The 51,485-nt window shown below is 48.2% G+C and overlaps 2 protein-coding genes across 3 annotated transcripts; both read left to right on the plus strand.

The window, feature by feature from the left end:
• Positions 1–469: 469 nt before the first annotated feature.
• LOC114603431 (heat shock cognate 71 kDa protein-like) lies at positions 470–18,705 on the plus strand. Of its 2 annotated transcripts, none has more exons than XM_028742417.2 (9): positions 470–627; positions 5,749–5,958; positions 7,332–7,537; positions 9,121–9,273; positions 10,053–10,608; positions 14,083–14,285; positions 14,555–14,753; positions 15,744–15,976; positions 18,264–18,705. In XM_028742417.2, exons 2-9 carry the CDS (start codon positions 5,754–5,756, stop codon positions 18,453–18,455), a joined length of 1,947 nt encoding a protein of 648 aa, XP_028598250.2. In that variant the 5' UTR covers positions 470–627; positions 5,749–5,753; the 3' UTR covers positions 18,456–18,705. The 2 variants fall into 2 exon arrangements, with proteins under 2 accessions (XP_028598250.2, XP_028598251.2); XM_028742418.2 differs by lacking the exon at positions 470–627 and adding an exon at positions 654–756.
• Positions 18,706–29,319: 10,614 nt separating this feature from the next.
• On the plus strand, positions 29,320–49,386 carry LOC114603058 (uncharacterized). Its single transcript, XM_077932502.1, has 7 exons — positions 29,320–29,374; positions 41,593–41,706; positions 42,739–42,885; positions 43,854–43,997; positions 44,371–44,505; positions 46,033–46,191; positions 46,918–49,386. Exons 1-7 carry the CDS (start codon positions 29,320–29,322, stop codon positions 48,321–48,323), a joined length of 2,160 nt encoding a protein of 719 aa, XP_077788628.1. The 3' UTR covers positions 48,324–49,386.
• The last annotated feature ends 2,099 nt before the right edge of the window (positions 49,387–51,485 follow it).

Genomic DNA, 51,485 nt, shown 5'->3' on the forward strand with positions numbered 1-51,485 from the left:
GCAAACATTGCAGCCCCCTAACACACACAAAACCAACCCTAACTTTGGCCATAAACTTTCCAGGTGGTCTTCTATATAGATCCTTATTCTCTTTCTTCTGTCCCACACCTGCCCTTCTCCCTAAAAATAACCACGCACCCCGACTGCAAAATTAGAAACTGAACTCATAGCTCCAACGGGAAACTTTTTATTTCTGGAGCGCCGGGTGTCACTCCGGGTTGCCGTGTAAACGGGGCGAGGGGCGCGAAACCGGATCTGCCCCTTCCTCGGCTTCTTGAAAGTTCCACTCCAGCGCCGAGACAGCTGGAGCCCGGCGCCGCCCCTTCCCTCTTTGACAGACAAGCCGAGCCAGGCCCGGATTGGACGGATTCGAAGCCAAGTCGAGAAGCTTCTGCAAAGTGTCAGCGCCCTTAAACCGGGTGGGGAAGAGAAAAATGCACTAGCGCGCGCAATAAGAGGGGCGGGGAGGGCGGTCTGCATATAAAGCCTGGGAGTAGCAGGCGGGCGCGCGCGTGCCGACGCTCTCCAGTTGTTTACAGCTGCGGCGCACTTTCAATATAGATAGCAATTTTTCCATTTGTTATTTCCAGTTGCTGTCAGAAGAAAAGGGGCTGCATCTTGCATAAGGTATATATGGCTGTATTGCAGCTTGTTTATGTGCATGCATGGGTGGGAGCAGAAGTTTGGCGTCTCTACAACTGCGCACTTTTCCCGCCTTTGCAGCCAGGCGTCTGGGGCGGGCTCCCTCGGATTCCAGTAAGGATCGCGGGGGATCCTCGCAGGAGGGATCCCCAGGCGCGGGTCGTTCCTGTGGATTGCACCGCGCGAAAGCGAAGAGGCTGCGTGTATTCGGGCTACTGTTGTGGAGCGGATGGTTTAATCTCCAGTGCAAGAGTGCCCCTGAGCATAGTGCAGAGTGGCTTTGCTGCCCCGCGGCGTAAAACACGGGTTCGGTTCTAGGGCTTGACCTGAGCTTCGCCGTTGGTTGCGTTTGGAAACGAGTCGCTGGAATTTGGGGTCCAGCCAGCACCCCAAATTGGGGAGGGGCGACGAACGCATCTTTCGCCACTTTTTTGTGTGCGCTAATTTGGAATGGGCTGCGGAAGTTACGATCCTGATTGCCTTTTTCTTATGGCCTTTGCAGACGCTTTATTTACAGGATCCTTACCGTGTTCCAACTCAGAACTTGCTCTCATTGATCATTCTGCAAAGCTTGATTCCTTGCAAACGCAGCTCGGGTCTTATTTCTAGCATGTTCCTAAACGCAATCCTATACCGTATATGCAGTTTTAATTTAGGAGTGGCCGCTGTTGAAGGCTCGCTTCAGATGCGTAGGACCGGCTTGTGCGACTGCAAATCCTCTTAGGATCGCGCAGTTACGGTACGTTTTCTGGGACTTAATGCAAGCAGGCGTGCCTGGAATTTAGGATTTATAGCTAATTCAGTGCAAAGTAGCGCTGAGCCCGGACGCCTGGGTTCTGCTTTCGTTGGCGAGTACCAGAACGCCATCGTTGGATGTTGAGGCATTCAGTTTGGAGCAAGTTAAATAGGTGGATATTTGCCATCTCTAAATATAAGCGGCCACTATATAGCTTTACCGTGGAAAATTACAGGCAGACAACACCCGTTACTCGCAGTTCTCTGGGCAGCTTCCATTGAACTGGCTGGTGACTATTTTGCAAGGTTTAACTCCTTGCGTCTTCTGGTGGTATTGCTACTAATAACAATAACTAACAACCCACCATCCCAGAATCCATTAGGGTGGTTTGGAATCTTTAAAATAAATAAAGTAGGGATTGATTCATATCTTTTTCTGTCTAATTGGTTCTGGCTGGTAGCAATTCTTCAAAAGAGCACTGGACTGTGTTGTTCCCCCCCCCAAAGAGTAATTAGGAGTTTAAAATAGATGTGTACTTCTGAATAACATCTGCCTGCAGACAGCTGTACATCTTAGATTGCCCTGGAAGTACATTCTTACAATTCACGTTAGAACTGAAGTGGAATTTAAAAAAAAAAAAAAAAAAATAGTTGCCAACTGATGGCCGGGAGAGCTGCTCCTGTTCATTTAAAGGCAACAGGATTCAGTTAGGTGAAGTTTCCTGCAACAAGTGCAATCAGTATTTTGAATACTTGCATATGACAGCTTCATTTGCAAAGGGCAATATCCAACTTACTGTGTAGTGCGAACAATGCCTACTCAGCAGTAAGCCCTATTGATTTCAATGGAGTTTACTCCCAGGTAAACAGGGTTTAAGGTTTGCTACCAGGTTGCTTAAGCCCATTGATTTCAGTGTATGCAGTGGCGTAGCGTGGGTTGTCAGCACCCAGGGCAAGGCAAGTAATTTGTGCCCCCTAACCCGTGGATTTGCCCTAACTCCAGATGTTGCGGCCGGCCCCCCCTGCACCCCCCACGCTACGCCACTGAGTGTATGATTAAAGCTGGCTAATGCTTAGATGGTAGCTTAATTTGGGTGAATTCAGAGTGCATGACAAGCGCACTTAAAACCTCTTGGAAGGGACTTGAAAGGGGTGGAGTGTTTGGTTTCCTCAGGTGCCTGTCTGACTTTGCCTTCTTTGGGGTTGCCACGGGTGGGTGGGGCGTAGAGCCGGGTGGGGCATAGCTCCCCCCTCCCCACAAAAAATAAGAATGGAGCCAATGGAAACTGGCTGCCCAGGAGGTGTGAACACGCGCCTTTTTTTTCTGGAAGGGAAATGGGAGTTTCCAATTAAATGTGTTTAGAGTAGTTTTTCCTCTACTCTTCTGGGGATATCCTAGGCTTGGCTGGGTGCCCAGAAGACTGCATCTGCAAACATTGGCTGTTCATGTGTCCTAACTACTGCTTTGGAACGATCTGCACTTGGAATAAAGCAAGGGGACACATTTTTGTGCCTCAAGAGCATAAAAACATAGGTTTCTGGTGTTCAAAAGAAGCGTCAAATGGTGGGACGTAGGTGTGTGCCTCCTTCGACCTGGCAGAAATATTTTATGTAAAATAACATAGGGCCTTGTTTCAGGAGCTTAGCATATCCAGCAAAAGGTTGTTGTCCCGTGTGCATGTCCCATTCAGTACTGATTTTTAAGAGCTGTAGGTCAGGGGACAGAGCATTTGCTTCTTGTGCAGAAGGCCCTGGGTTCAATTTCTGGCACCTCCAGGTAGGACTTGGAAAGACTCCCATTTTGAAACCCTGGAGAGGTGCTGCCAGCCAGTGTAGGCAGATTGGCACTCAATGGTCAGGAGAAAGGCAGCATCTTGTGTTCCTCTGGAGAGTGATTTGCTTGAGATTACCGGGGCACCTTGTAGCTGATTGGAGATTTGAACCTGGATTTCCTCAGGCCTAGCTTCACTCCAAGCCACAAGTATCATGGGACTACAACTCCCTTCAGCTCCGAGGAAGGTGGGAGTTGTAGTTCTGCTGCATCCGTGGGGCCACAGGTTCCCCATCCTTTCCCTAAACGCTGCCTGCCACCTGTGGTTCTGAGGCACAAATCTACTGGCATAAAAGGACACACACCCTAAAAGAAAACCCAGATGTCTGGAGGCGGATGAGACTTAAATGAGAGGAACACACTCTTAACTATGCCCAGAGGCACTCCACGTTGTTCACTAAACTGGGAATTGCTCCAAAATAGATTGGAGGACTCTGCTGAAACCCTGACACTTTGCCTCTCTAGGTATTTAGGATCTTGAGGGGGGGGGGGGATGGAAAAGTTAGCAGCATAGCTGTCAACGTTTCCCTTTATTAAAGGGAAATTCCCGTATTCCAAATAGGATTCCTCACAAGAAAAGGGAAAAGTTGACAGCTATGGTTAGCACTCCGGGGGTTGGTTTTGGTTTTTTTAAAAAAGCTCCAGGAAAGGAAGGGGAGTCTAATGGGGGTGTTTTTCCCCCAGAGGGTGGTCCTGGAAGCAGAGGCTTTCTTGGGGAGCGAGAAGGACGGATGGTTTCTGAGCTCCTTCGCCTGTTGCGGTTTCTTGGCTTGGCTCACTGCAGCCGTCTTCTGCTCCTCCGCAGTCTCGGAGCCCTCCCTGTAGCAGAGTTCTCGAAAAATCTTTACAGGCTAAGGAGGGAGAGCGCGCAGCATGGCACGAGACTCTTGCAAAGTCCAGCCGCCCAGCCCCAAACGGCTGTCTCCACCCCCACCCCACCCCGCCTTTACGACCTGGGGCAGAGTTGACCACTGGTGTGTGTAGTTTTTTTAATATAATCTGATCTTGAGCAACAGCTGTGCCCTTCAGACTGCCAGCAGCCCTGCCAAGCATGCCCTGAAGCCGAGAATAGGACCCAGTACTGTTTGGCTTAACTACTGCCCGTTCTTGGACCCCCACACCATGACTTCTGAACTGCATGGCTTAATCTGAAAGCAGATCCTTCTTGGCTGCAGCCAAGTCCCAATGTTTCTTACCTAACCCTCCAGTAGCAGCTGCTAGGAGTGGTGCTGGGGGGGGGGAGCACCTCAGATCTCCTGCTATGTTTTTCATTTGCAGCTGAGATTGCTTCTCCTTACTGCTCTTTGTAACCACGTGCCATCTTCGCTCTCTCTGTTTAGAAGCCAGCTTGTCTGGAAGTTGGTGCTCTTCTACCACTGGGGCTGCGCTGTGCATTGGCAAGCCGGCTACAGAGTGCCCCTGAGCATGTGCAGAGCACCCTACAAGGTCTAGTCTGCATCTTGGAAGCAGACTTCCCCCCCCTTTTTTCCCTTTAGCTCTAAATAGCTTTATCATCTTTTTTTCCTTTAGCTCTAAATAGCTTTATCAGTCAGTTGAGCATGAGACTCTTTATCTCAGGGTTGTGGGTTCGAGCCCCATGTTGGGCAAAAGGTTCCAGCATTGCAGGGGGTTAGACTAGATGACCCTCGTGGTCCCTTCCAACTCTGATTCTCTGAAATAGATCTGCTGCCAGCTTTCTGATTTCCAGCTCACGTGGCTCTGGGGTTCTTCCCATACTGCTTCCAGCATGTGCTGTGCTAGGAGCGGTACAGGAAGAGCCAGTGCTATAACGAACTGTAACCTCTGAGTTTTTGGTGTGGCGACTTCCCCTTAAGCTCTCATAGGACGCTTGCCACACAGTGAAGCAATTTCAGTTTCATGAGCATGGCAGTACATAAAGTAATGTTGGTGATGGTCTCATTCTTTTGGGCATGGAAAGTTGCCCGTTACCTTGTTCTTTACCAATAGGGACACTTTTTGGTATCTTATCCTAAAGATCCACCAGGATACTCGGAGGTTCCTCAGTCTTCCAAGCCGTAGCAATGGATCCAATGCAGTGTGATTTCTCTGGTCTGCATTCTGCAAAAAGCGATCTCGCGTCAGACTATTGCTGGGGTTTTAAGCCAGCCCATTAACGCCGATCTCCCTGTGTCATCCTAGTCTCCCTACTTGGGAGCTGAAGGATCCTAATGCTTTGGGGGGGGGGCGGGGGGAGAGGAGGAAATTTTGGCATAATGACTCCTGCAAGCATGTCCAAGATTCTTGCACGTGAGCAGCGGTAGCCAGTTTGCATTGTGGTCCCCTGGAAAGATGTTGTTGGATTATGTCTGGGTTAAATTTTCCCCAGAGCCTTGTCTAGTGCGTTCCCCAAAGCTTCTAGCAGGGCCGCAGCCAATGCAGATGTTTTGCACACATGGCGGGATCTCTGCTCTGACAGATGCTGCTGAACTCCAGTACACTTTTCTGTATGTTTAAGCAATAAATGGGCTGTTGTCTCTTCTTGCATTGATGTCACCGGTGTGTCGCCTTCCCCCTTGCAGCCAAAATGTCCAAGGGTCCAGCTGTCGGCATTGATTTGGGGACCACCTACTCCTGTGTGGGCGTCTTCCAGCATGGCAAGGTGGAGATCATCGCCAACGACCAGGGCAACCGCACCACCCCCAGCTACGTGGCCTTCACGGACACAGAGCGCCTTATCGGCGATGCCGCCAAGAACCAAGTGGCCATGAATCCCACCAACACAGTCTTCGGTAAGAACTGGCCACCCGGCCTTGCCACGCCATCTGGAGGGGTGATAAGTTCTATCTGAGGGCTGAGGGACCCCGCTGCATCCTCCCAGGGAGATCCTTTGGGAGGAAGAGGAGGAGGATAATAAATTTATTACTTATATCCCGCCCATCTGGCCGGGCCTCCCCAGCCACTCTGGGCGGCTCCCAACAGAATATTAAAAACACAATAAAACATGAAACATTAAAAACTTCCCTAAATGGGGCTGACTTCAGATGCCTTCTAAAAGTCAAATAGTTGTTTATTTCCTTGACATCTGATGGGAGGGCGTTCCACAGGGTGGGCGCCACTACCGAATAGGTCCTCTGCCTGGTTCCCTGTAACTTCACTTTTCGCAGGGAAGGAACTGCAGAAGGCCCTCAGACCTGGACCTCAGTTTCTGGGCTGGACAATGGGGGTGGAGACGCTCTTTCAGGTATACTAGGCCAAGGTCATTTAGGGCTTTAAAGGTCAGCACCAACACTTTGAATTGTGCTCGGAAATGTACTGGGAGCCAGTGTACATTTCAGGACTAATGTTATATGATCTCAGCGGCCACTCCCAGTCACCAGTCTAGCTGCCGCATTATGGATTAGTTGTAGTTTCCGGGTCACCTTCAAAGGTAGCCCCACGTAGAGCGCATTGCATTAGTCCAAGTGGGAGATAACCAGAGCATGCATCACTCTGGCGAGACAGTCTGCGGGCAGGTAGGGTCTCAGCCTGCGTATCAGATGGAGCCCTGGACACAAATTTGACCTGTGCCGTCATGGACAGCTGTGAGTCCAAAATGACTCCCAGGCTGCGCACCCGGTCCTTCTGCGCATCAGTTACCCCATTAAGGACCAGGGAGTCCTCCACACCAGCTCACCCCCTGTCCCCCCAAAACAGTACTTCTTGTCAGGATTCAACCTCAATCTCATGGATGGCTTTATTCTAGTTCTGGCTGATTTAGAGAACAGCTGACCAGGTGTGTGAACATGAAAGCACAAATTCCTTATGCAACCTCCCCGGGGGCCGCATTCCAGGGGTAGGGCCGGAGGCAACAGAGATTGAAGCAGCTGATGGCACAGACTTCTTGGTTTGGGGTCCCCTTCCCTCAGGAGTCACGGGCTTTTCTGAAGCAGCCCCTTGAGGGAGGATAGAGAGGGGTGTGTAGAAATTAGCCTCGTTTGTGTAGGTAAAATTTACTTGCTTTGCCCACTTTTTCCCCTGCTGGTATGGAGCACCTGGAAGGGGAACGTGGATTAAGTGCATGTGAATAATAGAGCTCTTGACTTACTCATCTCTTAGCTCCCTGAGGGAAGATGTTATACCTTGAAAGCTCTCATTACTGTTTCCCTGCCTCTCCTCTTCCCAGATGCCAAGCGCCTTATCGGCCGCCGTTTCGATGATCCCGTGGTCCACTCAGACATGAAACACTGGCCCTTCCAGGTCATCAACGACGGGGGTCGTCCCAAGGTGCAGGTGGAGTACAAAGGGGAGACAAAGTCCTTCTACGCCGAGGAGATCTCGTCGATGGTCCTCACCAAGATGAAGGAAATTGCAGAGGCCTACCTGGGCAAGGTGGGTAGCGTGAAGGATGTTGGCCCCAGCTGCAGTGAAGGATTATTGCTTATGCCAGTGGGGTGGTTGAACCTTTGGCTTGTGGGCAAATTTGGGCTTGCCAGGGGGTTCCAGTTCATAGAATCACAGAACTGTAGCTTTGGGAAGGGATAATGAGGGTCCTCTAGCCCAACCCCCTGCAATGCAGAAATCTTGGCTAAAGCATCCATGACAGATGGCCATCCAACCTCTGCTTAAAAGGAAGGAGAGTCCCACCACCTCTTGTGGGGGTCTGTTCCCCTGTCAAACAGTTCTTACTGTCAGAAAGTTCTTTCTGATGTTTAGTCGGAATCTCCTTTTTTGTAACTTGAAGCCATTGGTTCGAGTCCTGCCCTCCAGAGCTGGAGAAAAGAAGCTTGCAGGTGTCAACAAGTTCACCCGGATGGGCAAGGAGTAGGGTTCAGTCCTGCTGGGAATGTGCTAGTGGAGGAAACCCCTGCAGCCAGCAGGACTGAAAACTCCTCTCACCAGCTTGGTCAGTGGAGGGTTCAATCTTCTTAATGCCAGATTATTTTTATAAAGCTTTTTTTTTTAAAAAAAAAAAAAAAGTAAGATGAAAAATTTGGAAAAGTAAACTCCGTAATCAAAGTTACGAAACATCAGATCAGTACAGAGGTGGTGTTTTCAAAATAGATGTAGAATAGGTAATATAGAAAAACAACAGCAAAAGACATCATGAAAACCAAATTCCACAATGTGGTGGGAGAAGAGTGTTTTGTGTATCTGAATTTGAAACGTGATAAATCACCAAAACGGCATGGAAATGTTCAGAATCTTCCTCAGGCATCAGGTGTGTTACCCCGCCGACTGTTAAAGTTGGTCCTAGGGTGGGAGAAATGAAAAGATTTGGCCCACTGTGCCAACCGCACTTTGTGGAGCCTTGTAAACAAAAGGATAGATCTCTGCCACAAGGAGCATACAGTCTTAAATTCTAGCTGGAAGGGAATGAATTATAAGTAGAAAGGAGTGAAAGTGAGCAATCGCCTTTTCAAGTACAGTCATACTTTGGAAGTCGAACAGAATACGTTCCGGAGGTCCGTTCAATTTCCAAAATGTTTGGAAACCAAAGCGCAGCTTCTGATTGGCTGCAGGAAGCTCCTGCAGCCCGTCGTAAGCCCCGTCGGATGTTTGGCTTCCAAAAATAGTTCGCAAACTGGAACAGTCACTTCCGGATTTGTGGCATTCGGGAGCCAAAACGTTCAAGAACTAAGCTGTTTGAAAACCAAGGTACAACTGTACTTTGGTTTAGTTATGACTGGGGAGCAGTGGTGACAGGAAGCTCTGGTCTGTATATTAAACCAGCAGTTGCTCTCCAGAATTCCAGTACACTGGTTCTGGGTCTTCTTGGCAGTACGCCGCATTGATTCTGGGCCTTTTACATACAAAAAGCTTGGAATGTGGAGTTGGAGAGGCAAAGGACTATGAGGTAAATTTGAATTCCCCCTTTATTTTCTCTACCTTCCACACAATACCCACCAACAACAACACAATGGGGGCAAGAGCAGTGCTCTAATTCTCTTTCTTTCTCCCTCTTTCTGCCACAGACAATTGCCAATGCCGTCATTACAGTCCCGGCCTACTTCAACGACTCCCAGCGACAAGCCACTAAGGACGCTGGCACCATCTCGGGCCTCAACGTCCTCCGCATCATCAACGAGCCCACGGCAGCTGCCATAGCGTATGGCCTGGACAAAAAGGTCAGGAGGGGTTTCATTACCCCCCCCCCCAACATGTTGCTAGGTTTGGACTAAGCCCAGGACAGTGAATTGCAGGGAAGAGGACACAACACTTATCTTTCGTGAGCAGGGTTGGGAAGCCTGTGACCCCTTGGTGTTGCTGGACTACAACTCCCACCGTTCTTGGCCCTTGGCCATGCTGGCTGGGGCTGATGGGAGTGGGAGTCCCAACAACAGCTTGGAGGGCCGCAGGTTTCCCTCACTTCTAGGCCAGAAGATCCCAGAAAGTTCTTGGGTCGAGTTCATACCTTTGAAGCACTTTCAATTCCCAAAGGATTCTGGGAATTGTACTTTAAGGGTGCTGACAGGAGACCAACCTATTCCCCTCCCAGAACTACAATTCCCGGTGCACTTTTAATCCCTCTTCCCAAGGAACTCTGGGAGCTCTAACTCTCGGAGAGAGTGTGGGGTCTCTGAAAAACTCTCAGCACCCTTGGTGAACTACAGGTGCCAGAATTATTTGGGGGAAGCCACGATCGTTTAACATGGTATCGGAGTGCTTTACATGTTTGATATGAGCGTGGTCCTAAGGGCTATCACGAAACTACAGTTCCCAGCAATCTTCTGAGAGAATCCTGACAATAATCCAAGCTCAGGTCTGCAATTGAGTCCCGTTCTTTGGTTCATGGTTAAGTGGTGGAATTTATGTTTGTGTGTTGAGTTTTGGTTCAAGGCATTGGAATTCCACCCAAAACAGGCCGCGGTTCTTTTTACATATTGCTGATCCTTCCTTCCTGTAGGTTGGCGGCGAGCGCAACGTCCTCATCTTTGACCTGGGCGGCGGCACTTTCGACGTCTCCATCCTGACCATCGAGGACGGCATCTTTGAGGTGAAGTCGACGGCCGGCGACACCCACCTGGGCGGCGAGGACTTCGACAACCGCATGGTGAACCACTTTGTGTCGGAGTTCAAGCGCAAGCACAAGAAGGACATCACGGACAACAAGCGGGCGGTCCGGAGGTTGCGCACCGCCTGCGAGCGGGCCAAGCGCACCCTCAGCTCCTCCACCCAGGCCTCCATCGAGATCGACTCCCTTTATGAGGGCATAGACTTCTACACCTCCATCACCCGGGCCCGCTTTGAGGAGCTGAACGTGGACCTCTTCCGGGGCACCCTGGAGCCTGTGGAGAAGGCCCTGCGGGACGCCAAGCTAGATAAGTCTCAGGTGCACGACATTGTGCTGGTTGGTGGCTCCACCCGCATCCCCAAGATCCAGAAGCTCCTGCAGGACTTCTTCAACGGCAGGGAGCTCAATAAGAGCATCAACCCTGATGAAGCAGTGGCCTATGGTGCAGGTAAGAGAGCCTCCCCAGAGGTGGTAGGCCTCAGAATGCCGGTGGCTAGGAAACTAGGGTTGCCACCTCGTTATATATAATGCAGGATTTCCCCATAAGGTAAAGGTACCCCTGCCCGACAGGGCCAGTCGTGACCGACTCTAGGGTTGCGCGCTCATCTCGCTCAAGAGGCCGGGAGCCGGCGCTGTCCGAAGACACTTCCAGGTCACGTGGCCAGCGTGACGAAGCTGCATCTGGCGAGCCAGCACTGCACATGGAAACGCCATTTACCTTCCCGCTATAAAGCGGTCCCTATTTATCTACTTGCACTTAGGGGTGCTTTTGAACTGCTAGATGGGCAGGAGCTGGGACCGAACGGCGGGAGCTCACCCTGCCGCAGGGATTCGAACCACCGACCTTACGATCAGCAAGTCCTAGGCACTGAGGTTTATCCACAGCGCCACCCGCGGATTTCCCCGTACTTGGATGTAAAATGCTACGTCCTGTATTGATACGGTTCTGTCCCGTATTTCAGGTCCTTCTCTCTTGGTGCCAAGTTAGGGATCCTTTCCAAATGCACCTGTTTGAAAGGGTGTGTTAAAGGTTCATGTAGCCCAGACAGATGGACAGATTTTTTGTGTGTGACAAATTCCAGAGGGGGCCACCTGGTTCGGCTGCAGTAGATTTTAATGAATTTCTTTGAAGCTACTGCAGCACCAGATGGGGGTGGGGAATCGCCCCCAGCCGCCTTGTCCTGTATTTTTTCAGAACAGAAGTGGCAACCTTCTAGGAAACGCATGTGGGGAGAAACCCGATGGCTAAGTTTTGCCTTCCTCTGTCAGAGACAGAATAATAATTGCTGAAAACTGCAGGAGAGAGTGTGGGTGCTGCTTTTGGGCTTCCCATCTGCCTGGCCCCTCTGAGAACACGATGCTGGACTAGTAGATAAACATTTTTGCCCACTCCTGCAGGCGGTGCTGCTAATATCAGGGGTTGGTATTTTTAGGCACGTTCCAAGAACCCAGGTCCCGGCAGGGGACCCATGTCTAAAGCCCAGAGGCTCTGGTCTTCCGTAACTGCTGCAGCTTTTCTGAGGCAGCTGGTTTCCATCATCTAAACATCTTAAGTTGCCTCCTGAGAAATGAGAAGAGGGTCCTTTGCCAGTTATTGGGGCCTGAGCAGATGCCTGGCTTTGCCCGCTAACCCTGATGGATGTATTCTGCCTCAGTTGTTGGTATTCAGTAGCATGCTTGCCTCTCCCAGCTGCTGGGAACCTCAGATGGGGAGAGGTCTGGTGTCCTCAGCTTCCTTCTTGGGGTTTTCCCACAGGGCTTTTTTCAGCTGGAACTCACAGGAACTCAGTTCCTGCACCTCTCAGGTGAGCACCACTGCCATTCTAAGACAATGAGGGAGAGGTGCAGGGTGAGTTCTGGCACCACTTTTTCTAGAAAAACAGCACTGGGTTTCCCATAAGCTTCTGGTTGGACACTGTGAGAACAAGATTCTAGACTAGATGGGCCACTGGGCTGATGTAGCAGCCAAGCTCTTCTTAATGTTCACGCTGGAGTTGGAACCGTCGTAAGGGTGAAGCAGTCGATCGGGATTTGTTACTCAACCGCGCTGCATACCAAAGAAAGGGCAGTGAAGTATTGAGCAAAGGGGTGGGGAACCTTTGTCAATCGAAGAGCTGCATGCCAGTCAAGGGTGAGGCCAGAGGCTTGAGTGGGTGGAGCAACACGTTTAACTCCTTTATTGTTTACAGTCATACCTCATGTTGCGTCTGCTTCATACTGTGTCTTTTTGCATTATGTCCCATGGCAACCCGGAAATACCGGAATAGGTTACTTCCTGGTTCCGCCGCTTGTGCATGTGCAGAACCGCGCTATGTGCAGAAGCGCCAAAACGCACCTGCGCAGACGCAGCGCTTCGAATTGCGGGCATTTCACATTATGGATGGGCCTCCGACTCATCTTGTTTTATCAGAGATCTCTTCTGTTAGCAGTCTTTACTCCCCCTTCTTCCTTGAAATATGTGCATTCCTTTCTCCAAATTGTTTCTTTTGAAGTTCTTGCAGCTAGTGGCGCGGATCAGGGATGGCGTCCAGGAGCGCTGAAATCCCACAGGAGGGCTTTGTGCCTAGTGCCCCCATCCCCACAAATTTGGGGGTGGTATAGGGCACAGCAGGCAAGGGCAGTCCCCCCCACCATCCTGGGGGGGGGGTAGGAAGGCTGATTACTCCCATCATAGCCTCCAAATTACCTCGTGTGGGTCAGAGAGATGTTATTGTCAGCCATCTTCTGATGCGCCCCCTAGTGGCTCCCAGAAGCCAGAGGTTTCTTCGCATTCCCGCCAGGAAAGCAAGAAGCGTCAGCAGGGTCCAAGGATACATTTCTAGCCAGGCAAAAATGGGGCCAGCAAAGGCTGTGGCCTGGGCACTGTCCCAAGGACCAGATAGAGATTCCTGGAGGGCCACGTTTCACGCCTGGCTTCTAGGGACACAGTATTCAACTTAATTCTACAAAGCATTAAAAGTCTAGTGTTGATAGTACCATTTGGGAATGCTGATAGAATAGCATTGGCTTCCACCTGCCCCATCAGGACAGAAGCAGGTTGTAATTCCACTGATCTTCCAGGAGGTGTCCTCATTATATCTTTTTACCACACCTAGCACTACAATACTTTAAGCAGCCATGGCCTCCCCCAAAGCACCCTGGGGGTTGTAGTTGGTTAAGGGTGTCATGGAATTCTATTCAGTATTGATCCAGAGTAGAATCCCAACGTACAGTTAGCAGAGTAAAAGCTTAAACATGTTGCAGGATCCCCAAAAATAGTCCAGAGGCAATTAATATTTCATCCAGCAGAGCTTTACTGCTGCTGAAGGCAAATGAGCATATTGGTCACAAATCCAATACATTCAGTCAATAAGAAATCTAGTTGCAGCAGACCTAACTTACAATAACTTACTATGTACAGAACACCACACTAGGAGGAAAGAAAGACAGAAGGTGAAACCCAGGCTCCTCCAGGCCTATTTTTATAGTCAGCATCACCTTGACAGAAGAGATAAGAGAATCAATTTTAAGCCAGTTGTACTCAGCTTCTCTGAAGGAACAACCCGAACATCACGAACCTTTTGCTTGTTTCTTTCACACACAGAAGCTTCCAGAATGCTCTTGAATTAATTAGAACAGGAAAGATCTGTACACATCAGATTGATACCTTTTGCACTAAGAAATGCCAACTGACAGAGGGTGCTAGGAGTTTTTGGGAGATTGCTGCTTCCCCCACAGAGCTACAGTTCTCCAAAGTGGTTTTACAAAATTTCTCCAAGGTTGGAGGAAACTCCAGGGGGCTTTGGAACAGCCGGTGGTCACGACTGGAGAGAAACTAATTGTCTTCTTAAGAGCCTAAGACCAGCCTGCTAAATCAGGCCTAAATTCCTGACTGTTGGCTTGACTGCTCCATCACCACCTGCGTTGCTCTTCTCCCCCACAGCTGTCCAGGCTGCCATCCTCTGCGGGGACAAGTCCGAAAACGTGCAGGACCTGCTGCTGCTGGACGTCACGCCTCTGTCCCTGGGAATCGAGACGGCCGGCGGGGTGATGACCGCCCTCATCAAGCGCAACACAACCATCCCCACCAAGCAGACCCAGACTTTCACCACATACTCGGACAACCAGCCTGGGGTGCTCATTCAGGTAAGGGGAGGTGACTGTGTCCATGGCAAGGGAGCATTATGGGATGCTGTCTGAGCGTTGCATTTAGCAGGCCGAGCATTGCCAAAACAATGGCACAGACCCAGTTGACCGAAGCTACGGGCGGTTTTGTGTAGTTGCCTGAAGGATGCGCACCCTGAGTTTCTTGCATGGTGTGGTTGTGTTGGGAGAACCGAGCTTTGCTTTCTAACCTCATGGTGGTCTCCTTCCTTCCTTCCTTCTCAACCCCCCCCCCCCCTTCCCACAAATAGGTATACGAGGGAGAGCGTGCCATGACCAAAGACAATAATTTGCTGGGCAAGTTTGAGCTGACGGGCATCCCTCCTGCTCCTCGCGGTGTCCCCCAGATTGAAGTGACCTTCGACATAGATGCCAACGGCATCCTCAACGTCTCTGCCGTGGACAAGAGCACTGGGAAGGAGAATAAGATTACCATCACCAATGATAAGGGTGAGTACGCTGGCTGAGGGGGGGACAGCTGTTGCTTCTCGCCCATCACAACACATCCTTGCGGTTGTTAATCTGGGCACCCAATCAACACGAGCACATATGCCCCAAACAGCCCAATGTGCCAACTCTACTTGGATTCCATTGACGGTTTGATTCCCCCCCCCCCCCCAGTAGTAGCCCAGTGGAATAGGGAGTGAAGCTCTGCAAACAAATAAACCAAGCGATGTCATTATTTTCAAAATTTCTTTGTCCGAGGGTCACAGTGCAGCTTACCATATCAAAGCACAAAAATGCGTAGCATAGTAACACACACACAAAATTTAGAAGGCCACAGAGGGTTTCATTAGCCAAAGGGCTGGGAGAAGAGGGAATGTTTTTGCCTGGCGCCTAAATACATGTGGGAATTAGGAAGTATGGGGGGAGACAGAATGAAGTGCTGCTTGAATGCAGCCAGATTGGTTTCAGCTATAATCTGGGGGGGGGGGGGGTTAAATGTGTTCATCCGCACTTCTCTTTTCCCCAAGATTTCTAGTCATGGGTCTGAGAGGTTCTTTTTGTGTCTTTCTTTCGTCCTGCCGCTTTTCCCTGGGAAACCCCCCAGTTTACTGCTGATTTGGAACAAATGTCCACCAGGTTTTCTGCAGATTAAAGAAAAATAACCAACTCAAACCCAGGACTAGAAATCAGGGGGGGATTTATAAAAGAATGGGAACTGTTTATTCAATATTTACAGATTAATTGCAAACAGGTAGAAACATTGGCAGGATTATTGTAACAACCTGCAGTTTCATAAGGGTATATATTTAAAGGCGATAATTAGAGGAGCAAATTAAATGAATTTGGATTGCTCTGTCCCAGCTCCTGCCATCCTTGAGCATTGGCCATGCTGACTGGGGAAGACAGCATGTAGATAACCTGCAGGCAGCCCCCGCCCCCAACCTGGCTTAGTAGTTTGCCCCTGACCTGTGTGGCTTCTCTCTCGTGCCGCAGGCCGCCTGAGCAAGGAGGAGATTGAGCGCATGGTCCAGGAGGCAGAGCAGTACAAGGCTGAGGACGAGATCCAGAGGGAGAAGATCACGGCCAAGAACTCCCTGGAGTCCCTGGCCTTCAACATGAAGAGCACGGCGGAAGATGAGAAGCTCAAGGACAAGCTGTCCCCAGAGGACAAGCAGAAGATCCTGGACAAGTGCAACGAGGTCATTTCCTGGCTGGACAGGAACCAGGTGAGCTTACAAAGGGAAGCGGGTGTGAGCTGCAGCGGTACTTGTCTCAGAATTTACTTCCTGTTTGGAAAAGAAGCCACAATGAAGCAGGAGGGGGAAGTTAAGGTAAATGGGACTGCATGAGGCACATACTGCAAGCAGTCGAGGAGGTTTGGCTCTTATTTCTACTATGTATTTTGCGGTTTTAATATCGCAGTTTTACATTGTGAACCGCACTGAGATCTGCGGGTGAAGGGCGGTATACACATTTAATAAATAATCGAAATGAAGGGATGTGGGTGGCGCTGTGGGTTAAACCACAGAGCCTAGGACTTGCTGATCAGAAGGTCGGCGGTTCGAATCCCTGTGACGGGTTGAGCTCCCGTTGCTCGGTCCCTGCTCCTGCCAACCTAGCAGTTCGAAAGCACGTCAAAGTGCAAGTAGATAAATAGGTACCGCTCCGGCGGGAAGGTAAACGGCGTTTCCGTGCGCTGCTCTGGTCCGCCAGAAGCGGCTGTCATGCTGGCCACATGGCTGTATGCCGGCTTCCTTGGCCAAAAAAAAGCGAGATGAGCGCCGCAACCCCAGAGTTGTCTGCGACTGGACCTAATAGTCAGGGGTCCCTTTACCTTTAATCAAAATGATAATGTGAGGTTGAGGAACCTGCAGCGCTTTGTATGTTGTGGGAGGTTTTTTTTTAGCAGAGTTTGGATGTTTATCTGTCGTGAATGCTGTAGTTGAGAGATTCCTGCATTGCAGGGGGTTGGGCTAAATGGACCTTGGGGTTCCTTCTAAGTCTGTGACACTATGCTTCTATGACTCCAGCTCCCATTAGATGCCCTTGCCAGATGGGTAACAGTAAGAGGTAATGGGAGCAACTTCTGCAGGGCCACAGTGCTCCCCCATGCCTGCAGTAAAGCAATGTGTGATGGCAGAGAAGGAGGTGTTTTGTTTTTTTTACAGGATTTCAGATCTCCAGTGATAAACAACCTTAGTTGCCTTGGTATAGCACAGCAAACTACAGGCGAGCGAGGCTTTGTTTACTGCTATAGATGCAACATGGCTTCTCTGCAGGTTTTCCTGGGAATTGTAACTTAGGGCTTTTGTTTTCTCTTGTTCCACGGCTCCCCCACAGGGGGAAAGCGCTGTTGAGCGCTCAATCAGAGCAAATGCAATTCGGGTTCCCCCCGGATTCCTGTTTGTTCTGATCTATTGCTGATCTTCCCTTGGAAGAGGAGCAGGGCCAGTGGAAGAATTTCTCAGACCCATGCTTTCTAGGCACAGCACAAGTGGAAGTGTGACGTGTCGGTTCCACTTCTGTTGGAACCTTATTGCGGCATTTTGAGTTCGCCTTTGAATCATGGGTTGTTGCTGTGTTGTTCAGCTGTGTTCCACTAGAGGGCAGCCAAAGCATCCGAGTGATGGAGCATAAGTTTGGCGTAATATAGATCTTCTCCTTTGCAGATTGGCTGAAAAGCCAAATCTAACTTTCCTGAAACCTGGTTTCCTGGGGAGAGTGCTAGCTGCTAAGGAAGGGCAGAGAAATCAGTGTCTCTTCCTACAGGAGCAAAACGCCGAAGCGTAGGCCCTTTTGATCTGTCTTCAAGGCTGGAACCAGCTGAGGGTTTTCTTGTGTGTGTGTGTACACACAATTTTTGTTAAATTTTCTAAATTACATTTCAAAATACTCATTTAAACAACCTTAAATCAATGACTTCTCTTCTCTTTCGGTGGTTCATTTCTCATGCCATACATCCCTGCATATTTTACATGAACTAAACCATTCAATAATCCATTGAATAATAAGGCTGGCATGCATGCCTTTGGGTATGGGAAGGCAAAAATCTATAAAGGCTTTATGAACCATATTCTAAGGAAGCATTTGTATAGAGTTTGGAAGAAATATGAAAATTTGCTGGAAAGGAAAACACCTCTGTGGCCCTCTCCCTTTGAGGCTATTGCAATAAAGAGAGTTAATATGGATAGATAGACAATGGGCAACTTACAGGGAATTGCTACACTTTACAGAAGGGGGGTGGGCTTAATTGAAATCAATAGAAAATGTAAGGAGCCATGTTATAGACCGGTTACAATATCATCAATTATATGAAATGTTTAGAACAGACAGGAAAAATGGTTTTCCCCGGACCAAAGCTCGCGATTTGAAAAAGGACTTTTACAAAACAAAAGAAAAACTTACTATCTAAAATGTACAATCTGTTGTTAGAATGGGAAATGAAAGACGAGCTTGTTAAAGTTCAGAATATCCTTAACGGTATCGCACCTCTTCTTTCCTTGTCTCACCCAGATGGCGGAAAAGGATGAATATGAGCACCAGCAGAAGGAGCTGCAGAACGTCTGCAACCCCATCATTACCAAGCTGTACCAAGGGGCAGGGGGCATGCCCGGGGGCATGCCGGGTGGGATGCCCGGGGGCTTCCCAGGAACCGGAGGAGCTGGCGGTGGCTCTTCAGGCCCCACCATCGAAGAGGTGGATTAAGAGCCTTCTTCCTTTTCCTCTGCTCTGCATGGTAATAGGGAGAAATGCAAGCTGGCCTGGATTCTGCTTCACTTTGCCAACTTCTGCCCATGAGCCTCTGCACTTAAATGGAGTTTGCTTGCTCTGTTCTCTCCCCACCACTCCTCCCCATCTGTTTTCTGTAATGGAGTGGGGCATGTCTCCTTACTTACCGCCAAATCCGAGACTTCAGAGATGGTGTTCACATGAATAAATTATTGCACTTTCATCACCCTGCCGCTTTGGTGCCCATGTGTTTTGTATATTTGTGTTTTGTTGTGTACAAATTCACAAGGTTCTAGTCCACAATATGTTGCCTGTTAAGATAGTTGACATGCTGGTGTTGTTGGGTGACCTCCTTTTTTTGCCCAAGAACTACAAGTGCAAAACCACGGGGCTTTGTTGGAATCCAACCATCTGCTGATCAATGCTTGCAAATCCCATATGGGCCAAGCCAGACTTACCTGGCATCAGGTGTATGGCACAGGGGCATGGCTTGGGGGCAAAGCAGCCTTGCAGGCCCAACAGCTGGTTCAGGGGCCCCATGTGGTTAATAGTTGCAGCCCCTGTGGTCAGAGACCATATAACCCATGATGCAGCGCACACAGGTGTGCATGCCTGGCAGCAGCGGCATGCATCCATACTGCTTTTGTTCCTGTCTTTTAATAAGAAAAGCTGGCTTAGGAAGGCACTGGGCTGATGGCCCAGCTAGTAACCCTTGATAGCTTTCTCCATAAATTTATCCTGCCCTCTTTTAAAGCCATTCGAGTTTGTGGTCACCATTGCCTCTTTTGGGAGCGTGTTCCATAATTTATGTACTGCATGAAAAAGTTAATTTACCTTCCTTGGATGTCCACGTGTTCTAGTATTAATGCGAGAGGGAGAAAATCTCTTCCCTCCTGGAAGATCTGGGTCAGCCAATACGGTGGGAATTCCACTGAGCCATTTTTGCCTGCAACAAAAAAAGGTGGGGCCATGTAACTTCCTTGACCTGTGCATGCGATCCCCTCTCATCCTAATAGCTATGTTTAAAGCCAGTATCTGGCACACCCCAAATGCAGGCCTTTTTCTGTCGCTAAAACAAAAGAATCTGTTTTGCCCTTTAGTTAACCTTTTGCCCTACCTGTTTGCCATAAGGGCTGTGCCTCAATTGAGGACTTAAGATCATGCAGAAAGGGAGCAACTCCCCCCCCCCCCCGGAAGAACAAATCTTACGAGAAGCAGCATTTGGTGATTACATTGGCTCTGGAATTCACATCATGGGTAGTTAAAATGATTGCACCATTGTGCGGACCTCTCAACAAAGCTGAATGATGGGACCATAAGTCACTGACTTATGTCACTATGACACTGACAGATCTATGGGAGTCTCCCAATCCATCCTACAGATAACAGCAACTGAACCTGGGGGGCTTTACATGGAAGCCCTACCTGTAAAAAGGTAAAGGACCCCTGGGCGGTTAAGTCCAGTCGGAGGCGGCTATGGGGTTGTGGCGCTCATCTCACTTTCAGGCCGAGGGAGCCAGCATTTGTCCACAGACAGCTTTCTGGGTCATGTGGCCAGCATGACTAAACCACTTCTGGTGCAACGGGACACTGACGAGTGCCAGAGGGCATGGAAATGGGTACCTGTCGCAGCTTTACCTATTTATCTGCTTGCACTGGTATGCTTTTGAACTGCTAGGTTGGCAGGAGCTAGGATAGAGCAACGGGAGCTCACCCTGTCGCGGGGATTCAAACCGCCGACCTGATTGGCAAGCCCAAGAGGTTCAGTAGTTTAGACCACAGCGCCACCCACACCCCTATAGCCCTGTCCTGTGCTACTGAGCTTGCAAGGTAATGGGTTAAGAGTTGCAGTTAGACAGTTGTGCTTACGCGATCTGGATGTCTGAACAATCAGTGTCATGGACTGGTTGGACACAGAGGAGCGGTGGCAGGAGCCAACTGGGGAATCCCCGAGGGAAGAAGGCCCAGAACCCGGGGATTGGTGGTGGGACAGCTATGTAAGAGGGAGAAGACTGGAAAGAGGAGGTGTTGTCAGAAGCTGAAGCGGTAACAGTGCTGGGGTGGGGTGGGGGGAGTCTGGAAGAGTAAGTCCAAAACCTGAAGCAGAGGGCAGAAATGAGTCTGGCTGCTGAAGAGTCATGGGTGTCTCCCCCTCCTGCGACAGGCTCCCCTCCCTGCTTGTCTCCCACAACCAGAAGAGGCATGAAGAGGGTGGAGGAGAGGTTGGATTCATGCAAAGCACAGTCTCAGATTGCATGGGAGAAACTGGAGAGGCTGGTACTTTCAGTCTCAGCAACTGATCCACAGGGGAAAAACTTAAGAGGGATGAGCTGCTGTGCTCATTCGGCCTGATACTCTGCCAAGGCGGTACAGTTTGTGTTCTTGCTAATAAAGAGTTAACTCCAACAGTGATTTACTGCTGGCTCCTTCCTGTCACTCAGATCAGAATCTCGTTGCAGCTGTCAAATATTTGCACTACCTTTGGAGCATCATTGTCACTGCTGCAAGCCTGCTCTTGCATCTCTGACTCACGGGGTGAGATGAGAGGCTCGTGTAGGAAGCCTCCGCAAACATCGGACGTCATATTTGTACATTCCCAACATACTATGGGAGCCCACTGAGTGATAATTAGTAAATCTACTTCCTGCCCTTCCTCCCCAGCTGCCTAGCATGGCAAACAACAGATAAAACAATGCAAATATTTTTAAAAGCCATTCCGGTGCAGCAGCTAACTGAAATGCCTGTTGGAAGTGGAAGGCCTTCCGTAGGTACCAGAAAGAACAGAGATCATGCCTTTCTAATACTTGGGGTTGGGGGAACCCAGAGGGTAGGAGTCACTATGACTGAAGGCCCAGTTCCTTTATTGTGCAGAATGGAACTCCTGATAGGAGGAGGTCCTCTGCAGGAGGTCCTCAACTGCAGAGGGCAGAGACAACTGGGTCTTCTTTCTTTGATGATCACTCATAGCTGAGTAAGATTGTCTTCCGTAAACACAGTTTTAGCAGTGAGTCCATAAGTGACTGTGGAGGCCAATCTGGATCCACACGGTCCTTCCACGGTGGGGACATAGGTTTGCAGGTGGGAGTTGATCATGGTGGGGGTTTGCCAAACTTGTCTTCCTCTTATCATGTTTCTCCCTTTCGTCCTGAATTTGAGTGTCTTCAAAGCCCGTGACACCTTTGGTAAAGGCTGCTCTTCAATTGGGGCGCTTGCCGGCCTGTTTCCCAGTTGTTGGGTATTTTATACTACAATTATTATTTTTTAGATTTGCCTTGAGAGCATCTTTAAACCTCTTTTGTTGACCACCAGCATTACGCTTTCCATTTTTAAGTTCAGAATAGAGTAGTTGCTTTGGAAGACGATCATCAGGCATCCTCACAACATGACCGTATTAAAGAGGTGAGACAATCTTTCAGGAACATAGTCCTGTAGGCCAAGGATGGAAGACCTGTGACCCTGTCTTAATTCCTGACCATTGATGTTTCTTGACCGTTGATGTAGCCTAACCTGGTTTCTTTACCCAACACATTTGCTGACACAAGGTGTGCTGATGACTTTAAGGAGGTGACACACTCCTTAAGGTGGATAGGCCTGCTAATGGCTGTTTGCCACAAACAGACCTCCATGGAGCCTCCACAGACGAGACAATATACCACTGAATGACAGTGGTTTCCTAGAGCAGCTGTGGGAGAGAGCGGTTGCCTTTGGAGCCTGCTCATGAGCTTCCTGGAAGCATTTAATAGGTCATTGTGGGAAGCAGGACTTGATGAATAAGTGTTATAGCTCAGAGGGGGAAGCCATGGCTGTTTAAAGAGGTATAATACTGCTATAAATGGATAGTGCGGATGTGGTCCAACACCCAGGGGCTCCTGCAGGTCGTATTTTTTGCAAAGATGACCTGGCTGCTTTGTTGCTTTTCCAGTCTGCTGGCAACCCTAACAAAGGGAACCAAGGCTAAGAGACGTGGTTCGCTCCAGGCTACTGCAGCAATGAGGTGGACAAGCTAAATCACAAAATGAGGCTTCATGCGTCAAGGCCTGACCTGCTTCTCTAGCAAAGTTCAAAGTTCTTTAATTGTGCTATTGAGGACCAGCGTTTGCTGGGGAGAAACAGTGGCAGAGCATCTGTTCTGCATGCAGAAGGTCTCAGCTTCAACCCCCACCATCTCCAGGTGGGGTTTTAGAGACTCCTGTTTGAAAATGGTCCCAAGGTTCTCCTGCATGCTCTAGTGCAGCTTCCTATCCCCTCCTTCTTGATGCACCAGGACTGAGTAGATCTGGGGTTTTGGTAGGTGGAGCTTGTCAACAGTTGGGATTTCACCATTCCCAGCCATGCCTGCAACTTTGAATTCAGCCTTTGCAATCTTAATGGTTTGAAATGCACGAGTTCCTCCTTTCGTAATGCTGAGCAATCAGGGACATTCGGTTCTGAGTCCGCTACAGGTTTTCTGCTCTCACATGGAGAAATCCACAGACTTGCCTAATATTGTTTGCGTGTGGGCTCTGCAAAGGTGATGCCGATTTTGATTTTGCTGGAGGATCAAGGAAGAGGGAGGGAATTAACAGGAGAGAAAGGAACAGGTGGGGGGTCCGGAGAGGTGAGTGAAAGTTCCCAGGCTGGGGCAAGAGTTTGTTTTAACCGCAACGTGTGCTGGTATGGGGAAATGGCAGAATGAGTATTGCAAAACCTGCTGCAATGTTCTGTCTGCTTTGTAAACAGCACTTTGAAGAATCCTGCAGGGTTATCACCGAGCTCTCCTGAAGCATGGTAGGCATCTGTGACCTGCCCTTAAATGTGGAGTGATGAATTTCAGGCTCAGTTGTTGAAATACAACTCTCTATAAAACTCTCTCCCTACATCCATGCCCACCAAAGTTGGCCAAGACTCCTTTAGACTCAATGGTCATTTGACCGCTTGCATCACCTGCCATCCTTGCCCATCCATGTGCACCAAAAAGGATGCTTCAATTTCCTTCTTGTGAGAAGAAGAAGAGTTTGGATTTGATATCCCGCTTTATCACTACCCTAAGGAGTCTCAAAGCGGCTAACATTCTCCTTTCCCTTCCTCCCCCACAACAAACACACTGTGAGGTGAGTGGGGCTGAGAGACTTCAAAGAAGTGTGCCTAGCCCAAGGTCACCCAGCAGCTGCATGTGGAGGAGCGGAGACGCGAACCCAGTTCACCAGATTACGAGTCTACTGCTCTTAACCACTACACCACACTGGCTCTTGAGAATCCGCAAGAACTTTCCCCGCAGTGGTAGGTTCAAAATTAAATACTTTCCCCAGAGTGTCAGCTGACTGACAACTAGGGGAGCCATCTCTAGAGGGCCCTGTGGGCCCAAGCACCCACAAAACGCTCAGCACCCACACCACAGGGCCCCTGACGCAACTTCCAGTGCCTCATGAAGCACCGGAAATCACATCTGAGGCCTCAGAGAAACTGTCTGAGGCCTTGCAAGTTCTCAGAACCCGGTGCCACTGGAAGTTAGGTTCTGAGGCCACAGGGCGTGTGACATCACGTCACGTTGCAATATGACCACATGTCACGACGCACATGCTGCGCACCCATAACCTGAGGCCCAAGTCGGTGCCCCTGCTGACAACAAGTGAAAGTACCTAACTGATCAACGTTTTCCTATTTTGATTCTGTCCACATCAGAAACAACCTGGAACAATTTTGCCTGTGGCCAGTGACTCACTATACCTTTAACACACATTCAAAATACACGTCTTCCCTCAAAGAATTCGGGGAACTGTAGTTTGTTAGGGGATGCTGGGAACTGTAACTCTATGGGGGGATAAGCCACGGGGAAGAATATGCTTTAAATGTAGTGTGTACACAGTCTTGGGCCACATTCACACTACATATTTAAAGCACTAAGATGCCACTTTAAAAAGCTATGGTTTCCCCCAAAGAATTCTGGGAGCTGCCATTTGTTAAGGGTGCGACAAGTTGTTCGAAGACCCCTATTCCCCTCCCAGAGCTACAATTCCCAGAATAGTTTAACAATCAATCCCTCTTCCCAGTGAACTCTGCAAACTGTAACTCTGGGAAGGAAATAGGGGTCTCCTACGAACTCTCAGCACCCTTGACAAACTAAAGGTAAAGGAAAAGGTACCCCTGCCCGTACGGGCCAGTCGTGTCCGACTCTAGGGTTGTGCGCCCATCTCACTTAAGAGGCCGGGGGCCAGCGCTGTCCGCAGACACTTCCAGGTCACGTGGCCAGCGTGACGAAGCTGCTCTGGCGAGCCAGCACCAGCGCAGCACACGGAAACGCCCTTTAGCTTCCCACTATAAAGCGGTACCTATTTATCTACTTGCACTTAGGGGTGCTTTCGAACTGCTAGGTGGGCAGGAGCTGGGACCGAGAGACGGGAGCTCACCCCGCCGCGGGGATTCGAACCGCCGACCATGAGATCGGCAAGCCCTAGGGGCTGAGGTTTAACCCATAGTGCCACCCGTGTCCCTCTTGACAAACTACAACTCCCATAATTCCTTGGGGGAAGCCAGGACTGTTTGTAATGGTATCACAGCACTTTGAATATATGGTGGGTGGAGAAGTTAATTGAATGCAGTGAAACAGTCAAAGCTGATCCTCTTATTTTTGCAACCCTGGGACCTTATGGTGAAGGGTGGATAAGAAATCCAATAATAATAACAACAATACATTAACATATATATATATACAGTTGATTTATTAGTGTGTCAAAATTCTTGCTCAGGCAGCTGGATCCAGATTGTCGTGACATTGCCAGTCCTCTTCAACCCTCCAGTTGTTTTGTGATGAAAACAAATAGGCAGGATTCCTGTCCCAACCGCTTTAACAGCCTACATGAGGGTGCATTCATTTTACACAGCATGGGGATCACCCATGATTTGCCACAGGTGTTTTCCAGGACAACCGTGACACACAGTGTGAGATGTTTGGGGCAGCAAACATGCATGTTGTTGCCTTTCTACAGCACTGTGGTGTGTTACAATCCGGTCGCCAAGCTACCGCAAGATAATAGAGATGGATAATAGTTGTAGTGGAGGAGGGCATCTCCATGAGTCAATGCGTAATGCCAGGTAAAGACTCCTATTATACCTCTGTATAATTAACCTGTGGAACTCACCGCTGCTACAGGGTGCAGCAGAGGCTGGGGATTTTGCAGGAGCCAAAAAGCAAAGTGGGGGAGTTTTAACTGCGGAAATCGCACCCTGACCTGATTTTTTATATATATAAAACTATTAGCTCTTTTTAGAGCTCGTTTGTGTAAATTCTGTGCAGTCCTCAGAAGTTAATGTGTCTATGTTCAGCAATGAGGAAATTGAAATTTTGTGCTCAGGATAAATCACACAAAATAAGTTACCGTATTTTTCGCTCTGTAAGAAGCACCAGACCACAAGACACACCTAGTTTTTGGAGGAGGAAAACAAGAAAAAAATATTCTGAATCTCAGAAGCCAGAACAGCAAGAGGGATCGCTGCGCAGTGAAAGCAGTGATGCCTCTTGCTGTTCTGGCTTCTGGGATAGCTGCGCAGCCTGCATTCACTCCATAAGACGCACACACATTTCCCCTTACTTTTTAGGAGGGGAAAAGTGAGTCTTATAGAGCAAAAAAATACGGTAACTTTTAGGAATCTGTTAAGGTGCATAATATTGCTTGTTTCTACTTTATGGCAGTAGGGTAAAGTGACTGATGAAGAAGCTTCTCTATCACAACCATCAACCCAGGTCACGTCACCATTTCTGCTTCCTTGTGTAAAACTGAAGAGCTGGGGCCTCTTCTAATGCCCCCCCCCCAAAACCCCCTTCTTTCTTTACTTTTTTTTTAAAAAAAATTATCCATCAATTAAAGTGTCATGCAGAAAATGATCTTCCCACTCTCATGTTTATCCTCACTACAACCCGGTTCCCTTTGATAAAAGGGAAGAGAACACTTTAGTAAAATTCTAATTCTAATTCTAATAATAATAATAATAACAATAATTTATTTATACCTCTCTCATGTGGCTGGGTTTCCCCAGCCACTCTGGGCGGCTTCCAACAAAATATTAAAAACAATACAGCGTCAGACATTAAAAACTTCCCTAAACAGGGCCGCCTTCAGTTGTCTTTTAAAAGTAAAATAGTTGTTTATTGCCTTGACATCTGGTGGGAGGGCGTTCCACAGGGCAGGCACCACTACCAAGAAGGCCCTCTGCCTGGTTCCCTGTAACTTGGCTTCTCGCAGCGAGGGAACCGCCAGAAGGCCCTCGTCACTGGACCTCAGTGTGTCCGGGCTGGATGATGGGGGTGGAGACGCTCCTTCTGGAATACAGGACAGAGGCCTTTTAGGGCTTCAAAGGCCAGCGCCAACACTTTGAATTGTGCTCGGAAACATCCTGGAAGCCAATGTAGGTCTTTCAGAACCAGTGTTATATGGTCTCGGCGGCCACTCCCAGTCACCAGTCTAGCTGCAGCATTCTGAATTAATTGCAGTTTCTGGGTCACCTTCAAAGGTAGCCCCACATAGAGCGCATTGCAGTAGTCCAAGTGGGAGAAAACCAGAGCATGCACCATTCTGGCCAGACAGTCCACGGGCAGGTAGGGTCTCAGCCTGCGTACCAGATGGAGCTGGTAAACAGCTGCTCTGGACACAGAACTAACCTGGGTCTTTATTGTGCTTACCTTACTTTGAGGGCAGCAGAGTGGGGGCTTGCGTCATTTGCTTCATCCTGCAAAGCATATCTCTGGTGGTCTGCCCTTGTCAGACTCCAGGATGCCTGCACTTCCTGATTTTAGAAATGAACAAATAAAACTGTGATTTACCCACAATAAACCGAAGCTTAGAAGTCACTGTGCTCTGTTTAAGGATGCTATCATCAGGAAGGTGGGGTGGAATTCAGCTACACACTCACAGGACAAACAACAACACAATTTAAAGACTCCCTGATAGGTAATGAGCTCAGTCTAGGCTGGGATGGCAGACTGGTTGTGCCAACCCTTTAACCCTGCATCCCTACCCACAGGCTAATGTTGACTGAATGGCACGCAGATCCAGGGAGATCTCAGATAGAGGGCCCTGCGCCTGTCTATTGGCTGGATACGCACCACACCTCTCTCAGGTATGCCAGTGGGAGTTTTAAGTGGGAGGGGGATGTGCTGTTTTCTTTCGGCGCCCGCAAACCGGATGTATCGAAGAAATGCAACCAGGCTCACAAAAGTGTAATAAGGTTGTAATAAGGACCAGCAACAGCCAGACTCTGTTGGAGTCAGAACACCTACACAAACTGCTATTGCTACAACCACAATAACCACACAAGCCAGCTCCTTTGGCCTCCTCCCTGCAGGATATGAGGCAAGGAGTTGGGTTTTTAATCTAGCTCAGGCATCTCCCTCCCAGATGCCACAGCTGCTCCCCCAGATTACATGAACATCATACATTTAAAGCACTGTGGTACCACTTTAAGCAGCCACGACTCCCCCCCCGCAAAGAATTCTGGGAGCTGTAGTTTGTTAAGGGGGTGTTTGGAGGCCCCTATTCCACTCCCAGAGCTACAGTTCCCAGAACAACTTAACAATCTATCCCTCCTATGGGGAACTCTGTTTCCAGGTCCTTGGCATCTCTGGGCAAGGCTGAGAAGGATTCCTGCCTGAAATCTAGAAAGTGTAGACCAGGGTTTCCCAATCTTGGGTCTCCAGCTGTTTTTTGAACTACATTTCCCATCATCCTTGACCTGCTAGCTCACGGTGATGGGAGTTGTAGTCCACAAACAGCTGGAGGCTCAAGGTTGGGAAACCCTAGCACAGACAATACTGAGCTGGATGGGTTGTAACTTGACTCTCTATAGGCAGCTTCTTACATTCCTAAAGCAAAGTACTGATGACCCTGAAATGAATTGGTGGGCAACCTGGAAGCACAAATCAGCAGCTGCATTGTCAATGGATGATCAGGAAACAGAACTGCCAAGCAAAATTCCTCCAGTGGATTTTGCAAGGGTCTACCTCACCTCTTTGCCCACTTCCTGCCCTGCTAGAGTGGGAAGAAGGCAAACACAGCCTTTCCCATCTCTGGCTTCCTCATCTATGACTATTTCCTCCCAATCCTGTATCTTCCTATCATTAACATCACAGGTGCCAAATTAAAGGGTTCATCGTAGCAAATGAGCAAGGTGTTTATCTTCCCCTTGGAGGATTTATGGTGTTACGGTATCCTGAAAGACCTACATTGGCTGCCAGTACATTTCCGAGCACAATTCAAAGTGTTGATGCTGACTTCTAAAGCTCTAAACGGCCTCGGTCCAGTATACCTGAAGGAGCGTCTCCACCCCCATCATTCTGCCTGGACACTGAGGTCTAGCGCTGAGGGTCTTCTGGTAGTTCCCTCCCTGCGAGATGTGAGCTTAGAGGAAACCAGGCAGAGGGCCTTCTCGGTAGTGGCGCCCGCCCTGTGGAACGCCCTCCCATCAGATGTCAAGGAAATAAACAACTATCTGACTTTTAGAAGACATCTGAAGGCAGCCCTGTGTAGGGAAGTTTTTAATGTTCTGTTAGGAGCTGCCCAGAGTGGCTGGGGAAACCCAGCCAGAAGGGTGGGGTATAAATAAAAAATTATTATTATTATTATTATTATTATTATTATTATTATTATTATTATATAACGGGAAAATCCTATAAAGTGAAGGGCATCTGGAAACCCCACATATAAAGCTGCAGCCTTCTGCCCCATTATTTCCAGAAATCAGGTCCTCTGCTGCTGAGTTATGGCCTTTCTCTTAGATCAGTGATAGCACAGATGCTGTGCATGCAGAAGGCCTCAGGTTCAACCCCAGCATCTCCAGGTAGGGCTGGGAAAGAGCACAGCTCCCAAAAATGAGTGCGGCCCAGAAAATGTGTTTCCCGGTTTTCAGCTGCGACATCTTGGATGGTACGGAATGTTCCTGCCCCAAAATATTAGTCCCAAGGGAATGCATCCCTCAGCAGAAGAAAGCTCATTCACTACTGATCAATAAGCTTAATCAGGGCTTTTTTCCGGTTAGAATGTGCCAGAACGGCGTTCCGGTACCTCTCAGGGGGGCCCTGGAAGTAGGGAGAGAGACCTGCCTAGCTTCAGCAAAGCCCTGCTGTGCCTCCAGCTCATGAGGAGACCCTCGTCAGAGCTGGGGGGCATCCTCTAGCAGTGATGGCCAAACTTGGCCCTCCAGCTGTTTTTGAACTACAACTCCCATCATCCCTAGCTAACAGGACCAGTGGTCAGGGATGATGGGAACTGTAGTCCCAAAATAGCTGGAGGGCCAAGTGTGGCCACCACTGTGTCTATGGACTTTGGAGAGGGTCTCCTCGCGAGAGCCGGTGGTGCAGCAGGGCTTTGTTGAGGCTCTTCAGCCTCCCAACTAACAGCTGACATGCGGGAAAGCCTGAACAAACCCTCTACGGCTCTGGCACATGCGAGCTGGAGAGGCAGTAGGGCTCATTAAACTGCTCAGTTGAGGCATGGAAGGCTCCCCTCCCCTCAGCTGAGCAGCCTCAACAAGCCTCTGGCTTGTGAGGACACCCCCCCCCCCACACACACACAAACCACAAAGAGGATGGGACTTTTGGGTTTGAGTCTTCTGAGGGAAGAACATTCCGGCACCTTATTTTCTAGAAAAAAAAGCACTGAGATTAATACTCTGCACTGTTGCCTCCTCAGATGAACTGGCAAGAAATTCTGCTGACGAAATCCTGTTAAGTACCTCTGAGTTCATTGCATTTATTTGTTTAGAAAAATCTGCACAATGCTTAATTAAAAAAAAAAAAACAATCCCTAAGTGGTGTACATAAAACAATGCATCACAATGATCTGTAATGTACAAATAAAAAGCAGCAACTTTTTAAACACACACACACCAAAACTATATGACCGGATAGGCTTCCTGCAACAGAAATGTTTTTAACAAGCATCTAAAATATTATAATGAGGGTGCCCTTTTATAAACATCCATTTAAAGCGCATGTCTTCTCCCAAAGAACCTGGAGAACTGTAGTTTCCTAGGGTTGCTGGGAAATGTAGTTCGGCAAGGAATAAACGACAACTTCTGGAATTTTGGGGAGGAAGCCATGTGTTTTAAATATATGGTGTGGATATGAGTGAAGAATCACCCCCCCCCCAAGTAAATGGTGGGTATTTTGGAAGTTGTTTTGTTTCTGCCGAGGGAGAATTTTTCCCAATACGTTTTGCATTTCCCCTCCCTCAGAGCACCATAGTGCATGCCTGCCCTTTCTGCTTTTGATTTGAAATTCCTTCCACATTCCACCACAGTTGCAGGTACAGCTGTTTAGGGATCCTCCAGCCCCACCTTGGCAATGGAACCGGCTATTTAAAGCTCTCTCACACACCCTGCCTACTGTGTGGTTTTGGTCTGCTGCGGGGGAAGATTTAATGGGAGGGGAGTTTTGATGGGACACGAGGTCTAAATTTGGTATCAGGGATGCCTGTGAGAAAATGTGTGAGAACGTTCTCGTCTTAGCGCATGAGGAAACACGTTTCGATCTGCAGTGCTATGCCAGTGCTATGTTGCTTAAACCATGCCAGGACAAACCAGGTCTTAACCCAAGAATCGATTTCATAGATCTAATGGGCCAGGGCATTGCATTTTGGGTAAATTAAAATGGCAGACCACCACCACGGATGGGAACTGAACTTGGCTCCTGGCTGCCCATCACTGAAAGGGCCATTGGAAGCCCAAGGAGGAGAGCAGCTGATTGCATTTGTAAAATTGAAATGCTTGGCAACTATTGAAATTCTTGGAAATACTTGTAAATATCACTTGTTGCTGGGAATGGAGGAGAAATTTAATTCAGTTCACATTCGAAGCCGAACTTGACAAATTTGCAATATGTGATCTGAAAGGCAGTTGTCCTTCAAAATTCACAATTCTCTGAATTTTGTTCTCAAAGCAAGAAATGTGTGTAAAAATGCACATATTCACAAAAATAAACATGTAAAATGCATTCTGTGTGGAGAAGATTACTTGCAAAGATGCGTTAAATCAGGCAAATCTTATACAAAAAAAGTCCATGTTGAGAGGAATTTGCACTAAAATGCCGACCAATTGTCCTGAGTAGTTTTTTTTAAAAAAATATATATCACAAAATGATGCAGAATTGCAGAGAACTGAAGATGGGGGCGAAATGAGAAACAGAAGATGCCAGCTGCATAAGAATGTAAGACAAGGCTGCTGGACCAGGCCAATGGCCCATCTAGTCTAGCATCCTTTGTTCACAGGGGCCAATCAGACTCCAAGCAGGACCTGGGCACAATAGCACCCATCTGTGATTCCCAGAAATTGGTATTCAGAGGCATAATGCCCCCGGGAGTATAGAATCACAGAATCATAGCATTGTAGAGTTGGAAGGGACTCCAAGGGTCATTCTAGTCCAACCTCCTGCACTGCAGGATTCTCAACGAGATGGCTCAGTTGGTAGAGCATGAGACTCTTCCAACATTCATTTGGATGCCCACGAGTTCTAGCATTATGGGAAAGAAATTTTTCATCTGTTCCTAGGCTTGAGACGAGGCAAGCATGGGTCTAAGCGTCTAAAAGGGGCAGATCATCCTCTGAATGGTTGTGAGGCGAAAAGGTGGGCCATCTATTTGCAGTACTATCTTGGGCAATATATCCAGAGAGGGAACAATCTTGGGACATACGGGCGGCATTTCAGGACAACTGCAGCTCCTGTGCTTTGGAGCAAGGATGATCTAATGCGCTTGGTGAATGGCGCCCCTGGAATGCAAGCAGCTCAGGGGCAAAGCGAGTCAGCAAGTGATAAACAGCGCTGGAGAATTTGGAATAAGCTTTTACAGAAACCATGCAATACTTTTCCAAGGGAGGTGGCATGCCTATTAGCTGCTTCGATCACTTCATTCTATGCCTGAGCTCCACTTAGGAGCATTTTAATCCCAATTAGCGATAGGCGATGCCAGGCTGTGCATCTCTTTGCAACCTGAAAATTATAAGTGCTGCTGCCTTTACCACATGGCACTCAAGCGGTTCGCACCACGTGTGATTGTTCTTAAATCATGGAGACGGCTGCAACTCTTACGCTTCAGGATTGAGCTTAGACTCCTGTGCCTGACTCCTCTTTCAGTTGTCTAGCAAACACTGCAGTTCTGATACAGCTGTTGGGCAAAACTCCACATTGAAAGCCACCCATTCTGAAGCTGCATTCGGAAATTCTTTATTTGGGTTTTCAGCTCTTGAGCAGGCAAACGACTCATTCCCTTGAGTGGCATGGAATTATTTGCACATTCTGGGAAGAACCAAGGGGGTCCTCAGAGCAAGGCCTTCCAGGCAAGGTTACACTAAAAGTGCCTGCATCATTGTCGTGTGCTGCCTTTAGGACTAATGATGGCCAAAATTTTGAGGGGAGTTTAAGACTGTGACATTCACAGCCGGTCCACCCAGCAGGGCCGAAGCTAGGGGGTGGTGAGGTGGCCTCCCCCCCAAATTGGCTAAAAATATGTCTATAAACAGGGACACGGGTGGGGCTGTGGGTTAAACCACAAAGCCTAGGGCTTGCCGATCAGAAGGTTGGCGGTTCGAATCCCCACGACGGGGTGAGCTCCCGTTGCTCGGTCCCTGCTCCTGCCAACCTAGCAGTTTGAAAGCACATCAAAGTGCAAATAGATAAATAGGTACCACTCCAGCAGGAAGGTAAACGGCGTCTCCGTGTGCTGCTCTGGTTCGCCAGAAGCGGCTTAGTCATGCTGACCGCATGACCCGGAAGCTGTACATCGGCTCCCTCGGCCAGTAAAGCGAGATGAGCGACGCAACCCCAGACTGGACCTAGTGGTCAGGGGGTCCCTTTACATTTACATTTACCTTTTTATGTCTATAAATAAAAATACCAATTATTGCCTCATAAGAAAAGGTTTAAAACAGAGGGTCTTTATATGATATGTGGGGGCCGTGTTTCCCCCTATTTTTCCCCCCTTGCCACATTCCTTTTTTCTTTAAATTTCACAAACTCAAAATACACACTATTTCACATTGAGTACTTAGACTCACGACATTTCAGCCAATCACAACACAACTTTCCAGGGGACAGCCAAAGCCAAATTGAATTGGGGGTTGGAGGAGAGGTGGAACGAAGAGCTAATTTGTCCGTGGCTAGGGGGCCACCTAGCAGTTCGAAAACACGTCAAAGTGCAAGTAGATAAATAGGTATTGCTCCAGTGGGAAGGTAAACAGCGTTTCTGTGTGGTGCTCTGGTTCACCACAAGCGGCTTAGTCATGCTGGCCACATGACCTGGAAGCTGTACACCAGCTCCCTCGGCCATAAAGCGAGATGAGCGCTGCAACCCCAGAGTCAGCCACGACTGGACCTAATGGTCAGGGGTTCCCTTTACCCATTTACCTAGGGGGCGTAATCTGGACAGTTCTGCCAGGGGCGCAAGATCACCTAGCTACAGCTCTGCCGCCTAGACTGCCTCATTTGGAGGACCCCACCTCGTCCTTCCTAGAAGGCAGAAGGGAGGAAGTTAAAACAGAGAGCCTTGTTGACTCTACTGCTGCTGCTAAAGAGTGGTCATTGCTCCCCCTGCCCACCTTGGAAGAAAGCTAGGAGGGGCTGGATGGCTGCTACCCCTATGAATGAAAGGATGGGTGCCTGAGATAGAGGGAGAGGTGCAGAGGAAGGGGGGGGGGTGGCTCTGGCAGATGCAGCAGTTGCCAAAAGGAGGTGTACAAGGCATCATCCAATCATTTTAGGGACTTCACTCTGGATTTGTAGTCTTTGGGGGAAAGTTGCCTTTTTCTTGTTTCCCCTGTTTCAATCAACTGAGAGTCAGAAACCCATGCAAATCACCCAGAGATCTACCAGGAAAACCTGCTCTCCCTTCCGCCCATCCCTGAACTAGAGGAGTGAATCGGTGGATTTGTAGGAGGCCTGCCTTTTCAGCAAGGGATGGGCCACGCACGCCAGTCCAGCTCTATAATTCACTAACTGGCACAGCTTGCTTTCCTAAGCCCATGGCAGAAAGCAATTCCCTTGCCTGAGGGGGTCTTCAAAAGCCAGGCAGAGAGCACACTTCTAATCCTTATTTCATGCAACCTCCTTTCTCTTTTCCTTTCCTTTCCCCTAGCAGGTCGCTGCACATTTATTGCAAGCAGATGAAAAACAACAACAACAACAAATCCAACAGGTTAAGCCTTTCCCAGCATGGTAAGGGCAGAAACGGAGTACAGCTTCCCCTGTTGAATTCCTGCCAGTGTTAAAAGTTCAGGACTCCTTTCTGCTGGGGGAAGGAAAGTGGCAAAGCTATTCTTCTTGCAATCCTTTAGTCATCACCGCCCTATCAATCTGCATTGCTAAAGCATTCGCTGCCCCTCCTTCCTCCTAGCTTGATGCTCACCTTCCTTGCCATGTGCCCTGGACTGCCCCACAGTCAATCTGTGTGTTCCCTTGGATCCTAAGACAGGCTTATTTATTGAAGAGAACTTGGGAAAGTCAGGCACACCCAATCCAAGCAGAGAACAGACTCGTGTTGGGTCCAGAGATGCCTCTCTTGCAAGAGGAGGCTGAGAAGGCTCAGTCATCTCAACCCTCCTTGTTTTAATGAGTCAGGATCTGGCCAATCTCAGAGGTGGGAGAAGGAGTCTGTATGAGTGCGACTTCCAACCACTTGACCACACAGCCTTCCAGGAACTTGGAAGAGCGCCTGGGATGAGTCCAATTCCCACCTCCACACCAGGATCCAAGCAGACCTCTAAGGCCATTGCTATGAGGTCACTATATCCAGATGAGATTCAATCACATCCCAGCAAACTTTGGTTGCACATTTAAAGCTAATTTGGAGCCCTTGGGCAGCAAACCTGCTGTTCCCCACTCAAAAACGTGTGGGTTGTGTTTTTTTTGTAGTAAGTAGGGTGATGGGAGAATACAATTTAAATTGTGCTTGAGGCCATGCCATCTTACCTCTCTACAAATAAATTGGGATAGATGTTCAATGGATAGCCCACATCATCTAAGCTCCCCGCAAACTCTGTGGAAACAAATTAGAACGAATATTCAACAAAGAGGTTGTCTGGAAAGGATCCAACTTTGCTGGCTTAGATCAGTGTTTCTCCCTCTTCTATTTGGGAGTGCTTTGTCAGGCAGATAAAAACAAGGACTGGAGAGCTACAAAAGTATCTTCCCCCCCCCCCCCCAAAAGAGTGGCCCATACAAAATTCCCGAGTGAGAGAGGAATCACCAAAAAAGGGAAGAAAACCAAACCAAACCTTGGTCTAAAATCTGCACTATTGACTAATTTATATATGGACTGCTACACATTTAGAAATGCTTACTACAGTTTAAATAGAAATCCAGTACATCTCATTGCAGTGGTGAAATCTGGGTTGTGTCCAGCAACGTCATCTCATTCATGCAAGGGCTTCTGCTTGTGCAATGGTAGATTCCCCACCCTCTCTTCCCTCTGTGCACCCCCATCTATTCTGGGGTCACCCCAACCTTCTGGAGCAGATTTGAGGGGGGCACAAGGAGAAAATAAGGAGGGAAAGTTCCGCTGTGGAGCAGGAAGTCCTTACGCAAATGAGATGACTTGGTTGGATGCCAAAGTGTCCCAGATCATACCACTTGTGGATAGTACATCTGTATGGATCTTTCCAATGTAAATTGGAGCTCTGTGGACACTGCCACGAGAAGGTGGTTTATCAGACTCTTACAAGGGACATTTTTATTGCACGCTGTAAATCAGCAAAACTAATCCCAGTTCTATTTCAACAACTCTGTGGAAGAGATTGGAAAGGATTGCAAAAACCTCTTTCGGACATTCCCTCCAGAGGTAAATCAACGCCCCAAGATTTTGACATTCATCTTCTCAACAGCTGTAATAATTCTAACTGTTCAACCTCAGTGTTTGAGCGGTTCAGTTTTTATCTCTGGAACTCAGATGCCTTGGGATGATGAGCTACACTTCTTGAATGGCAGCAGGTTCTGCAGATTCAGAGGGAAGCCACTGCACCATGCACTTGATTGTGTTTCAAGACACAGCATTCTGGTCAGACTCCCTCATGGGTCATAGAAATCTGCCTTATACCGAGTCAGATTTTGCTCCATGCAGCTCATTAACATCTACACTCGCCAACAGCACCTCTCCAGGGTGTCAGACAGGGAGCTTCTTCCCACCCTACTTGGACATGCCAGGAATTTAATTTGGGCTCTCCTGCTTGCAAGCCTACTGAGCTACAGCTCTTCCTCAAGAGAAAACTGTTGTCTAGTAGTGAATGATGCTGGAGAATCTGGGCCTTGCTTCTCATTGCTTCTCTTCATAGATTCAGGACAGATAAAAGGAAGCACACAGTTCAGCTTAGGAACTTGCTCCCATGGGAGGCGGTGGCGGCCATGAATTTGGATGGCTTTCAAAGAGGATTGGATACATTCATGGAGGAGAGGGCTGTCAATGGCTGCTAGCCGCAGTCGGAGGCAGGAATGCTTTTGAATACCAGCTGCTGGAAACCACAGGAGGGAAGAGTGCTAGAGTCTTGTTTTGTGGGTTTCCCCCCAGGTATCTGGTTGGCCGATGTGAGAACAGGATACTGAACCAGGTGGGCCACTGGTCTGATCCAGCAGCTCTTCTTATGTTCTGATTGCCTTTCTCTTTCTCCCTGCTTCAGTTTCTCCCTCTCTGTTGCTTTTTGTATCCTTTCCTCCAACTTTCCCTCCCATCCTAACCTGACTGGCTGGATTCCTGAAGCCTGACACATCCCCGCCTTCCCATCCATCCTTTGGGATGCTCCAAACATCTCCTCCTGAAATCCTGGCCTGTGACTCACCTTGATACCAGGTGGGTCCGGTCCAACGTGTCCTCTGGTGCCACGCTTTTCGCTCACGTGCCTGGCAACCCTCATGTTCACTGTCCCCTCCCAGCCATTGTGAAAGCAGCAGAGCCCAGCCTGGGACCAATTGGGAGTTCAAAGTGGCACCTTTGTTTGGGGCTGGTCCTTACGGAAGGGCAGGATTGGGTGGGAGTATTTAGGAGGTTATTAAAGGCAGTGCCAGGCAGCAGGTCAGAGACAGGGGCTCAGGACACAGCAAGGAGCTTAGAGCTGTTTCAAGATGGCCAAGACTTGGGCAATTTTGCTGCTACCTGCTCTCTTCTACCAAGGTAAACTAAAGATGGATTGATAGGAAATACTATTGTTGTTATTATTATTAATTTTTATAATTAGTTCAGCTTTCAGCGGTGCAGGCAAGGCCGGATTAAGACCTTTAGAGGCCCCAGGCACTTTAAAGGTTTCGGTTGCCCCCATATATATCTGATTTAAAACATAAACAATAAACAATAACAAACCATAATTTTTTTTTTAATTTCTTGAAAGGAAACTTACGGAAAGACGGAAAATAATGTTTGTTTTTGTATACTTCCACTTTATTCCATGATACGAACAATTTATTTACTAGTTTACAGCCAAATTTTGTGCTTTAATTAATAGAGATGAATTTTCTCTCAGAATTTGTAAACTGAAAAGCAGAGTTGCGGGTCCACAGAAAAACTGACAGTGGAAAATTTCTGTGGTGCCCCCCTTCCCTTGATACTGTAGCACATGCTCATTTTGCTTAATGGTTCATCCATCTCTGGGGGCAGGTTTGATATTGCAGGATCACGAGCGCTTTTTCGTCAGTCCTGCTTTTTTATCCTTTTGACATCATCTTAAATCTTACATTTGGCATGCTTTTCCTGCTACAAGATATTTCAGTGATGGATGGGATTGTCCTGTAAGTCTGTAATGCAGAGATGCCCAAAATATTCCCTCCTCGGTAGCTGCTCCTGTAACAGTGGTTGAATCTACAGCAGTTGCCCAGTGATATTGTTTAGTTCTAGCCAAGCAGAGTTTGGCATCATCTGCACTTAAATGCATTTAAATTCCCAGAGTTACCTGGGAAGCGGGATGGATGGTTAAACCACTCTGGGAATGGTAGCTCCATGAAGGGAATATGGGCCGCCTAACAGCTCTCAGCACTTTGGACACAAACTACAGCTCCCAGGGATCTGCAAGGTAAGACAGGACTGTTTTAAGTGGTATAATAGTGTTTGAAATGTAGCTAGTGCAGACGTGGATTCCTGCAATTCAAATCTCCCTTAAGGAGCTATGACCTCACTGCTTTGTTGCTTTTCCAGTCTGCTGGCAACCCTAACTAAGTGAACCAAGGCTAAAGAGATGCAGTTCACTCCAGGCTACTGCAGCAATGAGGTGGACAAGCTAAATCATGAAATAAGGCTTCTTGCATTGAGACCTGACCTGCTTCTCCAGCAAAGTTCAAAGTTCTTTAATTGTGCTATTGAGGACCAGTGTTTGCTGGAGAAAAACAGTGGCAGAGCATGTGTTCTGTATGCAGGAGGTCCAAAGTTCAATTCCCAGCATTTCCAGGTAGAGCTGGAGAGCTGAAATCCTGGAGAGCAGCTGCCACTCAGTGTAGACAATACTGACCAAGATGGACCATAAGGTCCGTCTCAGTCTAAGGCAGCTTATTAAATAACTAAATTTTTAGACCCCCTTTGTCTGAAAACCACAGGGCAGTTTGCAATATAGAACCCAAATGTCAACAACCAACATAATACCTATACCTCATAAATACTGAAAGAGTTAGAATCATGGTTAGAACATGGTCTGAGAACGCCAAGGTTGCAGGTTCGATCCCCGTATGGGAGAGCTGCATATTCAGGTTGGACTAGATGATCGTCAGGATCTTTCCAACACTTTAATGCTGTGATTCTATGACCTGTAGAATTGGAAAGATCCCAAGGGGCATCTAGTCCTATGCAGACCTTATAATAATACATAATAAAATGCAGATGATTGTAACAGCAACAGCATCAAAAACAAGGGAGGCAAGAATCAGCAACCAGGTAAAAAAAATGCAAAACCCCCCAATGTACAAATACCTTATATTTTCTCAAGCCAAAGACAGCGCTTAATCCTAGCCACTGCACAGAAAATGGCAGACCTTCCTAGTTCTTGCCTGGGAGCAGTGGCGTAGCGTGGGGGGTGCAGGGGGGGCCGGCCGCACCGGGCGCAACATCTGGGGTTAGGGCAAATCCACAGGTTAGGGGGCGCAAATCCACGGGTTAGGGGGCGCAAATTACTTGCCTTGCCCCGGGTGCTGACAACCCACGCTACGCCACTGCCTGGGAGCTTTCCTTTTCTTTCCCAATCTTTCAGTCTGGGCAATCTTCACTTCCATCCCTCTCACTCCCCACAGTTCCTTCCCCAAATCCACCCACCACCTTACTGTTTCTGTAGCTTCTGTAGCAAGGAGAGGGAGAGAGATGACTGGGAGGCAGCGTGGGGAAGCCCCACCCTGAGAATGACTTGTCCCAAATTTGACATAAACACCCAGAAGGTGCCTCCTCCTCCTCCTCCACGGACAGGGATTTTACAAAACACCTTATGACAGAAAGAGGACAATTAGCAAACAACGTGATTCTCTGGCTTCCCAGGTTCTCTGGTCCAGGAATTCTGGAGACCAGAATAATTATGTGGGGTGCGGTTCCATGCATGTGTCCCAGAAACTTATTCTCTTTTGTTCTTGTTGTTGTTGTCTTTAAAAATTGGAGCCTCATCTTTGAAACAACAACAACAAAAAGGAGACGAAGTTTCTAGTCCTCATGGGAGGAGCCACTATAGAAGAAACAAGGAACCTGGTGTCTTCCAGATGTTGTTGGACCAAAACTCCCATCAGCCTCAGCTGGCATGGCTAATGGTCAGGGATAGGGTGTGTGTGAGCTTCAAGTATCTTGAGTGCCCCCCCCTTTTCTCCATGCCCGCCCTCTCTAATTGAGAAGGAAGTGGGAGCCTGCCTTTGCCATGTTTCTGCTCCCAAAATTTCCAAAGCTGCATGTTAAAAGTTCACTATGTGGGGATTAATTTCTCTTTAATATCTTCCTGCACTGGGTGTTTATTCTGAAGTAAGTCCTACTGAACTGGGGACTCATGCACACAACCAATGACTTTAAACAGTCCTGGCTTCTGCCAAATAACCCTGAGAACTGTAGTTTGTTAAGGGTGCCAAGCAGCCCCCCCCCCCAGCCGGAACTCACTGGAACTGCCATTGCTATTATATGGGAACAAGGGTTCATGGTGAGCTCCAGCACCTCTTTTTCTAGAAAAATAGCACTGATGCTGAGAGTTGTTAGAGACCTTTATTCCACCCTCAGAACTACAATTCCCAGAACAGTTTAACAATAAACACTTCTTCCCAGGGGACTGCAACCCTGGGGTCTCCTAAGAGCTCTCAGCACCTGTAAGAAACTGCAGCTCCCAGGATTCCATGGAGGAGAAGCCATTTTATGGAGAACCTTGACACCTGCCAACTATTTATTCAGCATTCATTCTGATTTGATCGTGGGGAGGTTACATAAAGCGGGATGGTTATCCCATGCTTTCTGGGATAGCATTTTCTTGTCACTTTTCAGACCATTCCACAAAGGCATTCCACAGAGGTTCAATGCAGTCATTTGATGTTCATTGGGTGCCAGCTAAGGTTTACAATGCCTGCTGTTGACCGACACGCACCCTGCAATATCAGTCCAGGAATAAAAATCTTGGAGAGATAAGCACTTCGCACTTGCCGACTCTTGCTTATTTATTTTAAACTGCGTGTGATGCAAGCGAAATCCATTATGCAAAGAACTGTGGAAGTGATACTCGTGGTGTGCAATGAGAAAGAATAAAATCTGATGAGCCTGCATGACATATTCCCAACGTGCTCCTCGTTGCGTAACTCAGTTCCACAGCTGAGCAGCCAGCAGGTGGCATCCAACAGGCACAGTTTTCCCTCGCAAAGGCTTCGACCCACAGACATGAGACTCTTAATCTCTGGGTCGTGGGTTCAAGCCCCACATTCGACAAAAGATTCCTGCATTGCAGGGGGTTGGACTAGATGACCCTCACGGTCCCTTTCAACTCTACAATTCTGGATCTGGGGGAATTTATCAGAATGCATCAAAGTAAAAGTCAAACAAAAATATGGATGAGCCCAAAGCCTCCCCATACTGGGGGAAAGCACACCTGGTGAATATCTGCCTGTTGCGCAGATGCTAAAGGGCGGAGTGGAGGAAGCAGCCTTAGACCTGACCAATTTCTCTCCGTCCTCTTCCAGCCTTTTCCTTGCAATGCAACACGTGTCACGGTGAGTACGATTGCTTAGGAGAGAACGTGACGTGCGAAGATCCTTCAGCCAGCTGCTCAACATCTGTCCGAAAGGCTTATGTCGGTAAGCATCATTTTTAGCGGTGGTCATGCATACTTCTTGTTTGTTTTGTAAAGACTGTGGGTCATTCATACACACAAAACATGTTCGTTCTAGAAACAAACAGATTAGAACAGCGTTCTAATGTCGTGATCGGGGCTAAATAAAGTCACAAGCCAGTGAGCTAGCTTTCGAGCTTCACAGAACTCTTCTTCATATTGGGCTTGGTGATCAACAATAAAAAGTCTGGGGTTGGGGTGAGCAGAATGTTGCTGTTAGAGAGTGTAGTAGAGGAAATCTGAGGTTTCAGGTCTTGCCTTTATCACCATGCCATCACCATTCTTTCTGGGCAAATTTGAGGTTGGGGCATGAGAAAACTACACTAACTAACCTATCCTGAAACCTGCCAATTGTTCTGGGAGCTGAGCATGTGTGTGTGTGTCTCTCCTTGCAATAGAAAACTCAAGTTGTGAGTGCCAACAGGAATCCCAAACTTTGGGGTTCGTAATTAATGTTAAGTAGGAACCCCATGCTTGACATATCAGCTACTCAGTTTGTGGGGTGCTACAAAATGTGGGGGGTTTGCTGCCCCCCCTGAAAAAACCCTGCAAAACTTTGGCACAGGTTTGCAGAGGACCCCAAATTTGGGGTTTGTAGTTCATGGGCCCCCAACAGGATTGTAGTGAAAAGAGGCGATGAGAAACAATAGCAAGCTATCGGCAAGTTTGGGGAAAATCCATGGTTTGCAGAAGTGTCAATGGGCAGCAGAAGTGGGTCAGCAGAGGTGGAGGTGGTAGTGATGCCCAATGGTCAGGCCAAGTAGACCTTCCTCAGTGCATGACCATAGCAGGCTTAAGGCAGGGCCCTTCTTGGCCCAGCCTGACTCTCAAAGAGTCACTTCTGAGAGTTCCCCTGCTTGATTTGCCCTAATATATAGTAGTGTGGGAATGAAATGAAAGGTACCTCTGGGTTTCATACAGCAAAAGGAAAACTGGGCTCGGGTTCCAGTTTGTGAAATGCTGCGTTAACTACAACATTGTTTCTTTCCCTGTCCAGGCTTCCTGGAATTCCAGTCGGTGAGGAAAGGCTGTGCCCCCCAGCTGTTTCCCCACGAATCCATCTCCCTCAACTCTCACCTCATGTCTCTTTCGTACCAGGCACGCTACTGTGCTGAGGATGGCTGTAACAATGAGACCTACTTTGGTGAGTCGTGTGGCTGCCGGCAAACAAAATGAAACCAGGTTGAAAAATTTGGGGGTGGGGTGGGGTGGATTTTGAGGGAGGCTGAAAGCGTATTGAGATGATACATGAAATTTCCAAGAGAGAGTTACCTAGAGGTCCACCATTGTTACCTGTTTTCTCTTGAGGTGTGTAGGAACTTGTTCTACTGTATGAATGCGATGAATAAATATGACAAGGGTGAAGTTTGCATTCCTTGCCTTGCCTGCAAAGTGATTAGCATGTTGGACCAAGACCTTGGCCAGGGTTCGACACCACACTCAGCTATGAAGCTCACCTTGGGCCAGTCAACTCACTCTCAGCCTGGCCTACCTCTCACGGTTGTTGTGAGCATAGAATGGGGATTGATTGATTGATTGATTGATGGATTGTATTTCTATTCTGCTTTTCATTCAAATGAATCTCAAAGCGGCTTACAACCAATAAATAGCTGTAACTTAATAAAACATAATAGCACATTGCAAATACAGCACACATCATATAAAATAATTAACGGATTTTCAATAAAACAGTTGCAATCTATTAAAAAAACCTTAAAACACCAACTGAAAAATAAGCTAAACCTCACAATTATGGCAAGTCATGCGATTAACAAATCAATGTGGCATTTAGAATCTATAAAACAATATTAAAAACATTCACAAAATAGCAACTGAAAATATAAGCTAAGCACTTAAATTCATTCACACAATCTCTGCGCCCCCGTGACTCATAACCTTTCACTCTGTTCAGTTCATTAACTCCCTTGAGCTCCTTGGAGGAAAGGTAGGATTTAAATGAAATAAAGAAAGTCATTTTTAAAAAATAAAAAACGCTCCTATGTTCCCTTGCTGATTGCCCATAGGATGCCACCCCCCCTGCCCTCCTTTGCCATCTCACTGTGCTCTCCCTCCCTAAGCACATGCTAACCCCCACCTCCTGTCTCCCCCCAGTCTCCCATCCTGCCCCTGTCAATCACATGCGCTGCCACAGCTGTGCCACCCAAGGAGCCTGGTGCCCCGAAGCTTCTCGCACTCAGATCAGCTGTGCTGGGGATCAGGACCAGTGTTTGGATCTTGCCGTCACCGGAAAACTGGGTGAGTTGGTGGTGGTGGTGGGGTGGTAGGCAGTGCAGGATGTGTGGGGGAGGGAGAGAGGTGAGGTGTTTTTCGGAAGAGGGAGGGACCCGTGGAGATGTGGGAGGAGACACAAAGGAGAGAAACCTGGCAAATCACAACTGGGGATAAGAGTCTGCTGGATCACTGTGGCCAACCAGAGGCCTGTGGGAAGCTTGCAAGCAGGACCCAACCACAAGGGAGCGCTGTCCCCTCCTGATGTTTCCAGCAACTGCTGTTCAGAAGCATTACTGCAGAACATAGTCACCATGACCATCAGCCACTGATAGACTTCCCCTCCTCCATGATGGGTTCTGCAGTGTCTTATGTCTTTCGCTGTCAATTATGCCTGCAGGTCCGTATGACAACATGAAGATGAAGGGCTGCACCAACCTCCCACGGTGCCAGGAGACCTTGAGCTTCCACTCTGCAGACCGTACCATCCATGCCAGCTGCTGCTCAACAGCCCTCTGCAATACCTTCAACCCAGGTAACTACTAAACTTGATAGCCGGGCATCAGATATAGAATTGTATGGTATAGGATCAATTTGTTTTCTTGTGACAGTGGGTTCCCCAGCATGCTAAGCCACCCTCAGTCCTTATCTCATACATCTGCAACAGTTGTGGTGTGGCCTTGTGTCCTCCCAATGTTCTTGGTAGAGCACAGCCATCATGACTAGCCGTCATTGATTGCCTTTTCCTCCATGAATTTCTCCAGTCCTCTTTTTGTTGTGTTGTTGTGTTTAGTCGTTTAGACATTTCCGACTCTTCATGACCCCATAGACCAGAGCATGCCAGGCACTCCTGTCTTCCACTGCCTCCCGCAGTTTGGTCAAACTCATGTTGGTAGCTTCAAGAACACTGTCCAACCATCTCGTCCTCTTTCTTCCCCTTCTCCTTGTGCCCTCCATCTTTCCCAGCATCAGGGTCTTTTCCAGCGAGTCTTCTCTTCTCATGAGGTGGCCAAAGTATTGGAGCCTCAGCTTCAGGATCTGTCCTTCCAGTGAGCACTCAGGGCTGATTTCCCTCAGAATGGATAGGTTGGATCTTCTTGCAGTCCATGGGATTCTCAAGAATCTCCTCCAGCACCATAATTCAAAAGCATCAATTCTTCAGCGATCAGCCTTCTTTATGGTCCAGCTCTCACCTGGAGCAGGAACCGGCAAGCCACTCCAGTATCCCTGCCAAGAAAACTCCATGGACAAAGTCCTCTTTTAGACCTATCCAACTTGGTGGCCATCACTGCTTCTTGGGGGGCCGAGTTCCATAGTTTAACTATGCTCTGCATGAAGAAGTAACCTTCTTTTCCCTGTTCTGAATCTTCCAGTGTTCAGCTCCATTGGATGCCCATGAGTTCCAGTGTTGGGAGAGAGCGAGCAAGACCTTTCCTCTAGCTCCCTTTTCCCCTGCCAGGCTACCTGGACTGGCAGTGTCCATAAGAAGTCCAGTTGCAGCAGACTTAACTTAAACTTACAATAACTTATAATAGGTCTAAATCGTATTGCTATATACAGAACACCACACCAGAAGGAAGAGAGATAGAAAGAGAAAGTAAAACCCAGGATCCTTCTTTTATAGTCAGCATGACCTTGAAGAAGAGGTAACAGAACCATTTTCAGCCAGCTGTACTCAGCTTCTCTGAAGGAATAACCTAAACATCATGAACCTTCTGCTTGTTTCTTTCACACAAAGAAGCTTCCAGAACCCTCTTGAATTAATCAGAATAGGAAAGATTTCTTCTGCACTAAGAAATGCAAACTGACAAAGGAATCAGGCAGTCTTTTGGGTACTCTGTCCCCATTGCTTAGGGCTTTGTGAATCGAGGCAATAACTTGGTCTGGTAAAAAATAGGCAGCCAGGTCCACTCTTGCAGCAAGGAAATAGCACGCACTCCTTGTAGCTGGAAGCGGGTCCAGTCCACAACCTGCTGCTTGTGCAAATGGCAGGAGGATTCCTGGTTGTTACGACTCAGGCATGCCTCATGGCTGTTTCTTTCACTTTTCTCTCTCCTTCCAGATCTTCATGTCCAAAGCCAGGCAACGAACGGGCTAGAATGCTATAGCTGTGTGGATGACAATGGCTCTGGGTCTGGGTGCTCCAAAAAATCAATCTCCAAGGTGCAATGCACAGGCATCCACAACATGTGCTTGGAGGGGATTGGCAACAGCCGTAAAGGTGAGTGTTGATCTGCAAGACTCCCTACACTTAAGTTCCGGTGCCATCCTGGTTAGGCAGATGTGGCAAGCATTTTTTTGAAAGTCCATATTCCTTCCAGAAACAGCAAAACCAGAGTCAAGAGTGGGCAGGACACTTGCCCCCCCCCCCCGTTCATATCCAAAGGTGTAGTAGTCTGAGGTCGGGTGAGGGTTGAAGACTTGTTACTCTTTCTGTGTTAGGGTCCCTGTCTCCAGCATCTGAGAGCTGCCCAACCAGCATAAAATGGGAACTTTTTAGTCACTGGGAAGAAGTCTTTTCAACCCTTTGCATTGACTACAGTCCAAAAAAGTGCAAGGGGGGGTGAGTCAGACGCTGAGGATTGGCCCCTAGGGCCACTCTGGAGAAGGTGCACAAGAAAAACTCTGAGTTGTTGCTCCATGTGCTGCAGAGCTGAATGTTTAGGTACACCAAAAGAATAAGGTGCTTCAGTTTCAGGAGATTAGTGTGCAAGTTCTGTCGCATGCACTGGGCACCAAAACCCACCCACAAAGGTTAAGCCACTCTAAAAGAAATTGTAGGAGCTCTCCAAATCGTTTTCCAGCCACATGGCATTTGAGATTTAAGGTGTGCGATAAGGGGTGCAGTTCACACTCGCCGGGGGAGAGTAACCACAACAGCCTTGTAGGGAGCAATAAACCCTTTTGACTAATTGTCTCTGTTCCCTTTTCTTTTCTTCACCTGCAGCTGGTAGGGATTTGGGCCTAGTGACCTTCAAAGGCTGTGCCTCCCCAGCCATGTGCCAGAGCTCTCTCCTGGCTTTGGTACAAGAGCTGGACAACGCCGACGTCATGTGTTGCCAAGGCAACCTCTGCAATGACCGCATCGTTGACGGCGTGGTGACGCAGCGCATAGTCCCTGCGGACAGCGCTGACACCACGACGGTGGCAGAGTGCGCCACCCCCACGCCATCTGGCACTGCACCAAATCCTGACTGCATCTACGATGATGAGGATGAAGACAGCGCCATGGTTGCCCACGTCCCCGCTGGTGCAGACCTGTCTCCCGGGAGCCACGTCGATAATGAGACGGCCCACAAGGTCAATGAGAAGGAAGGGAGTGAGTCTTTGGTCAATGAAGGCGACCGTAACCACTCAACAACTGCAGGCGAACACGTCGTCAATGAGAATATCGTTGGCGATCACACAGAGGGCCACACCGTCTCCCCCGCAGGCAACACAGACTCTGAGGACATGGCAGTGGGCAGTTCCTCAGCTGCCACAAACTTGGACGAGAGCAACGCCGGCACCAACGCCACCTCTTCTGGCAATCATGGCAGTGTTGTTGTGCTGGTGCCCGTCGTAGTCCCCAAGAAGAATGCCACTTCTGCCACTGCTACCACCACCTCCTCTTCCTCCTCAGAAACAAGCGGCGGCAACATGGTTGTGGTGGCTTCCAACGATGATGAAGAATGTGAGGCAGAAGAAGAGGCCGTCAGCACCGGGCAGCAGTTCATGACTGGTAAGGAGGCAAACCGTGAAGATTCGGCCGCCACCCATCCTTCAGGTGTGTTCTACGAAAGTGAAACCCGGCCACATGGGTCTGCTCACTCTCCTGCTACTGGTACCACAGGAAACACCAATGTGGACCACACTGGCCACGCTACTACTAGCAGTGAAACCTTTGCTGTCGGTGGCAATCACGGAGATGCCAGTGGCGAGCACGTCACCGTTGACGGTAGCACTCCCCAGCCAGGCCATGCCACCAGTGGCTCCACCACGGGAGGAAAGGTGGAGGCAGGTGCCCCTGTTGTGATCACCGCCAACGCACCAGCCGCCACCAGCAGTCCTGACGGAGCAGTCCTCGTTTCTGGAGCAGCAGCTGGCACTCCACGCCCCAAGAAGAAGATCCCATGCAAGCGGCCCGGGCCCCAAAGCCGACCCGGCGTGAACCTGGCATCCGCACCTGGAGCTGAGAGCCGAGGCGTGGAAGACACTGCCACCAAGAACCCTGAACCCTCGTTGTTCAGTGATGCTAAGCAGCCGGAGCTCAATGCAGGGGGGAAAGGCAGCCTTGACAATGGGGCTTTGGGCGTTGTCTCCAACTTGGGCCTCTTCTGTTTCACTCTCCTGTTGGCTGCCCTGTTGCATTGAACCCACAGAGGCTGGGATTGGGGTTAGGTCTGTTGATTTGTTTTAGACAATGCTTTTTTCTGAAAAAAAATATATTTCGGGGTACTCTCATTTTGACTCAAGAAAACCACCATTTTATCGTTCAAATAGGGGGAAATAAATACAGTAAATGGACAAAAGTACAAAGAACGTGGATTACCTCATATTACACAGCTGTCAACTCACAGTAACTTCCACAGTGGCATGAGGTTCTGTCTGAGACCCAGGAAACACCAGGAACAGAAATGAAGCTGCCATCGGAGGTGGTAACAATGAAACTGACCAATCACCATGCTAGATTCCAACTCCTACTTCACACATGAAACGCTCGCTTCTGTCTGAGACTCAGGGAACACTGTGACAGGAAATGAGGCCGTCATCAGAGGTAGCAATGTGCTAGTGAAGAAACTAATATTTTTTTTAAAAAAATAGTTTCTTCTTCTGTTAGATTCACAAAATGTCTAGGGGTACGCGTACCCCTGTGTCCCCCCCAGAAAAAAGCACTGGTTTTAGAACCAAGGAGTATGGCTGTCCACCCCTTTATCTAGTGCCATTTCCTTTCGTAAAAGAACATTCGAACCCACACAGGGTTTAAAGGAGAAGTGTAATTCAGAATAAAATTTGGAATGCTTGGGTTTTGCATGAAAGTATGCATGGATGTGTGAGAGAATATGCACAAATGTATAAAACAAATGGCATCTTGCTCCCTCCTGGTAGGAAAAATGGGATGAGGCTCCGTGTCTTTAATATACCGTACAAGACCCTTGGCCGAAAGAAGAGTCTTGCTTAGATTCAGGCTGACCTGGGAACTCCTCCTGGACTGATTCGGGAGGTGGGGTGCCATATTAACATGTTGTTAGAAAAGTATATATTCCACATAACCAACAGGATACACAAGTAGACCAGTTAACCCATAACATATTGGTAGGTCTGTTTGTTTTCATATGCTGCTAGTGAGGTTTGTACAGTTCACTCAGCTGTGCCAATAATGCGCAGTGACGGGCAACTGCAAGCACACATTGACACACACTATATTTATTAGGAATTCTACAATTGGATGTTTATTATTATTATTTTTTTACAATTATATATATATTCCAGATACACAGAGCAAAGCTCAGTCGGTCACAAACAAAACTCAGGACTCCTCCAAGCTCAGGAAGGCGACTCTGAGCTCCAGGGTCAATTCAGTCCCATCTAGGCATTGTGAAGGCTAATTGCAAAATACAGCAAATGGAGAGGAGCATCCATATTCCACTGGGGGGGGGGGGCTTTAAAATGATTTTTTATTCTGCATTCATGATGGCTTGTGCTCAGGATACTATCAGGGCAGTCTGACATGATCTTGCTTTCAGTACCGTTTGTACATGCAAAAGTTCTAGGGCGATCACACAGCTTCCTTTCCAATCAGTGCATATCCTGTAACTACCTGGTGAAACCCCTTAACTATTTATATCACCAATGTTCTGGTTTATTTTTGTACCACTTTTTATTGCACTGTGGTCCCTCCGGGGAGCATTCATGTGGTAGAATTGGGGAAGCATTGCGAAACATCTAATAAAGTAGAATGAACCTACCACTAAGGCATTTTTCTTGGGTCAAAAGCATGTTGCAAAGCACACCTGTGATAAAATGCCGGTCGAGGGGGGGGGAGCTCTGGTTGCACAGTGGGACCGAGGTATAAAATCACCCAAATCCAAAATGTGACAAATATCCTGAGGAACGCACCTCCCACCTCTGCTTTGGTCCAGTATATCTGAAGGAGCGTCTCCACCCCCATCTCTCTACCTGGACACTGAGGTCCAGCACCGAGGGCCTTCTGGCGGTTCCCTCACTGCAAGAAGCCAAGTTACAGGGAACAAGGCAGAGGGCCTTCTCGGTAGTGGCGCCCTCCCTGTGGAACGCCCTCCCACCAGATGTCAAAGAGAACAACAACTACCAGGCTTTTAGAAGACATCTGAAGGCAGCCCTGTTTCGGGAAGCTTTTAATGTTTGATGTATTATAGTATTTTAATATTCTTTTGGAAGCTGCCCAGAGTGGCTGGGGAAGCCCAGCCAGATGGGCGGGGTATAAATAATAAATTATTATTATTATTATTATTATTATTATTATTATTATTATTATTTGTGCATTAGCCAGAGAAAAAGGATGTTCGATGTCACAACACTTGGAATTTCCCTTGAGATAAATACAGACAGAGCACAAACTACCCCTTAATCCTTCTCCCCAACAGAAACAAAGTTTGTTTAGGGTGCTGAGAGTTGTGGTGACAGCCCATGTTCCTAGGGTTGCCATATTTCAAGAAGTAAAAATCCAGACACAAAAAACTGAGCTTTTTTTGGGGGGGGGGGGGATCAACCACAAACTTGTTGAGGTTTTATTTCCTGGATGCTAATTTCGCCGTTCCAGATATTCCAGACATATGGCAACCCTATCTGGCCCCTTCACAGAGCTCTAGTTCCTACAGTAGTTTAACAATTGATCCCTCTTCACAGGGAATTCTGGGAATTGCAGTGCTGGGAGAGGAATAGGAGGTCTCCTAATGACTCACAGAACTCTTAACTAACCACAGCTCGCAGAACTCTCTGGGGGAAGCCATGACTGTTCAAAGGGGTGTAACAGTGCTTTAAATATATGATGTGGATACAGACCAAGCACTACCTGCAGGCCTCACCTTTCTCACTGCTATGGATCTAATCTAAACACAGATGCCTTTGGAGCATCCCATTTCTAGCTTTGACCTTGCAGAACACCTTGCCCATTGCCTGGTAGTGGGCAGGGTATTCAAGCTCCCTTGCAATTAAGAAACAATGTTATTTTAAAAACAACACACTAACATAGCAATTAAAACGATTGCGTGCTCGTTTTCTAGGTCATCAAAACAGCTATTGCAACATTGCTGCCATCTGTCAAAGCGTTGCCCAGAGTAGCAGCTAGATAAAATTATTGGTTGGTTTGCCACAACTGAATGGCTGAAAACCCAGGGAGGGCCTTCCCCCGATGACTCATCTTAGGGCAGATTCATGTAAATATGTACAAATTTGTTGCACACAGTCCAGGCATCTTTCCTTGGGAATGTAACAGTCTTCCTTACGTACCTTGGTGCATGCTAGATTTGGACATGTGAAAAGGCAGCTTTCCAA

This window comes from Podarcis muralis, chromosome 7, assembly GCF_964188315.1.
Source record: "Podarcis muralis chromosome 7, rPodMur119.hap1.1, whole genome shotgun sequence".
Lineage (NCBI taxonomy): Eukaryota > Metazoa > Chordata > Lepidosauria > Squamata > Lacertidae > Podarcis > Podarcis muralis.

Bases quoted from the DNA above. Each gene is read 5' to 3' on its own strand.
- LOC114603431 (XM_028742418.2), top strand. From the start codon at position 666: ATGGGTGGGAGCAGAAGTTTGGCGTCTCTACAACTGCGCACTTTTCCC. The intron at 14,286-14,554 runs GTAAGGGGAGGT...TCCCACAAATAG, and splicing joins AGCCTGGGGTGCTCATTCAG to GTATACGAGGGAGAGCGTGC. The intron at 14,754-15,743 runs GTGAGTACGCTG...CTCGTGCCGCAG, and splicing joins TACCATCACCAATGATAAGG to GCCGCCTGAGCAAGGAGGAG.
- LOC114603058 (XM_077932502.1), top strand. From the start codon at position 29,320: ATGAGTGCGGCCCAGAAAATGTGTTTCCCGGTTTTCAGCTGCGACATC. The intron at 41,707-42,738 runs GTAAGCATCATT...TTCCCTGTCCAG, and splicing joins TGTCCGAAAGGCTTATGTCG to GCTTCCTGGAATTCCAGTCG. The intron at 46,192-46,917 runs GTGAGTGTTGAT...CTTCACCTGCAG, and splicing joins GATTGGCAACAGCCGTAAAG to CTGGTAGGGATTTGGGCCTA.